A 60,948-nucleotide genomic window follows, 5' to 3' on the forward strand; every position below is an offset into this window, starting at 1 on the left:
GCAGGAGGGTGAGGGTTAGGTGAATCCTATGTAGTTTGTGATTAGGCCTCGGCGCTATTCTGGTAACACACCCGTACCTGATGGATTCAAAGGGATGTACATGTACATGTACCGCTTTGCACCACCATAAACACACTGATTTTGAGTATAGTTACAAAGAAGAGACTTCTCTTAAATATTTAAGGTTTTAAAGCTTGATTAATGAGATAGTAGGTGGCAGCATGATATCTATGGGGAGCAATTTAAGTAACAAAACTTACCTCTGAGACTGCGTCGAATATCTTCTCGGATGTGTTGATGACTGATCCTCAATAAAATAAGTTGGGTTGCAATGCAAAGAGAACTTGACGACTTGATTCCTATTTTAAAACTGACACATATACCAGTAAAAGTGTCACAAAACGTAATACATCTAAAGTAACATGCCTGGCACCTTAATGTTGTCTAGGTTCAGGCTTGGTCAAATACATGCTATATTGATAATTGTGAGTAAATTACAATGCCACAGAATCAAGAGATACATTGGGCTTTTTCTCAGAATTCCGTCTGGCTCAATGGAGGGCAGGCATTTTGGTGTCTGGCAGGCACATGCACTCCGCCACTGAAAATTCATGATACACGGAGTTATGCTGAACATTTTCCAGGAGGTTTCATCAGCGTAACTCACGAGCTGATCGAGCTCAATTTTGGGTGTGGGGGCATTCGGGGGTGTCTGGCGGACACATCTCACCACTAAAAACGTCTGGCAGTGACCATTCCGGGTACTTGGGACTATGTCAAACATTTTCCAGTAAGTTTTACCGGGTTAACTCACAAGCTGATCGAGCTCAATTTTTTGGGTGGGGGCATTCGGGGGCGTCTGGCGGGCACAACCCACCACTGAAAATGTCTGGCAGTGTTCATTTATGATATCTGGGACAATACCGAACGTTTTCCAGTAGGTTTCACTGGGTTAACTCACGAGCTGATCTAGCTCAATTTTGGGGTTCCGGTTATGTATTCTGGCAGGCACACCTCACCACTGAAAATGTCTGGCAGTGGTCATACATGATATTTGGGACTACGCCAAACATTTTCAACTAGGTTTCATCAGGTTAACTCACAGAACTGATCTCGCTCAATTGTTGGGTCTCTTTCTAATAGCCCTTCTGACCACACCCACCAGAATCTGCCCGGCAGACGTCCATTTCCTCATATCGACATGCACATGGACCATTGCTATATTCATGAAATTGGTTAACTTTCCAGATAGGCTGACCCCCCTAGGCTCACGGTCTAGTACGAGGTACGGGAGTGTGCGCGGTCGGTGCTTTGCCAACCGCCCAAGCACGGACGATGGTGCGATGTGTTAATGGTTTCAGAGGGGCCGGCATGTAAACCCTCTGTGACAGATAAATCACTGGAGCACGGACGGTGAAACAGAATGGATTTGGCTGTAAATTGTTTTTCACGGGGACCAGGTGTGCAACATGCACGGTACCCACGGCATGAGCAATGGGAGTGGTGAGCACAGCTTGGTTCCCTGTGGGAAACCCCCAATTCCCAGTGGCAAGAATTCAAACACAAATTGGCTTGCAACAGACATGTGACTGAGCACCTCCACAGATGCTGGGGCTCATGTGGGTAGGAGACGGTGACAGTAACCCCCATGTATGGAGCACAGTGATGAAACGGCCCCACACACTGGGGCAAAGGAGCACTATCCTAAGGGGATGGCATTGTTAGGCCCACATGGGGGTGCCAGCGATGGTAGCCTCTATGTGGGTACCGAAGCAGCAGCCATGAGGGAGGGCTAGGATAAACTTAGGGACCAAGAGCGACAATAGGGACTGTTTAGGTCCAGACATGAACGTGTAGTGGGGACGTAGCTTAGCGATAGAGTTAAATGGAACGTGCATTGGTATAAGGGATGACGAGGGTGCACGAGTTAGTGAGGGGGACATAGTTCAGTGATGCTGTGTCGGTGAGTGGAAATGTGTTTGTGTGTGATAAATGAATTATGAGTGTGAGGGCAGGGCAATGGCCGGTATGAGTGTGAGTAATAGAATGCATGGTGTGAAGGATTGAATGGGGGGAGTGGATCCCACGGGGGTTAGTTTAAAGTTAGGTCGAGGGATTAGGTAAATTTACACATGGATGTCGTTATGCGGTTGTTGCTGATTGTGGAAAGTTTAACAATAAAAAATAATTTTTGTGTGTAGGGTGCAGGAGATGATGGACCAGCTGGGGGTGTGGCTTGTGAGTGTAGTGTTCGGATGAAGCAGGCACGCCGGGCACTGGGGGCTTGTCGGCCAGGTGAGGCCATAGGTAGGTCCATGGGGCCATTAGTGTATTTGTGGACGCAGGTACCGGAGGAGAGGGGCCTGGCATGCCAGTGTAGTGTTCAATGGGACCGGGTGCCCAAGCAGCGGGACCCGGGGTGCCAAAATGCCAAGTGGGCATCGAGGGGGGAGTGCCAGTGAGGGCATCCCCCATGTTAGGGTGAGGAGCAGGCAAGCTCGGAGGCAGCTCCAGTGACCCAGGGGTGCTCATGTTGAGTATGCAGGTGGGTGGACCTGCTAGTGGAGCCACACTACCCAGCCACAAAATTGTGTGATGGCACAGAAAGAAAATTTGGTGGGCAAGGCCCAAAATTGTGAGAGCACCAACATGTAGGCGATGGGAATTTGGGTTTTTAGAACCCCATACGGCCATCATTTAACAAAGGCCTCTTGGCAGAGTATAACCCCGGGGAAAGTTTAAAAGTGTAACAATATTAGCATAGTTAGGAATGATGAAGAGCCCTTCGCACCATCCACTGTCGGAATGATCGCCAGCTGCTGGACTTGCCCTCCTGTCGGACTAGAGAACGAGACTTGTTATGATGTAAGTGTAAGATTGCATGGAGTTCGGCTCTTCCTTCCCATATAACCTTGGGGGTATTGGGTACGAATTTGGCAATGGGGATAGTGGGATATATGAGACGAGACGTAGCGATGAATTGGAAAATGAGGGGGACTAGGGTAGTGTATGTGGGAAAGATGGATGGGTGCGGACGAGTAGTGCCAACCTCGAGCTCTCTCCCCCGGCACCACTGCCACTACCCCAAAGATGTGCACACCAGGGACCGGCTGACCATGTTTGGCATTTGGCATTACCTGGATTACCTTTTTCTTTTTTCTTTTTCGTGCTGTTGCTGTTTGCCTTTCTGTTTCGCTTTGTCTCGCCACTGTCCCAGGACCATCAAGGCTGTTCTACATCAAGGCATCACTCGCCTTGCTGGAGCACCTGTCTATATCAAGACATTACTCACCTCACTTCACCCTTTGCTCCATGACCTGTGTTCCACCCACACCTATTCTGTGGACTGCGACTCGCTGCAGCCTCATACCAGGTGACACCATTCCAGTTATCATGGTGGTTTTGTTTGTTTTATTTTGTTGAACTGCATTTACTGTAGCAGCATGCCACCACACTTATGGACTGCCCCTTTGTTGCAGCCCATTCCAACCAGTTCGTACCAGCTCAGAACAGCTCTATACCTGCTCATTCCAGCCACATGCCAGGCTCATGCCAGTTTGCTTCACTTGTTTTGCCACGTATTACCATGGCCATGAACTGCACAAACGCAGCTCTGTGGAGGAAGTGGCTGTTCTTGTTGCTGCTTCTTCTTGACCATTTTTGTTTAGAAGGCCACAACGTTTATGGCCTGTATGCCGGTCACTGGCCTGCCGATTTATTTTGTTAGGTGTGCTGGTGAAGAGCATGAAGGTGGCAAGAATCGGCAGGTGTTCTCCCCCCTCTCCACAATTTTTCTTTTGCATTTCTCCAGGTCCTGGGTCAGAAATTGTATATAGTTGTATAGTTGTGTCAATTACTAAAGCCCACCGGTTATGTGGTGTAGTTTCAAAAATTCCGGCAATTTTGGTGCAGCATAAGGTTGTCTGTGCGAGTCAGTTGGGTAGTTCCCAACGCATCAGATGGGACATATGTCGTTTAAATTGTCGCACACACTGAAGGGTAGAGTTAAAACGTATTAGGTAGGGGGTAACTTCACCTGCATGTCACAAGGTAGTGCTAATTGCAATGTTGTGATTTTTTTAAAAAAAAATTTTAAACCGATGTCGCCAGCTGTTGGACGACTCAGAACGAGTCTCGGATAGGGAAAGGGGTAGTGTTACAGATTTTAGAATCCGGTCTGATGAATGCATCCACACATCCAGGTCCGCAGACAGTTGTTTCCTTAAATGCATGTTCAGATTAGCCCCATCCCCATGTCTAATGGGATCTTAAATGTGATGCATTGAGAAGGGTAAAGGATAGATCCCCTCTCGTATGGGAAGCTTTTTTCTTTATGACAGACACGTTCACACACATTTCTTTCACGAGCTCTGAAGCCCGCCCTCATTTTTCCTCAGCAACATTCTTTCACGAGCTCTGAAGCCCGCCCTCATTTTTCATCAGCAACATTCTTTCACGAGCTCCGACGCCCGCCTTTTTTGAGAGCGCATGGGTCGTCATGGTAACCGTGCCCCAGTGGGGCGGGATGAGCTTGGAGAGGACGGCACCCCGCGGAGACGGCCCGGGGATATAAAAACAAGCGAGAGAAAGTGTGAGGTACGTTCTATGAGGAGAGACATTCTGAGATAAAAAAGTGAGGAAAAAGCGAAAGAGGGACGTTCTGTGAGGAGAGAGACGTTCTGAGGAGAAAAATTTTGAAAAGAGAAAAAGTCTAGAGAGAAAAACTGAGGAGAGAAAGGAGGGGAAAAAAACGGTCTGAAGAGAAAAAGTGAGGAGAGGAAAAGCGAAAGGAGAGAGGAAATAGCAAAGGGCAAGAGAAGCAACCAAGAAGCAGGTGTCTGACCAGCGCCGAAGAGGCAATTCACCCTTCCAGTGCTTCAGCAAGCGAGCGTGTAGTGTGCGTGTGGGTGTGAGCAATTCCGCCAACAAGTGAGGCACGGGTCAATCACCAACAACACCAGGGTCTAAACCCGCGACGGACGACGATCTCAGTTCCCTCCAGACATCGACTGGCATTCAAGGCTGCCCTGCGAGAGGGTGCACTTCAAGGCTGGGTGCTGGCGACGGACGTGGCAAACGCATGCATTTTCAGGACGTTTTCACTTCACGGACGACTTTCTGGTGAGCGAGACGATTCTCCACCTCCCCTTCCCCTGAATGATCTGCTGGGTACCCTTGTCTGCGTTTAACTGTAAGTAAGTCAACCCCGGATAAGCATCTGCTCTTTGTCTCTTTCCTGGCATTTTGATTGATTTTGCTTTGAAATTCATTCTTCATTTACCTCAGAAAATAAAAGGTTCTTTTTATTTATTTATTTTATTATGAATAAATTATTTGTCGATTTCCTCCCTGTCCGTGTTTGTCCTTTCCTTTCAATGGTCTAGAATTGTTCGAACCGAGATAGACTGGGAGGTAATCACCACAGATTTGACCAAAAATCGTTGGCACTCACCAGCGGTTAAAACGCTCAGCCGCCCTAATTAAAATCTAATCGAGATAACATTGGTGCTTTGCCGAGGGCGCGCTCCTCGCTCAGGTAACCACGTGACCTCTAGTTAAACGGAATAATTAGATGGCGGACACTGGAACTCGTGGTTGACTGGGTGGTGTTCATGGTTTTAAAACAACCCACCGTACCATAACCTTAATTGTGAGCAGAGGCCCCAGGTCGAGCTCTACCGAGGACAACCGGGGATTAATCCCCCTGAGTGACAAGCTGGTGTCTCGGTATCCGTGACCGCAACAATACTTTAAAAGTACATAAATGATTGCAAATGGTAAAACACCAAATAAATCGGTCAAAAAAATGGATGACGGTTTTAGAAAACTTGTAAACTTTAGGATGGGTTGGACTTGTCCATCTTTACAAAAAACGAAGCATATCTGTTTAGAATAGCACTCAGTTGAGCGTAGACCTCTGCAAGGCTGAACAGTTTATGTTTTGTATGCCACTGATAGACCGGATCTGCATCCGGACCTGAAACAAAATCTAATCGGCTAGTTCATGTCACCTAACCAACTCATGCACCAAGTTTTGTCACAATCTGTCCACAATCTTTTTGAAATATCACGTTTTGTATTGTTTTTGCCACGATCTCTCAACTGTGAAGAATCACTCAAAACATTAAAAAAAAACTCGTATCCTGACCCGAATCCAGATCTTTATCAAAATCTAATCAAATTGTCCTTGTCAAACACCCAACCTGTCCACCAACTTTCATTTGAATCCGTCAATAACTTTTTGAGATATCCTGCTCACAGACAAATAGACAAACGGGTGACAACATAACCTCCACCCACCTCTCAACAAAGCTTAATTATGAGAATATGGAGAAGACTAATTAATATATTATAACTTTTTTATGCCTCTGCTGATGAAGTCACCGGAGACATTATGTTTTCGAGTTGTCTGTCTGTGTGTACGTCCGTCCATGCTAATTTTCTCTGTTTTCTCTGCAACTATTTATCCGATTGACACAAAATTTTCAACATAGATGCGAATGCACATGTAGAATGTTTCAATGATAATTATGATGTCATGCGTCACATGGTATAGTGGCCAAGTTTGATAAAAGGAGAAAATTTGGACCTCTGTATCTCTGAAACCGCAACAAGGGAAAAATTGTAACTTGGCAAATGTCAAGTACTCGCCATGGGAAACAAGCGTGATTTTTTTGATGATGTCATAGGTGGCTTCATTATGACGTCATAATTGTGTATATCAAACACTTTATCCAATCAGTATGAAAGTTTTTGAGGGTCATTGATGGCTAAATTGTATGGGCGGAAAAAAATTGATTATGTCATCGGTCACGTGGTTCAGCAGCCATTTGTTTTTAACAGAAAAACCTTCAAAAATCTTCTTCTCTTAAATGGCTGAACAGATCGAGGCAAAACTTTACAGGTCTGATCACCTATCCATGAGGAACAAAAAGTTATCCATATATGAGATCATAGTTATGCCTGGTGTTGGCTTAATGGTTAGCGTGGTGGGCTTGAGATCTAATTGAGATCTAAGGATCCTGAGTTCAAATCCCACTCGGCTGTTGAATTAATACCAGGTGGGGTGACTCTGCCTGTCACCCTTCCGAGGTCGGCGAATGAGTATCAGCTTGCTGGTATCCTGTGTTGGAGTGGCGACCCATCCAGGATTGTGTCCAATAGCCAAGGAGACTGCTTCAGCAGTACCAATGCTCTGCACAGAGTATGGTCCCAATGGATGGATCATAGTTCAGATGTTTTGGCAGTTATGATTTTTTGGGAGAATAAAATATTTAAAATCTTCTTCTCCAGAACAGCTTGACAGATCGAGGGGAAACTTCACCCACATGTTCACCAAGCCTTGGGGATACCAGGGTGGTCACAAATAATTAATACGTCACATGATCTGGTAGCCACATTGGATTGAACAAAAATCTTAAAAAGCTATTTTTCTTGAACTGTTTCATCAACCGACGTGAAATGTCACAGTTATGATCTAGTTGTCAAACATGTTTTAAATTTCAACTTGATTGGATGCAATTGTCTGGCAGTCAAAATTATTAAATATATTGAATCTGGGTTCAGAGATTTAAATCAAACTTGGTACAAGTGTGTATAATGATGTAGTAATGTGGGCGGAGGCATATCTGGTGACGTCGCGGTGTTGAAAAGTGCCCTTCTAGTTTTTCAAGCTGTTGTTTTCATCAAGTTCAGTTTGACTACGAAGCAGATGCAGATGGGATTTGCATTTTTGGATACTTTCTCGTTTACAATTAAGATTTTCAAAAAAACAAAAAATTATATGCACCCATGAAACCTAACGTGAGTGGCAAAGCGAAACAGTATCTAACTGTGATGATTTTCACCCTGCAGTCACGGCAGATATTGCGATATTTGCATAGTACCATGACTGGCTGTATCCTTTTTCAAACTCGATTGACAGTTAACTACAACCCAAGCCTGGTGTTGGCTTTGTGGTTAGGGTGGTGGCTTAGGGTCCTAGGGTCCTGAGTTCAAGCCCCGTTGACTGCTGAATTAAAAATACACCAGGAGGTTTACTCAGCCTGTCATCCTTCCGAGGTCGGAAAAATGAGCACCAGTGTACTGGTAAGGGGGACACTGCATCAGCGGCATAGCCGCGTCCCAACCAATGATGCAACCAGCAGCCACTGGCTGCACTCAATAGAGAGGGAGCTACAACACGTCATGAAAGTGAACAAGACTGATGTACCCATCTAAAGAAAAGCTAACATGGACTTTCGGAAGTTTTTTGTGAAAGCAACTGTTGACCCACCGGCGGATGATTTCCAACAGGATTTTACAACTGTCCCATGCCGGGCCTAGCCGCAACCGCTTACCCCGACTGTCGACGCCATATCATTGCAAGTACAAGACTATCTCAAATCTTTGGATACCATCAGTATGGGTTCTTTCAGCACACATACAACTGAAGATGATGTGAGAATCATCGATGTTCCTCAAGATCTCGGAGAGAAGAAGCATCGGGCCTAATCAACCACATCTGCTGATTTTACAAAGAGAATATTTGTGAGAAAGTCGCTATCTTTCATTTATGTGCGATAACAAATTCCCTTTGGTTGAATAATCTGTTCAAGACGATGCTGTGTTCTGCTTTCCCTGCAATCACTTCCACTCAGAAAAGAGTTACGTTGAGAATTCATTTATCAAAAAAGAGGGGTGCAGAATTGGAAGAAAATCTTGGAAAAATTGTCTAAACATGCCGTTTCCAGGTTCATTTGGAATGTATTGAAAAGTGGGAATGCTCCAAACATCACAAAGAAACGGTATCAGTCGCAGTGAAGCTTTGGGAAAGTGATGAAAGCATCGTTGAGAGAAACAGAGATTACCTTGCAAAGATTTGTGATATTGTCAAGTTATTTTCAAAGCCTGGGTTACTGTTTTGTGGGCACGATGAGGGGCCAGAAGCTAAAATGAAAGAGAATTTCCTTTAATTTTGTGATTTATTTTCAAAGTATAACAAAACTTTCAAGAAAACACTGGCTAAACTTAACCTTAACCCGAACCTTTAATTTCAAAATGAAGAGCTACAGATCTTTGCAGATTTAGTTTGTAAAGAAATTCTCTCGGCAATGAAGACAGAGAAGCTTTCAATTTGTATCAGATATGCAGAAAACCTCCAGATCAGGGTAAGTTTCTTGTGCTTTGTCAACTGCTCATCTTGCAAAAATGCAGAAGGCATTTATACAACTGTAAAGAAAGCTTCGAAGACAAATGGATTGCAGAATGTGCCAATAGTTTCCCAATTTTATGATGGCGCTGTGGTCAGGACAGTTTGTAGCTGAGCCAAGACTCAAACCCAGGCAAGACAGCTTATAGAAGTGAATGCGCATACACCTCGGTCAATCGGCTAGCTCACATTAATGAAGAACAGTATCTTAACGAGAAGGGCACTTGATAGAGCACATACCTCCACCACGCAATGCCTGATCCAGTCGAACATATCGGCCGAATACATTTTTGAAATACCATGCCCTTTATCGTTTTTGCTCCATCTCTCCACGGTGAAGAATCACTTTAAAAATTCAAAAATTTTTTATCGTATACGAATCTGGATTCAGACCTTCACCAAAATCGAATCAATTCTTCCTTGTCACACACCCGTGTCCACCAAGTTTTGTCCGAATCCGTCCACAACGTTTTGAGATATCGTGCTACATATCGTTTTTTGGCCCCATATCTCAATGGTGAAGAATCACTTAAATAATTATCAGATCCTGATCCAGATCCAGATCTTCACCAAAATCTAATCAGTATGTCCTTGTCATACACCCAACCTGCCCACCAAATTTCATCTGGATCCATGTGCAACTTTTGAGATATCCTGTATACAAACAAACAAACAGACAAACAGACAGGGGTGAAAACAACCTCCTCCCACCCTCGGTGGCAGACGTAATAATAATATGCGTGTGTGTGTGTATGTGTGTATGTGTGTGTGTGTGTGTGTGTGTGTGTGTGTGTGTGTGTGTGTGTGTGTGTGTGTGTGTGTGTGTGTGTGTGTGTTTGTGTGTGTGTGTGTGTCTGAGTTCTCCATTGGTTGGACAGTTCACCTGCCTGCACCCACAATTTAATATTTCATGAAAAATCTTACGGCCGCCATGTTAGTGCTTACTGCTATGCGAAGGAGTCTTGGAGATGTCGTATTCACACTCGCCATGCCCTCCCTCTGAGTTTTCCCTGAATTGTAAAACCACCAAAGCGACACCTACTGGCTCAAAATTGTGTCACGGGCCTTGGGAAAATTGGCCTCAGTGATCGAGGTAGCTGTCTGTGAACCTATACACCACCCGAATAACTATAGCATTCTCTTAAACACGGCTTAAACCCACGTCATTATAAAAAGGTGTTTGTCCGAGCTCATTGTTTACTTTTTACAATGTGTACAGATGCATCAAGAATATAATTTGTTTCGGGTCGCCTATTGTCACTTATCTTATCAGCATATCTCGCAGGATTTGTGAGTTGGACGGGCAACCATGACGGGCCATGACTTTTCACATATCTTTTCCATCGGATCTGCCAGTGAGATTTTACAGGATTCAAAAGAGATGTTGTATTTATCAGCCCAGCATCTAAACAATTCCAGATAATCAGAGGGTGACACAGCTGCAGTCTGCCTTGCAGTTGGATTGGGGGGAAGGGAAAGATGGTGGGGTGGGGTGGAGGGGTAGGGGCTGTACAACACAATGTGGAATTGTCTGCAAAAAGGAGGTTTTCCAGATCATCAGAGAGGTCTTATATAGTGTTGTGGAAATGGTTCCCAAGGGTTAATAATGTGTAGAATAGAGCAGATATTAGTGAGTCTTCCCTAATGAGCGTTTTAGAATATGCATGAAGTTATTAATTGTTTTGCCCCTGTTAGTGAAGGCAGGAATTTTTTTTTTTTTTTTTTTTGTATACCTTGGTCGAGGCTCGTATGAGAGCGAACACACAACTCACAGCAAGGAGGCATGAGACAAGAGGGGCGGGAGTGGAAGGGACAAAACATTGGGGAACAGACACAGGTGAACTGTGGAAGGGAGAGGGATGGGGATGGGACGGGGAACATGGCGAGGAGAAGATGGACATCACAGGGACTTTCAGGAAGGAAAGCAGGAGAATTGAAGGAAGTGGGCTTGGGTGGATTATCGGGGGTAGAAAAGATCGAGGATTTGGATGGGGGAAGATAAGAGGTGGTGGTGAACAGCTGTTTTGAAAGCCTGGAGGGAAGAATGGGAAAGAATAGAGTGAGGAAGTTTATTCCAAAGGCGGGAAAAAGAGGAATGAAAGAGTGAAGATGAGCAGTGATTCGTGATTTTGGTAGTTTTACCAGAAGGGGGTTGTTGGCGGACCTTGAGCGCCCTGTGGAAATGTGGTTGGGACAAATCGCAGAGAGAGCAGGGGGGCAAGGCTGGAGAGGAGTCGGTAGAAGACAGAAAGACCACCGACTAACCTGCGGTGATTGAGTGAGAGGCCCAAAGACTCAGCTTCATTGCGGGAGATGCCAATGATCTTAAATGCCCTGGTTTCGACAGCGTGAAGTCGAGAAAGGTGGGAGGCAGGAGCACCAGCCCAGAGGGGAGAGCAGTACTCCATCAGGCTACGGACAAAAGCTTTGTAAGTGGTCAGGAGCTCAAGAGGGCCGAGGAAGGACTTTGCACGACGGAGGATTCCCAGTCGGCGACTGGCTTTTGAGGCAAGGTTGGAAATGTGACTTTCCCAGGAAAGGTCATGGCAGATAGTGAGACCCAGAAGCTTGAAAGAAAAGACTTCTTCCAGAGGATTGTTGAGAAAGTGGATGGGGGGTTTTGTAAACGGTCCTTTCGAAGAGACATAGTGAGAGTGTGAGATTTGTCTGGATTGAAAGACATGTTCCACGTGTTGGACCAGTTTGTGATTTTATCCAGATCTGCAGTGAGCGAAGAAGCTGCTGCTTGCCGGTCTGAGGGATGACAGATGGTACGGCAGAGGGTGGAGTCATCGGCAAAGAGAAATAGAGGATTTTCCAGAGTCCGAGAGATCATTGATGAAAACCAGAAAAAGAACAGGGCCCAGAACGCTACCTTGAGGAACTCCAGCCTGCACAGGAAGAGGGGATGAAAGAACTCCATTTAGGGCCACACGTTGAATGCGACAGGAGAGGAAGTCTGCGAGCCATGAGTGGAGATGGCCTTGAATACCATGGGAAGAGAGTTTGGTGAGTAGGGCAGGGTGCCAGACTGTGTCAAAAGCACGTGATATGTCCAGGGATACGGCTCGGATTTTCTGTCTGGCATTGAGGACCTCCATCCATTGATGGGAGAGCAGTAGCAGCATATCCAGGGTAGAGTGACCTGGTCTGAAACCAAATTGATGATTGGAAATCAAGCCATTGGAGAAGAGGAAGGATTTGTCATTTGTTCATGGATCATGGTGCAAACGATAGCTCACCAACTCTTCACAAAGGACACCGTGGGATCATTAATGTCCACTAACTAATGACAGCAGATGGAACATCCAATTTAACATCCATCTGAGGGACAGCACACACACACCAGTGTGACCTCTCCTCATTTTCATAAATGCCAAGGTGAGGCAATGATAAAAGCCAAGAATTCACAAGGTTTCGGAAAAGCGATGATAATAGAAAACCTATACGCGAAGAAAACCTACAGAAAACCAAGATACAAAGGTGAACAACGAATAGCCAAGATCTTGTGAAAAAAGCCAAGGAGTGGTCACACTGACACACACTGATGAATCGCACTGCCTGTGAAACATCAGGATGACAGTTCATCACTGGGTCTGGATTCGAACCCAGGCTCAGGAGTCGGGATTCGAACTCAGCAACTCAGAGACGCGTGTGCTTACCTGTCGGTCATCCTGGCAGCTCTTTGTCCTTTTTGAGATTGCTTGATAATGCACTCCCCCTACTGGGCTGCTAGTTCAGTTTGTCACCCAAATCCAAAAGGGTGAAAATACAGAAAGGTGAACGCGTTATTCCCTCCGCTACTGAAGATGAAGTCGGTTAAGTTTTCCCCCTCTCTGTCTGTTTGTTAATTGCCGGAATCCTTCGGATTTCGGCAATTATGTTGGTCGGTTGTGTGTGTCATTGTGTGTCTGTCTGTCTGTTTGTTTGTGTGTTTGTTTACCCTGTAGCAGCCACACCGTTTCAGCGATCATGACCAAACTGGGTACAGACGTCGGCCATGGTCCAACTTCGACACTTGTCATTTTTGGTTAATCTCGGTTAAAGTTCAAAGTCAAGGTCACCGAAAAACCGAAATTCTTATTTTCGCAATAACGTCCGCTAAAATGGTCATATCGACTTCAAACCAAATCCAAAATGTGCATCTTCCAATTCTGCATCCAACCATATGTCTCCTTGTGGTGTCACACCAACACCCTTCTTAGCGATCTGGGGTCGAATGTCAGGGGGGTCGGGTCAAAACTTTCAAATTGTGATAAAAACGCCATTTTAAGTCCGATTGACTTCCCAGTTATGATCATGACCAAACTAAGTGCTATAACTCATTAAACAATAGCACTATCGACTTATAAGAACCAAATTGATTTCCAGGTTTTTGTTTTTTCAGAGATCATGGAGATATTGCTGTGGTGCCAGGGTTCAGGTGCGGGGAACGACCGCTAGATGGAGCAGTTGGACCGTCTCCACCTGAAAACCCGGAATTGAAGGTCGTCACTCCGGATAACTCCGAAGTCGACGGGTCGCTTAATGCACCGTGGACACCAATATTTCGACGGCGTAGTGAGGGTCTTTTTGTCTGATTCCAATTTACCTAATTAGCCGTGCGGTCTGGCTACCAGGGAAGCCACACCCTCGGCCGGCTTTGTCCGAACCGAGTCGCTGTTACCGACTCTGATCCGGCATAACCGAGCAGGAATTACCAAAGCCGCGCCGGCCCAAATAACAATTTATGGCACAATCGGCCTCCCTAATTCTCAAGCCCGAACCATACTGGGTCAATGAAAGAAAACGCAGACAACGACCTGGAAAATTTAACAGTTATTTATTTACAATAGGCAATAGGGAGGGAAACACAGAGCAGACTTAATCACGAATATAAATGTAGGCAAATGTACAATGGCAATCACTTAACAGATTTACTTACAGACTGGCGCCACACACAGACACACACACCCAAAAAGAAATGGAACCGGCTGGCCTTTATTGGACCCTCCAGCCGCCGAGGATAGGCAACATGGGGGTCAGAGTCTGGTCGGGTACCTGGCTGCCTCATGCGGTTTTACTGACTCGCACTTCTGGAGCTCGGAGTCCGTGGACGGGAACGGGGATCCCCAGCTCGAGCGCTCCAACACAACCCAACACAATGGGACTTGAACCCACAAACCAGAATCCAACGAGTGCAGCCAGAATCCTACAAATGACTCGGCCAGCCAGGAATGATGACCCGATGACCAGGAGAGCCCAGCAGACCAGAAGCAAGGAACAACTTCCAAGGAACCAAGGAACAACCCACACGGATACAGCTCGCGATCCTTCTTATCCCTCCCCCTGTGCGGGGTGGAGGGATCTGCTCTCAGGTAACTCGCCTCCAGATTGGATGGGGCGTTTTTGGGTGTCGTGGTGGCCAGCCGTGAATGGAGGAGGGGGGGGCATGTCGGCATCTCGGTGCGCCTCCCCTGAGAGAGGTTCTTTTGTTGTCTTCCCCAGTGTCGAGAGGGGAGACATTCTTCTATGATGGGGCGGAGTCAGAGCTGAGGCAATTTCACCCCTGATTGGATGGGAGGAACATTCCATCTTGCTGGGGCGGAGTCGATTCTGAGGCGGGGGGGGGGGCTCCGCCCACGTCCGTAGTCAGAAACACGTGCGTTATGGCGCCGTGGTGTGAAGTGAAAGCTGGGCGGGTGAAGCGCTTGTTCGCCCGCAGAGTGGAGGGAGGAGTGAAGCGATGGCTCCGCTGGCATCGGTAGATTTAAAGATGTAAAAAACCTGACTATAAAAGAAACCCACAGCGCACACATGAAATTAACCCATTAGACATAGGGAAGAGATTCTAACTTTCCACATATACTAAACGAAATAACTAAACTTTGGGTCAACTGTATGTGTGAATATGAATGGTTTCCAGATTCGTAACAATATGACAAAGTTATTCCGGCAATTCCTTGCTCAACGAGCAATTTCATTAATAGCCGGAATCCTTCGGATTTCGGCAATTATGTTGTTCGGTTGTTTGTGTGTTTGTTTACCCTGTAGCAGCCACACCGTTTCAGCGATCATGACCAAACTGGGTACAGACGTCGGCCATGGTCCAACTTAGAAACTTGTCGTTTTTGGTGAATATAGGTCAAAGGTTAAGGTCAAGGTCAAGGTCATCGAAAAACCGAAATTCTTATTTTCGCAATAACGTCCGCTAATAATGGTCGTATCGACTTCAAACCAAATCCAAAATGTGCATCTTCCAATTCTGCATCCAACCATATGTCTCATTGGGGGTGTCACACCAACACCCTTCTTTGCGGTCGGGGGTCGAATATCAGGGGGGTCGGGTCAAAACTTTCAAATTGTGATAAAAACGCCATTTCAAGTCCGATTGACTTCCAAGTTATGATCATGACCAAACTCAGTGATATAACTCATTAAACAGCAGCATTATCAACTTGAAAGAACCAAATTGATTTCCAGGTTTTTGTTTTTTCAGAGATCATGGAGATATGACGAAGTTATTCCGGCAATTCCTCGCTCAACGAGCAATTTCATTTGTTTGTTTGTGTGCAGGATATCTCATAAAGTTGTGAACGGATCTGGATGAAATTTTGTGGACATGTTCGGTGTGTGACAAGGACGAATGGGTTCGATTTTAGTGAAGATCCGGATCCGGATGTGGATTCGAGAATTATTTAATTTTTAAAGTGATTCTTCACCATTGAGAGATGGGTCCAAAAATGATCCAGTACTGTACAGCATGATATTTCAAACATGTATTGATTGGGACCGATATGTTCTCGTGGATCAGGCATTACCTGTCGGAGGTATGCGCTCTACCGAGTACCCCTTCTCGTATTGGCTGTTATTACCTGTTTCTTTTTACATGGGTTATCATCTTTCGGACTTTTGCTTGAATTATAACTACAATTTAGTCAGAGATAAAGGGCAAACACAAATGATTCTGCATGGGATTCGAATGAGCATTACTCGGGTTCAGACGGGAACATAAAACAGACAAACCCAAGTTTATATCAGAACGTCATCAGGTTGACCTCTGATAATGTGTGTCGTGGTGGTGGTGGTGGTGGTGGTGGTGGTGGTGGTGGTGGTGGTGGTGGTTGTGGTTGTGGTGGTGGTGGTTGTTGTTGGTGTTTAAAATAAAAGTTGCTGCGTTATTGGGAACGTTTGTCCAGAGATCAGAACTTGTTTTCCTTTAAACGTTAAAGAAATGAGAATATAAACGGTGGGAATTAAATCCGAACTCGATTTCGGGTTTTGAATCGGGATAATCCATTCTCTCTGCGTTTGTACCAAATGACGTAACATCCAGAGATCTTATGCGAATGCTCATCAGTTAGTCCATGACCGAGTCCGCAGAAAAAATGGCAAAAATTTCAAAATAAATCATCCCGTTTTATACTTTTATTACTATTTAATTTCCATTTGGCACAACATCGGACGCTATTTCGGATGTGACGTCATCGCGTTTTTGAAGTGCTGACAAATACGTCATCGCGTTTCTCATGAGGTATTTGGTCCTTGAGAGAGTTGGCTGTGGCGTTTGCCCGTTTGTGCCATTTGCTGAGTAACGTGTTGTCCCGACACTAGTGCTGAGCCATGACGGAAGTCGGTGATGGCAGGATCGTGAAGATGGAGGTGGACTGCAGTTCCATGGTGGATCAGAAGTTGCCCGAATGCCAGAACATGTCCAAGGTTGTTGAACTGTGTGGTTCCGTCAGTGGTACTACTAGGCCTGAAGGAAGGCCTCGGCTTTGCCTAGTTATTTCTGGTGCGCTTCGTGCAATTGCTCTTACCTGCGGATCTCAGAGATGTGTGCACACGTGTGATTGTGTGTATGGGAGTTAAAGTGATGGATGGGGCGTTCGAGAACCGGAGCCGGCGCGTTCTAGAGCGGAAACCGGCGCGTTCGACAGCGGGAGCCGGAGCGGCGGCGCGTTCGACAGCGGGAGCCGGAGCGGCGGCGGCGCGTTGGAGAGCGGGAGCCGGAGCGGCGACGCGTTGGAGAGCGGGAGCCGGAGCGGCGGCGCGTTGGAGAGCGGGAGCCGGAGCGGCGGCGCGTTGGAGAGCGGGAGCCGGAGCGGCGGCGGCGCGTTCGACAGCGGGAGCCGGAGCGGCGGCGGCGCGTTCGACAGCGGGAGCCGGAGCGGCGGCGGCGCGTTCGACAGCGGGAGCCGGAGCGGCGGCGGCGCGTTCGACAGCGGGAGCCGGAGCGGCGGCGGCGCGTTCGACAGCGGGAGCCGGAGCGGCGGCGCGTTGGACAGCGGGAGCCGGAGCGGCGGCGGCGCGTTGGACAGCGGGAGCCGGAGCGGCGGCGGCGCGTTGGACAGCGGGAGCCGGAGCGGCGGCGGCGCGTTGGACAGCGGGAGCCGGAGCGACGGCGGCGCGTTGGACAGCGGGAGCCGGAGCGGCGGCGGCGCGTTCGACAGCGGGAGCCGGAGCGGCGGCGGCGCGTTCGACAGCGGGAGCCGGAGCGGCGGCGGCGCGTTCGACAGCGGGAGCCGGAGCGGCGGCGGCGCGCTCGACAGCGGGAGCCGGAGCGGCGGCGGCGCGTTCGACAGCGGGAGCCGGAGCGGCGGCGGCGCTGCTCGACAGCGGGAGCCGGAGCGGCGGCGGCGCTGCTCGACAGCGGGAGCCGGAGCGGCGGGCGGCGCGTTCGACAGCGGGAGCCGGAGCGGCGGCGGCGCGCCCGACAGCGGGAGCCGGAGCGGCGGCGGCGCGTTCGACAGCGGGAGCCGGAGCGGCGGCGGCGCGTTCGACAGCGGGAGCCGGAGCGGCGGCGGCGCGTTCGACAGCGGGAGCCGGAGCGGCGGCGGCGCTGCTCGACAGCGGGAGCCGGAGCGGCGGCGGCGCTGCTCGACAGCGGGAGCCGGAGCGGCGGCGGCGCGTTCGACAGCGGGAGCCGGAGCGGCGGCGGCGCTGTTCGACAGCGGGAGCCGGAGCGGCGGCGGCGCGTTCGACAGCGGGAGCCGGAGCGGCGGCGGCGCGTTCGACAGCGGGAGCCGGAGCGGCGGCGGCGCTGTTCGACAGCGGGAGCCGGAGCGGCGGCGGCGTTGGACAGCGGGAGCCGGAGCGGCGGCGGCGCGTTCGACAGCGGGAGCCGGAGCGGCGGCGGCGCGTTCGACAGCGGGAGCCGGAGCGGCGGGGGCGCGTTCGACAGCGGGAGGCGGAGCGGCGGCGGCGCGTTCGACAGCGGGAGCCGGAGCGGCGGCGGCGCGTTCGACAGCGGGAGCCGGAGCGGCGGCGGCGCGTTCGACAGCGGGAGCCGGAGCGGCGGCGGCGCGTTCGACAGCGGGAGCCGGAGCGGCGGCGGCGCTCTCGACAGCGGGAGCCGGAGCGGCGGCGGCGCGTTCGACAGCGGGAGCCGGAGCGGCGGCGGCGCGTTCGACAGCGGGAGCCGGAGCGGCGGCGGCGCTGTTCGACAGCGGGAGCCGGAGCGGCGGCGGCGCGTTGCTCGACAGCGGGAGCCGGAGCGCGGCGGCGCGCTCGACAGCGGGAGCCGGAGCGGCGGCGGCGCGTTCGACAGCGGGAGCCGGAGCGGCGGCGGCGCGTTCGACAGCGGGAGCCGGAGCGGCGGCGGCGCGTTCGACAGCGGGAGCCGGAGCGGCGGCGGCGCGTTCGACAGCGGGAGCCGGAGCGGCGGCGGCGCGTTGGACAGCGGGAGCCGGAGCGGCGGCGGCGCGTTGGACAGCGGGAGCCGGAGCGGCGGCGGCGCGTTGGACAGCGGGAGCCGGAGCGGCGGCGGCGCGTTCGACAGCGGGAGCCGGAGCGGCGGCGGCGCGTTCGACAGCGGGAGCCGGAGCGGCGGCGGCGCGTTCGACAGCGGGAGCCGGAGCGGCGGCGGCGCGTTCGACAGCGGGAGCCGGAGCGGCGGCGGCGCGTTCGACAGCGGGAGCCGGAGCGGCGGCGGCGCGTTCGACAGCCGGAGCCGGAGCGGCGGCGGCGCGTTCGTGACTCCTTTCCCTCGACCCAGCGCTGATTGAGGTCTCAACATGTTAAAACTACTTGGAGAAAGAAAGTTTGTGTTTCTCTGTGCGCTGTCCTCTAAATGCTGAGTGTTCAGCAAGGAAACAGTGTGTACCATTTCTTTGTAAAGTCTTATTTGACTCTACTAGGGTCAAGATCCAACCGCCAATATCCCAGACTCAGAGAGGACTTTCAAGCCATAATGCCACTGAACCTGGTTTTAAAATGGAACTCTTCGTTATAACATGTATTACTCCGAGGCCGAGATCTAAATTATCAACTTATTGTCTAATATACATTTTTTATTATTATTATTTATATTCTTTTCTTTTCTTTTGTTGTATTTTTCTCCTTTTAGTTCTTGCTCAGATATTCTCATTTTGGAAAGGTTGAGGTTGAACCAATTTGGAATTTGTGTCCTCGAGTTGTAATAATGACCGATATTTGTGCATTGAAGCATGCAAGAGGAATGTGTGAAATATGAATGGAAGGGCAACACCCCTAATTGCAACAGGTTGGAAAATATCATTTGTTTGGAGGACAAACTTGGAGATGAGGAAGTTTATGATGGAGTCTGTTCGTAGATGGAAGTGGACGACGTTCTGGAGTGATGGTGAAAGACCTTATTAAAGTTACGTGTCCTCCGTAGAACACTGTAGAACATGAATCGGGACATGAACATGCAGCTTCGCAGTACTTTGGCTCTTAATTTCGTAAATTGTATGTCGTCCCATCCTGAGCGTGCATGCGCACAGTGCATTGAAGTTATTGCTTCAGTCTGCCTGTCTGGCAGTCAAACAAAATCGAAAATCATTCCAAGCAGGAAACTTGCTGTTTTTATGGACATCATAAAGGACACGAACAACATGCAAGAACTGGTTTAACGTGATGAAAAGGGTGGCGTAAAATTCAATGGGTTTTTTTTTAATATAGTAGTGTGGTGGGGGTGGGGGGAGGAAGGTGTTTCTCCAGCCTTTAAAACCTCTATTTTATTTCAATTTAATTATATATTTAAATCTGGAGAGCACAAATTGCCTTGTTTGCACTTCCAGAAATCTACAATTTATCAGTGTTTGGGCAAAATGCTACATTGTCTCAGCAAATCAAATTTGCCACTTGCGCTCTCAGTGTGGGGAAACTTAAGATATTCTGATTTTGTTTTTCTTTGCAGTGGTTTAACAATTTAATTTTCATCTCTTTTGCAGGATGGTAAGCTGCAGGAAGCGATAGAGCAACTCTTGACATTGGAAAAGCAAACACGGACAGTAAGAACTGCTCTTTGGACATGCTGTATTCTAAAGTTTTCTGTTCTTACTGGTTACAAAACTATTGCTGGGATACAGACTGGCTGTTATTTTGCTTTACTATGTCATGATATATATTCCTTCTCGTGCAGGCCTGTGATATGACCTCCACATCTCGGATTCTTGTGGCCATAGTTCAAATGTGTTTTGAGGCAAGAGATTGGGAAGCTCTCAATGAGAACATCATAACCCTAACAAAACGGCGAAGCCAGCTGAAGCAGGTATGTCCAGACACCTCTTTTTCTCACCACTTCAATGACCTGTTTGCGCTTTTTGGGTTCTCTCCACCAATTTTGTGTCGTGGATTAATCACCAGTGTCTTGTTTTAGACGAGCAAATACCACCGATCTCTTTGATGACAGGAATACTAATGGGGAGAGGGTGTGAGGGGTGGAGGAGAGAGAGGGAGGGTGCGAGGGGTGGAGGAGAGAGAGGGAGGGTGCGAGGGGTGGAGGAGAGAGAGGGAGGAGAGAGAGGGGTGGAGGAGAGAGAGGGAGGGTGCGAGGGGTGGAGGAGAGAGAGGGAGGGTGCGAGGGGTGGAGGAGAGAGAGGGAGGGTGCGAGGGGTGGAGGAGAGAGAGGGAGGGTGCGAGGGGTGGAGGAGAGAGAGGGAGGGTGCGAGGAGTGGAGGAGAGAGAGGGAGGGTGCGAGGAGTGGAGGAGAGAGAGAGGGAGGGTGCGAGGAGTGGAGGAGAGAGAGGGAGGGTGCGAGGAGTGGAGGAGAGAGAGAGGGAGGAGTGGAGGAGAGAGAGGGAGGAGTGGAGGAGAGAGAGGGAGGAGTGGAGGAGAGAGAGGGAGGAGTGGAGGAGAGAGAGGGAGGAGTGGAGGAGAGAGAGAGGGAGGAGTGGAGGAGAGAGAGAGGGAGGAGTGGAGGAGAGAGAGGGAGGAGTGGAGGAGAGAGGGAGGAGTGGAGGAGAGAGAGGGAGGAGTGGAGGAGAGAGAGGGAGGAGTGGAGGAGAGAGAGGGAGGAGTGGAGGAGAGAGAGGGAGGAGTGGAGGAGAGAGAGGGAGGAGTGGAGGAGAGAGAGAGAGGGAGGGTGGAGGAGAGAGAGAGAGAGGGAGGGTGGAGGAGAGAGAGGGAGGAGTGGAGGAGAGAGAGGGAGGAGTGGAGGAGAGAGAGGGAGGAGTGGAGGAGAGAGAGGGAGGAGTGGAGGAGAGAGAGGGAGGAGTGGAGGAGAGAGAGGGAGGAGTGGAGGAGAGAGAGGGAGGAGTGGAGGAGAGAGAGGGAGGAGTGGGGGAGAGAGAGGGAGGAGTGGAGGAGAGAGAGAGAGAGGGAGGAGTGGAGGGGAGAGAGAGATAGAGAGAGAGGGAGGAGAGGAGGAGAGAGAGAGAGAGAGGGAGGAGTGGAGGGAGAGAGAGAGAGATAGAGAGAGAGGGAGGAGTGGAGGAGAGAGAGAGATAGAGAGAGGGAGGAGTGGAGGAGAGAGAGAGATAGAGAGAGAGGGAGGAGTGGAGGAGAGAGAGAGAGAGGGAGTAGTGGAGGCGAGAGAGAGATAGAGAGAGAGGGAGGAGTGGAGGAGAGAGAGAGATAGAGAGAGAGGGAGGAGTGGAGGAGAGAGAGAGATAGAGAGAGAGGGAGGAGTGGAGGAGAGAGAGATAGAGAGAGAGGGAGGAGTGGAGGAGAGAGAGAGATAGAGAGAGAGGGAAGAGTGGAGGAGAGAGAGAGAGGGAGGAGTGGAGGAGTGGAGGAGAGAGAGAGAGGAGTAGAGGAGTAGAGGAGTAGAGGAGTAGAGGAGTAGAGGAGTAGAGCGATGTGTGTATATATATATATATATATATATATATATATATATATATATATATATGGCGTATTGGAGTTATCAGAGAGAATGTTATACTTTGACACACACACACACACACACACACACACACACACACACACACACACACACACACACACACACACACACACACACACACACACACACACACACACACACTTGGCCAATATCGGGAATTTTTTGGGAATGGGCTTTGTAAAGACGTTTCAGGACAAACATTATTCTTTATAAACAGCTGCATGTGATGGGTGGAAAAGAAATTGGCTCGGTAATTTGAAAAATACGTTCATACGACAAACGGCTCAGAAATCTGGCGTTATGAAATATATTTTGCTTGGAAACTCACAAAGAGAAACATAGAGCCTTTGTAAAGCAAATCTGATAAGCAATTACTTGAGAAACAGGCGCGATGACAAAGGATAACCTGAAAGCACCTCCATAAGATACGGGTTGAAACTTTGCCACAACGGCACCCACAGCAGGCATGGCATGTTCACACACCCGCGGAGAGTCCCTGCAGATCCAAATCTCCCCATATGTACCACGTCCGTGTGTGCTGTATACGTACCTCTATCTTCTCGTTACTGTTGACTGCACATCCCGATCGGGACACAAACTGTACTGTACTGCTCGGTAAGTGGCTTAAGCACTGCAGCGGAATGTCTGGTTTGGCAAGCGATTACCAATTGCCGTCGATACAACTCTGCACCCGGAAACGCCCGTGCAATGTCCGAATTGGACAAATCAACACTTTTTTGGAGTCAGAACTGCTAATATTTTCAAATCTGGACCTTACATTTTGTCATAATGCTTAGTTTAAGAGATTCTCTCGGTTATTCATATTCTCAAATTAAATAAAGCCATCCATTATATTCCATGCATCCATTGGGACCATACTCTGTGCCCAGAGCGTTGGTGCTGCCTAAGCAGTCTCCTTGGCAATTGGACACAATTCTGGACGGGTTGCCACTCCGACTTCGGGATACCAGCAAGCTGGCACTCATTTTTGCCGACCTCAGAAGGATGACAGGCAGAGTCAACTCCACCTGGTATTGATTCAACAGCCAAGCAGGATTAATTAATACATATATATATATATATATATATATATATATATATATATATATATATATATATATATATATATATATATATATATATATATATATATATATATATATATATTGGGTAGAACAAGTATTTGATACACTGCCGATTTTGCAGGTTTTCCCACTTACAAAGCACGTAGAGGTCTGTAATTTTTATCATAGGTAAACTTCAACTGTGAAAGACGGAATCTTCAACAAAAATCCTGAAAATCACATTGTATGATTTATTTGCATTTTATTGCATTAAATAAGTATTTGATCACCTACCAACCAATAAGAATTCCAGCTCTCACAGACCTGTTAGTTTGTCTTTAAGAAGCCCTTCCATTCTCCACTCATTACCTGTATTAACTGCACCTGTTTAAACTCGTTATCTGCATAAAAGACAGCTGTCCACACTCAATCAATCAGACTCCAACCTCTCCACAATGGGCAAGACCAGAGAGCTGTCTAAGGACATCAGGGACAAAATTGTAGACTTGCACAAGGCTGGGATGGGCTACAGGACAATAGTCAAGCAGCTTGGTGAGAAGGCAACAACTGTTGGTGCAATTATTAGAAAATGGAAGAAGTTCAACATAAGTCAATCTCCCTCGGTCTGGGGCTCCATGCAAGATCTCACCTCGTGGAGCCTCAATGATCATCAGAAAGGTGAGGGATCAGCCCAGAACGACACGGCAGGACCTGGTCAATGACCTGAAGAGAGCTGGGACCACAGTATCAAAGAAAACCATAAGTAACACTACGCCGTCATGGATTAAAATCCTGTAGCACACGCAAGGTCCCTCTGCTCAAGCCAGCGCATGTCCAGGCCCGTCTGAAATTTGCCAATGACCATCTGGATGATCCAGAGGAGGAATGGGAGAAGGTCATGTGGTCTGATGAGACTAAAATAGAGCTTTTTGGTTTCAACTCCACTCGCCGTGTTTGAAGGAAGAAGAAGGATGAGTACAACCCCAAGAACACCATCCCAACCTTGAAGCATGGAGGTGGAAACATCATTCTTTGGGGATGCTTTTCTGCAAAGGGGACAGGACAACTGCACCGTATTGAAGGGAGGATGGATGGGGCCATGTATCGCGAGATCTTGGCCAACAACCTCCTTCCCTCAACAAGAGCATTGAAGATGGGGCGTGGCTGGGTCTTCCAGCATGACAACGACCCGAAACACACAGCCAGGGCAACTAAGGAGTGGCTCCGTAAGAAGCATCTCAAGGTCCTGGAGTGGCCTAGCCAGTCTCCAGACCTGAACCCAATAGAAAATCTTTGGAGGGAGCTGAAAGTCTGTGTTGCCCAGCGACAGCCCCGAAACCTGAAGGATCTGGAGAAGATCTGTATGGAGGAGTGGGCCAAAATCCCTGCTGCAGTCTGTGCAAACCTGGTTAAGAATTACAGGAAACGTCTGATCTCTGTAATTGCAAACAGGTTTCTCTACCAAATATTAAGTTCTGTTTTTCTGATGTATCAAATACTTATTTCATGCAATAAAATGCAAATTAATTATTTAAAAATCATACAATGTGATTTTCAGGATTTTTGTTTTAGATTCCGTCTTTCACAGTTGAAGTGTACCTATGATAAAAATTACAGACCTCGACTTGCTTTGTAAGTGGGAAAACCTGCAAAATCGGCAGTGTATCAAATATTTGTTTTCCCCACTGTATGTTTGTGAGTTCTTGAATCTGTGATCGTTTTTACATTGAAAATGAAGTGATTACAAGTCTCCCATCACCATCTCGTGACCACTCGGTCTCCTTTTATACGACCAACCATCCTTTCTCCAAAGTGAATTTGCTGCGAGTTCTCATTGATAATTCACTTATGTTGCCCCTATGATAGGCTGTTGCAAAAATGGTACAGGAGTGCTGCGAGTATGTGGAACAGACGCCAGATCTTCCAACAAAGCTCGCACTTATTGACACTCTTCGCACTGTCACTGCTGGAAAGGTATTGCATTCACTTTCATGGGATGGGCTTGGGTCTGATGATTAAGCCTGTTTGATGTTCCAGTTGGTTTCTTCACTCGTTTCGTGTTGGTGTTTTTGCAAAATTCATAAGAGCTGGTGTTGAACACTTTCATAGTTTGACCTTGAATTTACATGATTGTGCATACATGTTTTATCCCATGAAGCAGTAAATGCAACTTCACACCTCCACTGATGTCACTGATTTCCACAACCAGACCACCCACTTTGTGTCTTATTGTCAGGTCAGGCCAGATCAGATCTATGACTTGCTGCAGGTATCATGTAAACCTGTACTAACCTGTTTCATGGTCGGATTGTCAGCGAATAAACCATCTCCCCCCACCAGGTTTCCTGGTGAGGAGGGCGTTTGATATGGACACCCAGCAGGATTAAAAATAAAACCTGTCAAAAGGCTGAGGAGCTCCTTGTGAGCCAACGGCCATCCATATCTCGTGCCCAACTGTGTCTGTGGACATCCTCCTGCAGTTGGGTTACTTTTTATTTGGAGGTTGGTGACAGGATTTGCACTCCGGCCACCATATAAAACCCTTCATTCTGCAAAATGTACTAAAGGCAAAAATAAATCTCAAAACCCAGTCCGTGGGAGTACCTCCTGTGCAGCTGCCCTCCGCAGGGCAGCCCACCGGATGACAGGATTGGGGAAAAGCCTTCGAGACCCCACTCTTAGATAGGAGGAAAACCACCCACGGGGTAACATTCCCTGGTTGGATTGTGGTCATGTGTGTCGGGGTGGTGCTGAAGTGTCATCCACCAGACGGTGGTCTCCTTGCATTAACCTGAGGCGGTCCCTTTGGGTGGTTGCCTGGAATGTCCTATCCCTAAGAGAGGATGATCACCTGTCTCTGTTCTCATGATTCTGAGGTCAAGCTTTTGGACATTGATGTTGCAGCACTCTGATGTTCTGAGACCAGATAGTGGCAAATTCATGGCGGGTGGTTACACCTACGATTGGTCTGGTCACTCTCATGATTACCATGTCCAAGGAGTTGCGATGGCTGTGTCCAATAAGCTGACTCCAATGATGATTGAGGTAACCCCGGCCAACGAGTGTATTATGAGACTAAAGATGTGTCACTCTTTGGGTGTCGTTTCCCTGGTCTCTGTATATGCTCCGACTGAGGTGAGTGATCCCACTGTGAAGGAAGCATTCTATGCTACGCTCGAGTCTGGTTGATGAGTGCCCCAGGCGAGATACTCTTCTCGTCTTGGGGGGATTTCAATGCATTAAATGGAACTGATAGGGATGGTTATGAGACATGTGTTGGTCCCCATGGGTCTGGAACTGTGAACCAGAATAGCACCAAGTTCCTTGATTTTACAAGGTCATGGACTGAGGGTGGCTGGTTCATGGTTTCAGCGCCCACAGCCTCATCGCTGGACTTGGTATTCCAACGCTGGTGGTGTGGCGAAGGAGATTGACCATGTGCTCACTGATGGGTGCTTGAGAGTGGTTCAGAATTTCAGGGTCTGCCGGAGTGCCAGGTTCCTCAATACTGACCACAGGCTTGTTGTGCCAACTCTGAAGTTGCAGCTGAAATCCAGGAGAATGGTACCATCCCAGCCTCAGATGGATGTTGGCAAGCTCAATGATGAGAGGGGAGCTGAGGAGTTTGCGAACAAGCTGAGTGGGGATTTGGGGGGTCTGGGTGCTTTGGGGAATCCTAAAGAGTTGTGGAGTGCCTTCAAGACCACTGTCCTTCATGTTGCAGGTGGATGTCTTGGAGTTCACCAGAGGGTGAAGAAGAATTTTGTGTCTCAAGGTACGCTGGATACCATTGACCAGAGGCGCAGAGCATAAAACTGTTCGTGCGCTGAGGGTGAACAATGAGGCCGATGTGTGAGGGGGTCGAGCATCACCTGCAGTCAAGTGATTCTCATCCTGCTTACAGGGGAATTCACGCAGAGTGTTCCTCCAAGCCCATCCCTGGTGTACTGCATTAATAGCGGAGGGTGGTGGGCTTTTGCCAGAGGAGTCTGAAGTGAAGGCCCGCTGGGCTGGTTACTTTGAGTGGCTTTACCAGGCTGACCCACCAGCTGTCGGTTTGCATGTCAGGGGTGTTACTATCCTCTTGCTGACCTTCCAATCAACTGTGATCCACCTTTGTGGAAACACAGACTGCAGTGAACCGGTGGAAATGGGGTAAAGCTCCTGGGATCTGTGGCATCCTTGCTGAACTTCTCAAGGCTGGTGGAAATGTTGAACTCATGTCGTTGCATACAGTTCTTTGCTCTGCCTTGAACACAAGCATCATTCCAACTGACTGGAAGATGGGCATTGTTGTCCCTCTGGAAAGGGAAGAGTGATCACCAGGACTGCAACAACTACCGAGGGGTAACGCTGCTCTCAGTGCTGGGCAATGTCTTTGATTGGATAATTTTTGATAGGGTTCGCCACCATCTGCTTGACCACCAGTGTCCAGAGCAGTCAGGCTTCACACCAAAGAGGTCAACGATTGGCTGTATCCTTGCTATTCGGGTCCTCACTGAACGCAGGCGAGAGTTTTGGCAGCGGCTGCTTGCAGCCTATGTTAATCTCTGTAAAGCGTTCGATTCAGTGATTCTTGATGCCCTCCAGAGGATTCTTGCTCTTTGTGGGGTGCCACCAAAACTGATCAATCTGATGTCTGAACTGTACTCTGGTACTGAGAGTGCTGAGAGATGTGGTGATACCATCTCTGACTTATTTCCATTTGTTGCTGGAGTTCGTCAGGGGTGTGTTCTGGCCCCCACACTTTTCAGCGCTTGTACGGACTGGATTCGAGGGAGGATGTTGGAGAGATCAAGCTCTGCAGTGCATCGTTTCGGAATGTCAAGATCTCTGACCTTGATTTTGCAGTTGATGCAGTGATCATTGTGGAGATTTTAGGTATCCTTTTGGGGGCCCTGGAGGTGCTGAATGAGGACAGGAGTCGCTGGGATTCCAGGTTTCCTGGGTCAAAACCAAGATCCAGGCTTTCAATAACATATTGGATGCTGCTTTGCAGTCTATTCCTGATTGTGGCAAGGATGTTGAGGTTTTGTGAGATTCGCTTACCTTGGCAGTGATATTCATGTCTTTGCTGGCTGTGAGCCAGAGGTCAATAGACATCTGGGTCGGGCCTTGCGAGTCATGGATTGCACTTTATCATGGGGGTTGGCACTGTCGGTACCTGTACGGGAGGACGAAAGTCTGAGTCTTCAGGTCCTTGGTGCTTCCAGTGTTGCTTTACGGATGTGAGAATTGGACTCTGACCAGGGATCTGAGACAGCGACTTGATTCCTTTGGTACCAGGTCTCTTCAGAAAATTCTTGGCTATTGCTGGTTGGACTTTTTGTCCAACTAGCGGTTGCTGAGAGATATTTAAATGAGATTTGTTACCTGCACAGTCAGTGAGCATCAGCTGCGGCTGTATGGACATGTGGCTCGTTTTCCTGACGCTGATCCTGCTCACCATATTCGCTCATTGAGGGAGCCTTTTGAGTGGAGGAGGCCAATGGGCTGACCATGTGCCTCATGGTTGCAGCAGGTTAATCAGCATCTCAAGTAGATGGGGATGGGCCAAGCATCTGCCTGGGGTTGGCCAGATGGAGGCCCCTGGAGTACCGGCAGAAAGTGGATGCAGTGACGCGCTTTTCCAGCGCATGTTCCCATATCTGAACTGACCTGATTTTGTGTGAACCGGCCACACTGTGATCGCCTCCATGATTGTACTGCATTTCTACGTTACATTTCAAAAGTTCTACATAATGCTGTATAAGGTGTGCAAATTTGCAGGGCTCACAACTAGCCATGACAGTTTCCATAGCTAAGCATTTATCTCCTGAATAGTTACGTAGTCCATCACTGTGTTCAGCCGAAGTATCCCGAAACGAGAGCAGAATATAGAATTAGGTCATGGTACCAATACACAGTGACTTACTCTATTTTGACAATTACTGTGCGATCTTTAATGTCCAGAAGCAAAGGCTAACAGACAGGACAGCCAGATAAGCAAGCCTTAAAAGGATGGCATACCCATTGATTCAATGCTCTGCCTGTGAAGCACCATGATGGCATATCACATCAGAAAATATCACCTTAAACCTCATATAACTCTATTTTTGTGCAGCAATTTGCTTCTGAATATCCTGCCTGTGTTGTTTTTAATACTGCTTGCTTGAAGCCTCCTTTGTGTCGCTCAGATATACGTGGAGATAGAACGTGCGAGGCTGACGCGCATCCTGGCTCACATCAAGGAAGAAAAAGGAGAGTTGAAGGAGGCATCGAGTATCCTGCAGGAACTGCAGGTAAGTCAGGGTTCTCACTGACATGTACATCATTGGTTTGTCAGTCACAATTAGACACCTACTGAAATGGATAAATCCAGAATGTAGCTCTTGTCATTACCTCCACCACTGAAAGTGGATGGAGATTATGTTTTCACCCTTTTTTGTATGTTAGTCTGTCTGTCTGTGAAAAGAATATCTCCAAAAATTATGGATTTATTTGGACGAAACTTGGTGGACAGGTTAGGTGTGTGACGAGGACGAATTTATTCGATTTTGGTGAAGATTCAGATTCGGATCTGGCCTATTGGTGGGATACAAAAAGTAAGCTGTTCAGCCGAGTCGAGGTATGCACTCTACCCAGTGCTGTTTGAGTTTAGAATGTTTCCAATTTATTAAACATGTTATTTAGAATTTTACCCACTCCCGAAAAAGGAAAATAAGGTTTCACGCATCTTGAGAAAATAGATAGCTGTCTTGTGTTAAGGAAACCATCTTACTATATTAAGAAAAGCAATTATCTCGACGTATTGTGTACCTCTGAAAATCGTAGGAAAAAAAACATGGCTGGGCTGATCTTCACCAAATTTTGCATATGTGTTGGTCGTATCCAAGGTCAGGTCATGGGCACAAAACCAAAAAAAATCCCCCATTTTCAGACTTTGCCCAAAAATAAGGTTAATCTTTTATTGCATATATCTTAAATTGTTTATGCTGGGAGGATTATTACAAATTAGCAGGGTATCCACGCCCCCCCCCCCACCCCTGGTGGGTTATGTTTGCGCATCAACTTGCTGAAAAAGTATGGTCTCTGTTTTTCAAGAACATGATAGATTTCGGCATGGTGTGTACCTAAAAGGTTCTATGTGGTCTAAAGGTCTAAAGGATTCGCTTCAATAGTAGTTGGTGTCTAGGACGGTGATCCTCACTATTTTTGTAAGGGGGCCAATTTCACCGATAAGACATCAGTGTGAGAGCCATCACACCTCCTGCAATACTCCAAAATGGCTGCAATTAGACTCTGCCTCCCTCCACATTCTTTTTTTTAATTTTTTTTTTTGTGGTTACTGGGCTACAAGCATAATTGTTTACATACTGCCATTTACTGATGGAGTGATGTTACTTTTACGCTTCACATTGGAACACTCCTTTGAAACCATTGGGTCAATTTGATAGCATTTATGGTGGATTATGATGGGGTGTTTTCACATTTGTGTATTATCGGCCGTGCCTCAGAGGCCGCACTTTAGGCCACCAGTAGCTTGCGGGCCAAGCAATGAATAACAGTGGTATAAGAGGTCAAATGCTCTCAAGCATGTAAAAAGGTCTAAGTGGTCTCAAGCTCTAAATGGTCATGGGTCCAAGCTGTCTAAGATGTCTGAAGGGTGTAAGGGACCCTTAGATAGCCGAGAGGTAAATCTGAATGGTGTTATGGTCTGGAGGGATTTTAGGGGTGGAAAGGTCTTGAGGTTATAGGAGTCTAAAGGGTATAAAAGGCCGAAAGAGTGAAGTGGTCTGAAGGTGTCGAAGGGTCTTAAAGGTAAAAGGGGTCTTAAGGTTCTTAAAGGTCTTGCGTGTCTTGGTGGTCTCAGGGGGCTTTTCTGATCTTAAGGTTCTTGGGTGGGGTGGGGGGGGTCTTAAAGGTCTTTTCTTCTCAGAAGGTCTTAAAATTATTTTGGGGGGGGGTCATAAAGGTCTTTTTCTTTTCTTCTTGGGGGGTCTTAATTGCTTTCTTCTCAGAAACTATACACACAATTGCGATGAAACTTGTCCACAACCTTCATCAACCGTGATGTACCAAAGTTTGTTCACACCATTAAAATCGGGGTCCAAGGGAGTCTATGAGGTGTTTGCTTTCTTCTCAGAAACTACACAAAATTCCAATGAAACTTGACCTCTGCCTTCATCACCCATGTTGTACCAGAGATCGGTCACGACATTAAAAAAAATATCTGGGTCTATCGTGGTTTACGGTGGAGGGGGGGGCAGGGTTGTCCCCCAAAATAGTTATTTGTTTTCTTCTCAGAAACTATACACACAATTCTGATAAAACTTGAGCACAACCTTCATCACCCGTGATGCACCAAAGTTTGTTCATGACATTGAAAAAAATCGGGTTCTAAGGGGGTACAGGGGGTGACCCTCTAAAATATGCATTTGCTTAATTCTCCGAAACTACACATGCAATTTCAATGAAACTTGATTACAACCTTCATCACCCATGATGTACCAAAGTTTGTTCGCATGATTTAAAATATCTGGGTTGAAGGGAATTTATGCAAGGGTTGCCTCCCAAAATAGGTATTTGCTTATACGCCTATAACATTGGTTCATTGGTACATTTTTGCTGATTTCGTCCCATGTTAACTTCCTCCTCAGCATCATTATTCTACCAGGTGACTTCCTCAGTATCATTATATGCCCAGGGGTATTGCCCCGATGTTTACCATTTGAGTTTTTCATCAAATTTTCAACAAACTTTTGTTTTTGAGAATATGAGGAATGCTAATTAATAATATTTGCATTTTCTTTTAGCTGTTATTTTTGTCAAGTTTCGTTTGATTGCAAAGAGGATGTTGACGTGTTTTGCATTTGGGATGCTTTCTTGTTTGTGGATTGTGTGCCATTCATTAAACTACTTTAATTACTCCTGCTTTTATGTTGTTAATCACTTTGTATGTGCCAATTCTCTCTCTCTCCTACATGTCTTCGCCTGCGCCACTGTCTTTTATCCTTCCGTCCATTCCCCAGGTTGAGACATTTGGCTCGATGGAGAAGAAGGAGAAAGTGGAATTCATTCTGGAGCAAATGCGACTGTGCCTGGCTGTTAAGGATTACATCCGTACGCAGATAATCAGCAAGAAGATCAACACAAAGTTCTTTCAGGATGAGAACACCGAGGTGAGAATTTGGGCGAACGATGCCCCTCTGCGGCACATCCACCACTTTAATGGTGAGTTACAAAAGTGTAATGTTCAAATTTGTCTGTAATCTCTGAGTATGATTTGTGCAAGCTGCGTTGTGGTACATCGATAATATCGCTCACACGTCGTGATTAAAATAGAGGGTTCCTTGTGAGAAGTTCTCACCTCTTTTGACAATGCCACAGTCAGGACTGAATTTATTGTCATGTCCTCAAAAAGCTGATTATATGTGTTGTCAGCACATCAGCGTTTTTTTTTTTTTTAACATCGTTAATCGTAAATACTAATTTTGATGTCTGAATGTATATCTCATGATGTACTTCATTTTCAATGTTGTTGTCAGACACCACTCGATCATACATCTTTCTTTGCATCACATTTCAATATAATGTGCAAAGGATAATGGTGAGAATTTTCACACTGATTGCGCATTCCTCACTCCTTCTCCCCCCCCCCCTTCCGTCTCCTCACTCCTTCCCCCCCTCTGTCTCCTCACTCATTCCCCCCCTCTGTCTCCTCACTCATTCCCCCTCTGTCTCCTCACTCATTCCCCCCTCTGTCTCCTCACTCATTCCCCCTCTGTCTCCTCACTCATTCCCCCTCTGTCTCCTCACTCATTCCCTCTCTGTCTCCTCACTCTTCCCCCCTGTCTCTTCACTCCTCCCCCCTCTGTCTCCTCACTCCTCCCCCTGTCTCCTCACTCCTTCCCCCTGTCTCCTCACTCCTTCCCCTCTGTCTCCTCACTCCTTCCCGCCTCTGTCTCCTCACTCCTTCCCGCCTCTGTCTCCCCACTCCTTCCCGCCTCTGGCTCCTCACTCCTTCCCGCCTCTGTCTCCTCACTCCTTCCCGCCTCTGTCTCCTCACTCCTTCCCGCCTCTGTCTCCACTCACTCCTTCCCCCTCTGTCTCCTCACTCCTTCCCCCCTCTGTCTCCTCACTCCTTCCCCTCTGTCTCCTCCTCCTTCCCCCCTCTGTCTCCTCCTCCTTCCCCCCTCTGTCTCCTCCTCCCTTCCCCCCTCTGTCTCCTCACTCCTTCCCCTCTGTCTCCTCCTCCTTCCCCCCTCTGTCTCCTCCATTCCCCCTCACTCATTCCCCCCTCTGTCTCTCACTCATTTCCCCGTCTCCTCACTCATTTCTCCTTCCTCATTTCCCTCTGTCTCCCTCACTCATTTCCCCCTCTGTCTCCTCACCTCCCCCTCTGTCTCCTCACTCATTTCCTCTGTCTCCTCACTCATTTCCCCCTCTGTCTCCTCACTCATTTCCCCCCTCTGTCTCCTCCTCATTTCCCCCTCTGTCTCTCACTCTCTGTCTCCTCACTCCTCTCTGTCTCCTCACTCATTTCCCCCTCTGTCTCCTCACTCATTTCCCCCCTCTGTCTCCTCACTCATTTCCCCCCCCTCTGTCTCCTCACTCATTTCCCCCTCTGTCTCCTCACTCATTCCCCCTCTGTCTCCTCACTCCCTTTCCCCCCTCCCCCTGTCTCCTCCCCTCACCCCCCTGTCTCCTCACTCCTTCCCCCCTGTCTCCTCCTCCCCCCTGTCTCCTCATTTCCCCCTGTCTCCTCACTCTTCCCCCTGTCTCCTCACTCTCCCCCTGTCTCCTCATTTCCCCCTGTCTCCTCTCACTCCTTTCCCCCCACAATCCTCCTCACTCCCCTGTCTCCTCACTCTCTCCTCCTCCCTCTGTCTCCTCCTCATTCTCCCCTCTGTCTCCTCCTCCTTCCCCCTGTCTCCTCACTCCTTCCCCCTGTCTCCTCACTCATTTCCCCCCTCTGTCTCCTCACTCATTTCCCCCCTCTGTCTCCTCACTCATTTCCCCCTCTCTCCTGTCTCCTCACTCATTTCCCCCTCTGTCTCCTCATCATTTCCCCCCTGTCTCCTCACTCATTCCCCCCTCTGTCTCCCTCACTCCTTCCCCTGTCTCCTCACTCCTTCCCCCCTGTCTCCTCCTCCTTCCCCCCTGTCTCCTCACTCCTTCCCCCCTGTCTTCCTCACTCCTTCCCCCTGTCTCCTCCTCCTCCCCCTGTCTCCTCCTCCCTTCCCCCCTGTCTCCTCACTCCTTCCCCCTGTCTCCTCACTCCTTCCCCCTGTCTCCTCACTCCTTCCCCCCCTGTCTCCTCACTCCTTCCCCCCTGTCTCCTCACTCCTCCCCCCTGTCTCCTCCTCCTTCCCCCTGTCTCCTCACTCCTCCCCCTGTCTCCTCACTCCTCCCCCCTGTCTCCTCACTCCTTCCCCCCCTGTCTCCTCCTCACTCCTTCCCCCCCTGTCTCCTCACTCCTTCCCCCTGTCTCCTCACTCCTTCCCCCCTGTCTCCTCACTCCTTCCCCCCTCTGTCTCCTCACTCCTTCCCCCCTGTCTCCCTCCCTCCCCCCTGTCCTCCTCACTCCTTCCCCCCCTGTCTCCTCACTCCTTCCCCCCCTGTCTCCTCACTCCTTCCCCCCTGTCTCCTCACTCCTTCCCCCCTGTCTCCTCACTCCTTCCCCCCTGTCTCCTCACTCCTTCCCCCCTGTCTCCCTCACTCCTTCCCCCTGTCTCCTCACTCCTTCCCCCCTGTCTCCTCACTTCTTCCCCCTGTCTTCTCACTCTTCCCCCTGTCTCCTCCTCCTCCCCCTGTCTCCCTCACTCCTTCCCCCTGTCTCCTCACTCCTTCCCCCTGTCTCCTCACTCCTTCCCCCCTGTCTCCTCCTCCTCCTTCCCCCTGTATCCTCCCTCACTTCCCCCCTGTCTCCTCACTCCTTCCCCCCTGTCTCCTCACTCCTTCCCCCTGTCTCCTCCTCCTTCCCCCTGTCTCCTCACTCCTTCCCCCCTGTCTCCTCACTCCTTCCCCCTGTCTCCTCACTCCTTCCCCCCTGTCTCCTCACTCCTTCCCCCCTGTCTCCTCACTCCTTCCCCCCTGTCTCCTCCTCCTTCCCCCCCCCCTGTCTCTCACTCCTTCCCCCCTGTCTCCTCACTCCTTCCCCCTGTCTCCTCACTCCTTCCCCCTGTCTCCCTCACTCCTCCCCCCTGTCTCCTCACTCCTTCCCCCCTGTCTCCTCACTCCTTCCCCCCTGTCTCCTCCTCCTTCCCCCTGTCTCCCTCCTCCCTTCCCCCCTGTCTCCTCCTCCTCCCCCCTGTCTCCTCACTCCTTCCCCCCTGTTTCTTCACTCCCTTCCCCCTGTCTCCTCACTCCTCCCCCTGTCTCCTCACTCCTCCCCACTGTCTCCTCCTCCTCCCCCTGTCTCCTCACTCCTCCCCCTGTCTCCTCCTCCATCCCCCCTGTCTCCTCACTCCTTCCCCCCTGTCTCCTCCTCCTTCCCCCTGTCTCCTCACTCCTTCCCCCCTGTCTCCCTCACTCCTTCCCCCTGTCTCCTCACTCCTTCCCCCTGTCTCCTCACTCCTTCCCCCCTGTCTCCTCCTCCTTCCCCCCTCGGTCTCCTCCTCCTTCCCCCCTCTGTCTCCTCCTCCTTCCCCCTGTCTCCCTCACTCCTTCCCCCCTGTCTCCTCCTCCTTCCCCCCTGTCTCCTCACTCCTTCCCCCCTGTCTCCTCCTCCTCCCCCCTGTCTCCTCCTCCTTCCCCCTGTCTCCTCACTCCTTCCCCCTGTCTCCTCACTCCTCCCCCTGTCTCCTCACTCCTTCCCCTGTCTCCCCCTGTCTCCTCACTCCTTCCCCCCTGTCTCCTCCTCCTTCCCCCTGTCTCCTCACCTCCTTCCCCCCTGTCTCCTCACTCCTTTCCCCCTGTCTCCTCACTCCTTCCCCCTGTCTCCTCACTCCCTTCCCCCCTGTCTCCTCACTCCTTCCCCCCTGTCTCCTCACTCCTTCCCCCTGTCTCCTCACTCCTTCCCCCCCTGTCTCCTCACTCCTCCCCCTGTCTCCCTCACTCCTTCCCCCCTGTCTCCTCACTCCTTCCCCCTGTCTCCTCACTCCTTCCCCCCTGTCTCCTCACTCCTTCCCCCCTGTCTCCTCCTCCTTCCCCCCTGTCTCCTCACTCCTTCCCCCCTGTCTCCTCACTCCTTCCCCCCTGTCTCCTCACTCCTTCCCCCCTGTCTCCTCACTCCTTCCCCCTGTCTCCCTCACTCCTTCCCCCCTGTCTCCTCACTCCTTCCCCCCGTCTCCTCACTCCTTCCCCCCTGTCTCCTCACTCCTTCCCCCCTGTCTCCTCACTCCTCCCCCTGTCTCCTCACTCCTTCCCCCCTGTCTCCTCACTCCTCCCCCCTGTCTCCTCACTCCTTCCCCCCGTCTCCTCACTCCTTCCCCGTCTCCTCACTCCTTCCCCCCGTCTCCTCACTCCTTCCCCCCGTCTCCCTCACTCCTTCCCCCGTCTCCTCACTCCTCCCCCCGTCTCCTCACTCCTCCCCCGTCTCCTCACTCCTTCCCCCCGTCTCCTCACTCCTTCCCCCCGTCTCCTCACTCCTTCCCCCCCGTCTCCTCACTCCTTCCCCCCGTCTCCTCACTCCTTCCCCGTCTCCCTCCTCCTTCCCCCGTCTCCTCACTCCTTCCCCCGTCTCCTCACTCCTTCCCCCCGTCTCCTCACTCCTTCCCCCCGTCTCCTCACTCCTTCCCCCCGTCTCCTCACTCCTTCCCCCGTCTCCTCACTCCTTCCCCCCCGTCTCCCTCCTCCTTCCCCCGTCTCCTCACTCCCTTCCCCCCGTCTCCTCACTCCTTCCCCCCGTCTCCTCACTCCTTCCCCCCGTCTCCTCACTCCTTCCCCCCGTCTCCTCACTCCCCTTCCCCCGTCTCCTCACTCCTTCCCCCCGTCTCCTCACTCCTTCCCCCCCGTCTCCTCACTCCTTCCCCCGTCTCCTCACTCCTTCCCCCCCTGTCTCCTCACTCCTTCCCCCCGTCTCCCTCACTCCCTTCCCCCGTCTCCTCACTCCTTCCCCCGTCTCCTCACTCCCTTCCCCCCCGTCTCCTCACTCCTTCCCCCGTCTCCTCACTCCTTCCCCCCGTCTCCTCACTCCTTCCCCCGTCTCCTCACTCCTTCCCCCGTCTCCTCACTCCTTCCCCCCGTCTCCTCACTCCTTCCCCCCGTCTCCTCACTCCTTCCCCCGTCTCCTCACTCCTTCCCCCCCGTCTCCTCACTCCTTCCCCCCGTCTCCTCACTCCCTTCCCCCGTCTCCCTCCTCCTTCCCCCCCGTCTCCTCACTCCTTCCCCCCGTCTCCTCACTCCTTCCCCCGTCTCCTCACTCCTTCCCCCCCTGTCTCCCTCCCTCCTTCCCCGTCTCCTCACTCCTTCCCCCGTCTCCTCCTCCCTTCCCCCTGTCTCCTCACTCCTTCCCCCCGTCTCCTCCTCCTTCCCCCCTGTCTCCCTCACTCCTTCCCCCCGTCTCCTCACTCCTTCCCCCCGTCTCCTCACTCCCTTCCCCCCGTCTCCTCACTCCTTCCCCCCGTCTCCTCACTCCTTCCCCCGTCTCCTCCTCCTTCCCCCCCGTCTCCCTCCTCCTTCCCCCTGTCTCCTCACTCCTTCCCCCCTGTCTCCTCCTCCTTCCCCCCCGTCTCCTCACTCCTTCCCCCCCGTCTCCTCCTCCTCCCCCCTCGGTCTCCTCACTCCTTCCCCGTCTCCTCACTCCTTCCCCCCGTCTCCTCCTCCCTTCCCCCTGTCTCCTCACTCCTCCCCCCCCCTGTCTCCTCACCTTCCCCCCCTGTCTCCTCACTCCTTCCCCCTGTCTCCTCCTCCTCCCCCCGTCTCCTCACTGCTTCCCCCGTCTCCTCACTCCTTCCCCCCTGTCTCCTCCTCCTTCCCCCCCGTCTCCTCCTCCCTTCCCCGTCTCCTCCTCCTTCCCCCTGTCTCCTCCTCCTTCCCCCCCTGTCTCCTCACTCCTTCCCCCCCGTCTCCCTCACTCCTCCCCCCCTGTCTCCTCCTCCTTCCCCCGTCTCCTCACTCCTTCCCCCCTGTCTCCTCACTCCTTCCCCCCTGTCTCCTCACTCCTTCCCCCCGTCTCTCCTCCTCCCTTCCCCCCGTCTCCTCACTCCTTCCCCCTGTCTCCTCACTCCTTCCCCCCGTCTCCTCCTCCTTCCCCCCTGTCTCCTCACTCCTTCCCCCTGTCTCCTCCTCCTCCCCCTGTCTTCTCACTCCTTCCCCCTGTCTCCTCACTCCTCCCCCTGTCTCCTCACTCCTCCCCCTGTCTCCTCACTCCCTTCCCCCTGTCTCCTCACTCCTTCCTCCCCTGTCTCCTCCTCCTCCCCCTGTCTCCTCACTCCTCCCCCCTGTCTCCTCACTCCTCCCCCTGTCTCCTCACTCCCTTCCCCCCGTCTCCTCACTCCTTCCCCCCTGTCTCCTCACTCCTTCCCCCCTGTCTCCCTCACTCCTTCCCCCCTGTCTCTCACTCCTTCCCCCCTGTCTCCCTCACTCCTTCCCCCCTGTCTCCTCACTCCTCCCCCTGTCTCCTCCTCCTTCCCCCCTGTCTCTCCTCCTCCTCCCCCTGTCTCCTCCTCCTTCCCCCTGTCTCCTCCTCCTCCCCCTGTCTCCTCACTCCTTCCCCCTGTCTCCTCACTCCTCCCCCCTGTCTCCTCCTCCTTCCCCCTGTCTCCTCACTCCTTCCCCCCTGTCTCCTCACTCCTCCCCCCTGTCTCCTCACTCCTTCCCCCTGTCTCCTCACTCCTTCCCCCCTGTCTCCTCACTCCTTCCCCCTGTCTCCTCACTCCTTCCCCCTGTCTCCTCACTCCTTCCCCCCCTGTCTCCTCACTCCTTCCCCTCCTGTCTCCCTCACTCCTTCCCCCCCTGTATCCTCCTCCTTCCCCCTGTCTCCTCACTCCTTCCCCCTGTCTCCTCACTCCTCCCCCTGTCTCCTCACTCCTTCCCCTGTCTCCTCACTCCTTCCCCCTGTCTCCTCCTCCTTCCCCCTGTCTCCTCCTCCTTCCCCCCTGTCTCCTCACTCCTCCCCCCTGTCTCCTCACTCCTTCCCCCTGTCTCCTCCTCCTTCCCCCCTGTCTCCTCACTCCTTCCCCTGTCTCCTCACTCCTTCCCCCTGTCTCCTCCTCCCCCTGTCTCCCTGTCTCCTCCTCCTGTCCCCCGTCTCCTCACTCCTTCCCCCCCTCTGTCTCCTCACTCCTTCCCCCCTCTGTCTCCCTCACTCCTTCCCCCCTCTGTCTCCTCACTCCTTCCCCCCTGTCTCCTCACTCCTTCCCCCCTGTCTCCCTCCTCCTTCCCCCTGTCTCCTCACTCCTTCCCCCTGTCTCCTCACTCCTTCCCCCTGTCTCCTCACTCCTTCCCCCCTGTCTCATCATCCTTCCCCCTGGCTCCGCACTCCTTCGCCCCCCTTCTCCTCACTCCTTCTCCCTCCCTCCGTCTACTCACTCCTCTGTCTCCTCACTCCTCCTCTCCCTCCGTCTCCTCACTCTCTCACCACCCCTCTCTCAGTGTTCCCGTCGGCGAAACGATGGGTGTTATTTGTTCAGAGCCAAGAAATGAATGAAACCCTTTACAATTACTTTCTATTATCAGGTCAGGCCAGATCAGATGTGAGTTGCTTCAGGTACCATGTAAACCTGTACTAACCTCCTTCATGGACTGGTTGTCGGCGACTAAATCGTCTCCCCCACCAGGTTTCCTGGTGATGAGGGTGCATGGATATGGAAACCCAGCAGGATTAAAAACAAAACCTGTCAAAGGACAGAGGAACTCCTTGTGAGCCAATGGCCATCCATATCTGGTGCCCAACTGTATCTGCGGACATCCTCCTGCAGTTGGGTTACTTTTTATGAGGAGGTTGGTGGCAGGATTGCCACTGTAAAACATTTCACTCCGCAAAATGTATAAAAACCTTCCTGGGTCGGATTGCGGTTGTGTGTCAGGGTGGTGCTGAGGTGTCGTCCACCAGACAGCGGTCTCCTCAGGTTAACCACATTGCAACCCAATTAGAATTACCCTTTAGAACCTTTTAGAATTTCCCTTTATAACCTTTTGGAATAATATAACCCTTCTAGTCTTGGGGGATTTCAATGCATCGACTGGAACTGATAGGGATGGTTATGAGGTGTGTGTTGGTCCCCATGGGTCAGGAACTATGAACCAGAATTGCACTAAGTTCCTTGACTTTGCAAGAAGTCATGGACTTAGGGTGGCTGGTTCATGGTTTCAGCACCCACAAGCTCATCGCTGAACTTGGTATTCCAACGCTGGCGGTGTGGCAAAGGAGATTGACCATGTCCTCATTGACGGTCGTTGGAGGATGATCCAGAACTGCAGGGTCTACCGGAGTGCTCAGTTCCTCAATACTGACCACAGGCTTGTTGTAGCAACTCTAAAGCTGCACCTTAAATCCTGGAGAATGGTACCATCCCAGCCAAGGCTGGATGTTGGCAAGCTCAGGGATGAGAGAGTAGCTGAGGAGTTTGCGAACAGGCTGAGTGGACACTTGGGGGGTCTGGGTGCTTTGGGGAGTCCTGAAGAGTTGTGGAGCTCCTTCAAGACCACCGTCCTTGATGTTGCCGGTGGATGTCTTGGAGCTCACCACAGGGCAAAGAAGAATTTTGTCTCTCAAGGGACACTGGATACCATTGACCAGAGTCGCAGGGCCAGGCTGAATGGCAGAGCTGAGCTGTTCAGGGAGCTGAGGCGTAAAACTGTACGTGCACTGAGGGTGGACAAGGAGGCCTATGTGCGAGGAATCTGTGTGGGGGTAGAGCATCACCTGTGGACAGGTGATTCTCGTCCTGCTTACAGGGGAATTCGCGCATTACGTTCATCCAAGCCCATCTCTCGGAGCACTGCAGTTCGAGCAGAGAGTGTTAGGCTCTTGACAGAGGAGTCTGAAGTGAAGGCCCGCTGGGCCGGTTACTTTGAGCGGTTGTACCAGTCTGATCCCCCAACTGTCGAGTTGGACGTCAAGGGTGTTGCTGGACAATCCCTGTTGCTGACCCTCGAATCAACTGTGGTCCACCTTCGCTTGTGGAAACACGGGCTGCGGTGAACCAGTTGAAACGGCGCAAAGCTCCAGGGATCTGTGGCATCCATGCTGAACCTCTCAAGGCTGGTGGAAATGCTGCACTCGTGTCGTTGCATGCAGTTTTGTGCTCTGCCTGGAACACAGGCATCATCCCAACTGACTGGAAGAGGGGCCTTGTTGTCCCTCTCTGGAAAGGGAAGGGTGATCGCCAAGACTGCAACAACTACCGAGGGGTGACGCTGCTCTCAGTGCCGGGCAAGGTCTTTGCTCGGATAATTCTTGATAGGGTTCGCCACCATCTGCTTGAGCACCAGCGTCCAGAGCAGTCAGGCTTTACACCAAAGAGGTCAACGATTGACCGTATCCTTGCCTTTCGTGTCCTCACCGAACGCAGACGAGAGTTTCGGCAGGGGCTGCTTGCAGCCTATGTTGATCTCTGTAAAGCGTTCGATTCAGTGAATCGGGATGTCCTCTGGAGGATTCTTGTTCTTCGTGGGGTGCCACCAAAACTGATTGGTCTGATGTCTGAACTCTACTCTGGAACTGAGAGTGCTGTGAAGTGTGGTGGTACCATCTCTGACTTATTTCCAGTTGTTATTGGAGTTCGTCAGGGGTGTGTACTGGCCCCCACACTTTTCAGCACTTCTATGGACTGGATTTTAGGGAGGATGTCGGAGAGATCAAGTTGCGGTGCATCGTTTGGGAATGTCAAGATCTCGGACCTTGATTTTGCAGATGATGCAGTCATCTTTGCGGAGACTTTAGACATCCTTTTGGGGGCCCTCGAGGTGCTGAATGAGGAGTCGGAGCCGCTGGGATTACGGGTTTCTTGGGTCAAAACTAAGATCCAGGCTTTCGTTGACATCTTAGATGCTGCTGTCCTGTCTGTGTCTGTTTGTGGTGAGGATGTTGAGGTCGTGGAGAGATTCACTTACCTTGGCAGTGATATTCATGTCTCTGCTGGCTGCGAGTCAGAGGTCAGTAGACGTCTGGGTCGGGCCTGGGGAGTCATGGATTCACTGGATCATGGGGTGTGGCGCTGCCGGTACCTGTGCGGGAGGACGAAAGTCCGAGTCTGCAGGTACTTGGTACTTCCAGTCTTGCTCTATGGATGCGAGACTTGGACTCTGACCAAGGATCTGAGATGGAGACTTAATTCTTTTGGTACCAGGTCTCTTCGGAGAATCCTTGGCTATCGCTGGTCGGATTTTGTGTCCAACGAGCGGTTGCTGAGAGAGACTCTGATGAGATTTGTTACCTGCATAGTCCGTGAGCGTCAGTTGCGGCTGTATGGACATGTGGCTCGTTTTCCTGACGCTGATCCTGCTCACCAGATTCTCTCAGCGAGGGAGTCTCATGAGTGGAGGAGGCCAGTGGGCCGACCACGTGCCTCGTGGTTGCAGCAGGTTGACCATCATCTCAAGGAGATGGGGATGGGCCTGGCATCTGCCTGGGGGATGGCCAGACGGAGGCCCCTGGAGTACCGGCGGAAAGTGGACGCAGCGACGCGCTGTTCTGGCACATGCTCCCATACCTGACCTACCTGGAATAAAACTCTGTGGGTTAAGGTGCTGTCACACCTTGACGTTTTAGCCAGCAATGTCAACGTATAAAAATGGATGTAAAACGTTGGCGTATGCTGAAGTTTTGAGGTTTTTAAAAAAGTTTTAGTCGTATTCATAACGTGTTGGTCGTATGCGTAACATATTAGTAACAGGCACAGAACGTTTCGTTGTCTTATAGATAACTTGTACCAACGAATGCTTAGCCTGTTGTCTGCGTTCACAACCTCTGCCCAACGATAGTTTAACTTTGGCATAGCGCGCTGCACGTATCGCCGACGAACTCGTGGCGTAGCCTGTTCAAAACCTGCTGCACGCCGATTGAAATCATAACCGCCTGAGAATTGGAAGTGTCAACATCGCAGTCACACCTTGACAATTTAGCCAGCATATGCCGACCTCTGAAAAATGTGTCTAAAACGCTGGCACACGTCGAATACGGTATGGGTAAGTTGTGTATACGTTAGGAGCACGCTGAAAAACAATGAAATACGCTGTCATATTCCGTGGTACGTTTAGTACGTCGTGAAATTTCAAGCATGCTGAAAATTTTACGACGTACTCGACGTATGGCTCACAAGTTCCGCATTCGCCAGCATAAGTTCTTGGCACGCTCCGCGATCGTTTTCACACGTCGGACGCACGTAACTTGTAAGTTTCTCACAAGTCGAAACGCGTCGAGGTAATGTTTAGCATACCCGAAACTTAATTTTTGACCTATGAGTAGCGTGCTTTGAACCTATGTGTAACGTATCTCAAACGCACATTGTCTTATGTAGACGAATTTGATTGACGTCTTCCGGACGACCACAGAACTTACTGAACGTGTTTCTAACTTACATCTACCGTACAATGGCGATTTGGCAGCGTTTAGGGGAATTGGTATATGCAAATGGGCTTCACAAGAGGAACCCATCAGTGTTCCAGACTCCATGTTGAGTAGATGTCAATGTCAGTAGTATCAGTAGTCGTAGTATTAGGTGAGCGTGTCAGTAGTAGTAGTAGTAGTAGTAGTAGTATTGGTAGTAGTAGTAGTAGTAGGTCCATGTTAATTGTAGGTGAGCGTGATGGGGAGGGTGTGGGTGATGATGGATCCTCGTTGTGTCCACGAATAGGAGACTACTTTGCACCATTGTTCGATGTTCTTTTTGGCTAATTTTTTTTCTCATTCCCACGATGAACTATTTTTTTGTTTCAGTTTTTAAAGTATTCAAAACGACTTGGACAAAATGCATAATGTACTAGTAATGAACACAGAACGCTTCGATAACTTATAGATAAGTTATACCAACGATTGATTAGCGTGTTTTAGGCTTCCACAACCTATGCCCAACGATAGTCTAACGTATGCATAGCGTGGCAGTGTATTGTCGACGATTACGTGAGGTTTTCTATTCATAGGCTGCAACTTCACTTTTAATAAATGCCTGTCACTCGCCTATTGTTTTTGGACGCTGGTGCTCGGCAATTAAAATCGTTTCCATTGAACGAGTTAAATCGCTTCCACAGCACTGCATTCACGGCACCAACAGCAGCAGGCTCAGTGCCAGCCTCATGCCAGGCTCAAGCGGATCCCTGTAGAAGGTGTACTGCTTGGTTATCCTTGGATCCACTCTGGCTAGCAGCTCGTCGAACATCGCTGGGGGCATTCACAGGAAGTTGATGAAGGATGCATGGTCCTCGTTCCAGAGTTCCACCATGAGCTGGTCATATATGCCGTAATGGCGTCGCCTCCCGATCCATGGTCTGACCCAGTTCCTTCTCCTCCGTTCACGTCTTCTTCTCCCGGCTCTATTGGCACGCAACTGGTGCAGTGTCAACTCGATGAGGTCATGTTGATGTTGGAGGACAGGTAGGTATTGTCGTCTCAGCCTTGCCGTATCCTCCATCTCTCGGAATGACATGGACATGTACTCACCACGAAGTCTAAAAAAAAAAAAAGACGGGTTCCTCCTGTGAAGCCCCTTTTTATATACCAAATCCCTTAATCGCTGCCAATACGCCGTTATACGGTATCTGTAAGTTAGAAACACGTTCAGAAAGTTCTGTGGTCGTCCTGAAGACGTCAAGTACGTCTACATACGTATTTGTGCGTGGGACATGCTTTACAAATAATTCCCAAGCACGTTACTCATAGGTTATAAATAAGTCACAGGTACCCTAAACATTACTTTGACGTGTTTCGACGTATGAGGAACTTTCAAATAACGTGTTGCTAAGTGTGAACAACGTTCGTGTCGCGTGCTTACAAAACGTTACTCATAGGTTAGAAATAAGTTTCGGGTACGCTAAACATTACCTCGACGTGTTTCGACTTATGAGTAACTTACAAGTAACGTGTGTCGACGTGTGTCAACGATCGCAGAATGTGCCTACAACTTATGGCCAGCGTAGCAGAACATGTGAGTCATACGCTGGCATACGTCGTAAAATTTCAAGCATGCAAAAATTTGAGGACAACCCAAAAGTACAACGTTTAAAGCCAGCGTACTACGACGTATGGCAGTGTTTTTCAGCGTGCTCTTAACGTATACAAAACGTACCCATAACGTATTCGACGTGTGCCAGCGTTTTAGACAATTTTTTTCATAAATCGGCATACGCTGGCTAAATCGTCAAGGTGTGACAGCGGCTTTAGAAAGGTTATTTTTCATCATTTTTGATGGGCGTACAGATGGAAGAAAGGACATACCCAAATATTGTAGAGGCTTCTCCGCTTTAAAATGTAAGGGTGCTGGGGTTGGGTAAGAATAATGAAAATAGGGAATAGATGATACAAGCGGCAGTCTTGGAGCATGTCACACAGCAGACGTATCTGGGGGGGGTGATAATATGGGGGATAAGCAGACAGCACAGTGCCAGGCAGCTCTAGGTAAAGGCTATCAGGATTTTAGGTTGTATTTGTGGGAGATAAATTCTAAAACAAAAGAGGTAATGTTAACACTGTACATGAGTTTGTTGAGGCCTCATCGAGAATATGTTCTTCAGTTCTGGTCACCATATCTGCCATAGAGAGGGCTACTAGATTGATATGGGGCTGGCGAGACTAAGCTTTGAGGAGCGGTTGAAGGAGACAGGGCTTTATATGTTAAAAAGGAGATGATTATGAGGGTATCTGATGAAGATGTTTAAGATAACGAAGGGAAGAGACAAAATAAGCACAGAAGGGTTTTCTTGGCAGAATAGACAATGGTAGTACCAGGGTTCATAGATTGAAAGTAAATAAGATGAAAGGAAAGTTTTCAGTCGAGGGTCTTTCAGTCGAAGAGTAGTTAATGCATGAAATAGTCTCCCGAGGAAGGTAGTGGTAGAAAAAAAGAGTAGATAGGTTTAAATTGGAATGTAATAGGTAACTAGATTACTTGGAGATGGAGGAGTAAAGGGGATACTGGCAGGACTTATCGGTAGCTTCTGTGTGGATGGGTGATGGTTTATCCTTCCATTGGGACCATACTCTGTGCAGAGCATTGGTGCTGCCAAAGCAGTCTCCTGGGCTATTGGGCACAATCATGGACGGGTCGCCACTCCGACACAGGATACTCGAATGGCTCAATCATCCCAGCAAGTTGGTACTCATTTTGCTGACCTTGGAAGGATGATGGGTTGAGTCAACCCCACCTGGTATTAATTTAACGACTGAGCAGGATTTTAACTTAGCCCGCCACCCTAACCATTAAGCCAACACCAAGCACGATGGTTTATGGGGTTGATGCAGTACAGGCATGATTAACGGAATGGCCTCAGCCTCCGCCAAAGTTACTTCTATCGATATCTTTGTAAACTTTAAACTTCCTTTATATCGCTTCTTTCATTTTCATCATGAACATTCGCTTTGGAACTGGGACAGTATGCAAGAAACCTCACTGACTTCTTCTTTGCAGATCTTCATCATCTTTTCATATCTTCCACTTCTTCTGTTCAGATCTTCCTCTTCGTGTGTTCGGGTCTTCCTCCTCTTCTTTTCAGACACCGTATTCCTCCTCTTAAATCGAAACCGAATACTCTTCAAATTTTAAACAAAATTTTGAATTCCACTGTACGATTCAAAGTATAAAATGTAATTGATCTTCAATTTATTTGTATTCCTGTTGCATTATAATTTTGCATTCAGACCATTAAGGCATTAGGAAGTGCCCATACCTTCTGGCAAGCAGAAGTCGTGTCACACATACAGATTGAAAAAATAAATCCACCAACGACATGATATCACCGTGGGCTATAAAATATGAGCAATGAAATAACAGAAGGAAAGTTGTTTGCATTACTGTCAGTCTGATTACCTAATGAAGTGACGCTGTACTGGGACTGTGAGGTAGTTGTGGTTACTTTGTTTTACAACAACCATCTCTTCTGTACAACAATAGATTTTTTTTTTATCATAACCACTTCACATTATTCAAACAATGGCCTTTGCTCTCCAGGAACAAAAGCTAAAGTACTACTACCTCATGATACAATTGGATCAACACGAGGGTTCATACCTGTCCATATGCAAGCACTACCGTGCCATCTTTGATACGCCCTGCATCCAAGCAGAGCAAGCGAAGTGGCAGCAGGTGGGTGGTTTATTTTTCTATGTACAGTGGGGAGAACAAGTATTTGATACACTGCCGATTTTGCAGGTTTTCCCACTTACAAAGCACGTAGAGGTCTGTAATTTTTATCATCGGTACACTTCAACTGTGAAAGACGGAATCTAAAACAAAAATCCTGAAAATCACATTGTATGATTTTTAAATAATTAATTTGCATTTTATTGCATGAAATAAGTATTTGATGCATCAGAAAAACAGAAATTAATATTTGGTACAGAAACCTTTGTTTGCAATTACAGAGATCAGACGTTTCCTGTAGTTCTTAACCAGGTTTGCACAGACTGCAGCAGGGATTTTGGCCCACTCCTCCATACAGATCTTCTCCAGATCCTTCAGGTTTCGGGGCTGTCGCTGGGCAACACAGACTTTCAGCTCCCTCCAAAGATTTTATAATGGGTTCAGGGCTGGAGACTGGCTAGGCCAATCCAGGACCTTGAGATGCTTCTTACGGAGCCACTCCTTAGTCGCCCTGGCTGTGTGTTTCGGGTCGTTGTCATGCTGGAGGACCCAGCCACGCTTCATCTTCATTGCTCTTGTTGAGGGAAGGAGGTTGTTGGCCAAGATCTCACGATACATGGCCCCATCCATCTTCCCCTCAATACGGTGCAGTCGTCCTGTCCCCTTTGCAGAAAAGCATCCCCAAAAATGATGTTTCCACCTCCATGTTTCACGATTGGGATGGTGTTCTTGGGGTTGTACTCATCCTTCTTCTTCCTCCAAACACGGCGAGTGGAGTTTAAACCAAAAAGCTCTATTTTGGTCTCATCAGACCACATGACCTTCTCCCATTCCTCCTCTGGATCATCCAGATGGTCATTGACAAACTTCAGACAGACCTGGACATGCGCTGGCTTGAGCAGAGGGACCTTGCGTGCGCTGCAAGATTTTAATCCATGATGGCGTAATGTGTTACTTATGGTTTTCTTTGATACTGTGGTCCCAGCTCTCTTCAGGTCATTGACCAGATCCTGCCGTGTAGTTCTGGGCTGATCCCTCACCTTTCTGATGATCATTGAGGCTCCACGAGGTGAGATCTTGCATGGAGCCCCAGACCGAGGGAGATTGACTGTTATCTTGAACTTCTTCCATTTTCTAATAATTGCGCCAACAGTTGTTGCCTTCTCACCAAGCTGCTTGCCTATTGTCTTGTAGCCCATCCCAGCCTTGTGCAAGTCTACAATTTTGTCCCTGATGTCCTTAGACAGCTCTCTGGTCTTGCCCATTGTGGAAAGGTTGGAGTCTGATTGATTGATTGAGTGTGGACAGCTGTCTTCTATGCAGATAACGAGTTCAAACAGGTGCAGTTAATACAGGTAATGAGTGGAGAATGGGAGGGCTTCTTAAAAACAAAACTAAGAGGTCTGTGAGAGCCGGAATTCTTACTGGTTGGTAGGTGATCAAATACTTATTTCATGCAATAAAATGCAAATTAATTATTTAAAAATCATACAATGTGATTTTCAGGATTTTTGTTTTAGATTCCGTCTTTCACAGTTGAAGTGTACCGATGATAAAAATTACAGACCTCTACGTGCTTTGTAAGTGGGAAAACCTGCAAAATCGGCAGTGTATCAAATACTTGTTCTCCCCACTGTATGTGGGTATGTATTTTGAGGAAGTTTTGATGGTTGAGAATAAATTTGAGAAACCCGATCGTGCTTCAACCTGTTTTATTGTTGAACAAAAACGCAGGGTTTCGGCACCAAACGCAAATCTGACTTGGACGTACCTCCAGGTAAAAATGTTCGGAACTTATAACAACACCCAACAATGCTTGACTGGTGGTGGGGTTGCTCATGATATCAACCGACAGTTCTCTGTTGGTATTGGTGGTATCTTGCTGCTTAATCTGTGGACCTTGATTATTACCAGAGCGACTACCTTCACAATTTTTTTAAACCATGTCCATGTCAGATTGTTTGTACACATTTTTAATGTTAAACACACTCTGAAAGGTAATGTTGCCTTGAAGGTCAAGTGTCACTTCCTTCTTCTGTTTGTGATGTCATTGCTGCATCAGTCCTGATTAAATCGTTTTATCGTTCTGTTTCCGATGGTGGGATAACTGTGATGTGCTCTGCTTACCCCACTTGCAATGTCACAGGCTTTGAAGAGCGTGGTGTTGTATGTGGTACTGGCACCGTACGACAACGAACAGTCCGATTTGGTGCATCGCATTGGGCAGGAGCGCAAGCTCGAAGAACTTTCTGTGTACAGGTATCAATTGCAAGGTGTTCCCGATGCAGCCAATGAGCTTTACGTACTTTCAAAAACATTTGTTATTTTAAAAATAATTATGAGTGACTGCTATTGTTCAGAAATTGTCAAAAGTTCCGAGGGCCTTAAAGTGGCTTGCTTTGTGTAGGCGGATAATGGTCAGGTCAGGTATGGGAGCATGTGCCGGAGCAGCGTGTCGCTGCGTCCACTTTCCGCCAGTACTCTGGGAGCCTCCAACTGGCCATCCCCTAGGCAGATGCTTGGCCCATCCTCATCTCCTTGAGATACCGGTCAACCTGCTGCAACTATGAGGCACGTGGTCAGCCCATTGGCCTCGTCCACTAGGCTCCCTCACTGAGAGAATCTGGTAAGCTGCATCAGCGTCAGGAAAACGGGCCACATGTCCATGCAGCTGATGCGCACAGACTATGCAGGTAACAAATCTCATTTGAGTCTCTCTCGGCAACCGCTCGTTGGACACAAACTCTGACCAGCGATAGCCAAGGATTCTCGGAAGAGACCTGGTACCAAAGGAATGAAGTCTCCATCTCAGATCCCTGGTCAGAGTCCAAGTCTCACATCCATAGAGCAAGACTTGAAATAGCCAAGGACGTGAAGACTCAGACTTTCGTTGTCCTGCACAGGTTCTGACAGTGCCACACCCCATGATCCAGTGAGCTCATGACTCCCCAGGCCCGAACCAGACGTCCATTGACCTCTGGCTCACAGCCAGCAAAGATGTGGATGTCACTGCCAATGAAAGTGAATCTCTCCGTGACCAAAACATCCTCACCACAAACGGGTGTAGACAAGATAGCAGCATCCAATATGTCATTTAAAGCCAACTTAGTTTTGACCCAGGAAACCAGTAATCCCAGCGGCTCCAACTCCTCAATCAGTACCTCTCGGGCCCCCAAAAGGATATCCACAGTTTCCGCGAAGATGACTGCATCATCTGTGAAATCAAGGTCAGAGATCTTTACATTCCCAAACGATGCACCGCAGCTTAATCTCTTCGACATCCTCCCCAAAATCCAGTCCATAGAAGTGCTGAAGTGTGTGTGGGGGCCACAACACACCCCTGATGAACTCGAGTAAGAACTGTAAAAAAAGTCAGAGATGGTACCACCACATCTCACAACACTCTCAGTACCAGAGTACAGTTCAGACATCAGAGTGATCAGTTTTGGTGGCACCCCACGAAGACCAAGAATCCTCCAGAGAGCATCCCGATTCACTGAATCTAACCCTAACAGCAGAGATCAACAAAGGCTGCAAGTAGCCCCTGCCTAAACTCTCATCTGCGTTTGGTAAAGACCTGAAGGGCAAGGATACAGCCAGTCGTTGACGTATTTGGTGTGAAGCCTGACAGCTCTGGGTGCTGGTGCGCAAGCAGATGGTGACGAACCCGATCAAGAATTATCCGAGCAAAGACCTTGCCCGGCACTGAGAGCAGCGTCATCCCTTGGTAGTTGTTGCAGTCCTGGCGATCACTCTTCCCTTTCCAGAGAGGGACAACAACGCTCCTCTTCCAGTCAGTTGGCATGATGCCTGTGTTCCAGGCAGAGCACAGAACTGCATGCAATGATGTGAGTACAGCATTTCCACCAGCCTTGAGAAGTTCAGCATGGATGCCACAAATCCCAGGAACTTTATCCCCTCTCAAATGGTACATCGCATCCTGTGTCTCCACCGACAAAGGTGGATCACAGTTGATTGGAGGGCCAGCAATTGGGATAGTAACATCCCTGACATCCAACTCAACAGCTGGTGGATCAGCCTCGTACAGCCACTTAAAGTAACTGGCCCAGTGGGCCTTCACTTCGGACTCCTCTGTCAAAAGCCCTCCACTCTCCGATCAAACTGCAGTACACCGAGGGATGGGCTTGGAGGAACGCAATTCGTGAATTCCCCTGTAAGCATGACGTGAATCACTTGACCACAAGTGATGCTCTACCCCCTCAGATTCCTCGCACTTAGGCCTCCTTGCCCACCATCAGCGCATGTAAAATTTTATGCATCAACCCTCTGAATAGCTCAGCTCTGCCATTAAGCTTGGCCCTGTGACTTTGTTCAGTGGTATCCAGTGTCCCTTGAGAGACAATATTCTTCTTCACCCTTCGGTGAGTTCCAAGACAGCGACTGGCTACATCAAGGATGGTGGTCTTGAAGGTACTCCACAACTCTTCAGGATTCCCCAAAGCACCCAGATCCCCCAAATCCCCACTCAGCCTGTTTGCAAAGTCCTCAGTTACCCTCTAATTCTTGATCTTGCCAATACCCAGCCAAGGCTGGGATGGTACCATTCTCCTGGATTTAAGCTGCAACTTCAGAGTTGCTACAACAATCATTTGGTCGGTATTGAGGAACTGAGCGCTCTGGAGACGCTGCATTTCTGGATCATCTTGCAATGACCATCAACGAGCACGTGGTCAATCTCCTTTGCCACACCACCAGTGTTGGAATACCAAGTCCAGCGATGAGGCTGTGGGTGCTGAAACCGTGAACCAGCCACCCTAGTTGCAGGACTTCTTGCAAAGTCAAGGAACTTCATGCTATTCTGGTTCATAGTTCCAGACCCATGGGGACCAAGACATGTCTCATAACCATCCTATCAGTTCCAGTTGATGCATTGAAATTCCCCAAGACTAGAAGAGTAACTCGCCTGGGACACTGATCAACCACAGACTCGAGCATGGCATCGAATGCATCCTTCACGGTGAAATCACTCGCCTCAATCGGAGCATAGACAGAGACCAGGGAAATGACACCCAAGGAGTGACGAATCCTTAGTCTCATAATACGCTCGTTGTCCGGTGTTACTTCAATTATCATTGGAGTCAGCTTATTGGACACAGCTACAGCAACTCCTTGGGCATGGTAACCATGAGAGTGACCAAACCGATAGTTTGTGTAACCACCCGCCATGATCTCGCAACTATCCTGTCTCCAAACCTCAGAGAGTGCTGCAATACCGATGTTCAAACGCTTGAGCTCAGATAATAACAGACAGGTGATCATCCTCTCTTCGGAATAGGGCATTCCAGGCACCCACCCGAAGGGATCGCCTTTGGTTAACTCAAGGAGACCGCAGTCTGGTGGACGACATCTCAGCACCACCTCGACACACACTACCGCAATCTGACCCGGAAAGGTTAACCCATAGTTTTCCTCCAGTCATCAAAGATTGAAGGTCCCGAAGGCTTTGTCCCAATCCCGTCATCTGGTGAGCTGCCCTGTGGAGGGCAGCTGCACAGTAGGTATTCCTACAGGTTGAGTTTTCAGATTTATTTGCGTTTTTGTGTTTTGCGGAGTGAAGTGTTTTACGGTGGCCGGAGTTCAAATCCTGCCACCAACCTCATAAAAAGTAGCCCAACTGCAGGAAGACATCCGCAGACACAATTGGGTACTAGATATGGATGGCCGTTGACTCGCAAGGAGCTCCTCCGCCCTTTTGACAGGTTTTATTTTTAATCCTGCTGCGTGTCCATATCCATACACCCTCCTCACCAGGAAACTTGGGGGGGGGGGGGGGGGGGAGACGGTTTTTGTGCCGACAATTCGACCATGAAACATGTTAGTACAGGTTTACCTGGTATCTGCAGCACGTCACAGATCTAATCTGACCTGACCTTTCTTGATAATGGCTGTTCACTGTAATCATATATTATGAGTATTGTTTGAACATTTTGATTTTTAATTTGTTAACTTCATTTTTCCAGGGAATTCCTGAAGCTTTTCACCACCTCAGAGCTTATGTATTGGACCTCCCTGCTCGACCTGTATGCGAAAGAACTGCGGGACGGCACATCTGAACACCCAGCACCGGATGTGTTTGACCACACGCCCGCAGGAGACGCTCGCTGGAAGATTCTCAAGAACCGTCTAGTGGAGCACGTACGTCACATGTTGGAGGAATGTTTCAAGGAATGCCTGGAGATTGTGGTTTTGTAGCACTCGGAGTCGAGAGAGGGACTCTTCATGATTGCTGACAGGCAGATATGCATTTCTATTTCATTTGGTGTTCATTCATTTTTCTTGTGCTTGTATTCGCACTTTATTACCACCGAGTGAGCAAGTTGTTCAGGTTCGGTAAGAAATGAAAACCAAACTGGTGCATTTCAAGAAAATGATTATCCTGTTGGATGTAATCCACACTTGCGGGTTTCAGAAGGTGGAACGGAGTCCACTCAGGACTCAAAGTATCCACCTCCGTTTTGGTAAGGGTTTACGATTCATGAACCAAGCTGTGAAGTTTTCTTGTTCTCAAAGTTTTGCTCCGAGGGCACTCTTCTTTTTTTATTTTTTTATTATTAGGATCGGCCCAGACAACCTCCAGTTGTAGTTTGTTTGAAGTAATATTCCCCCATGATCGTTTTTGCAAATCGAGCATACTTTTTTTTTCAATTGCCACATCAGTCCCTTAACTTCAAAAGAATTATATATTTTAATAATCTTTTAAATCCTCGACCTTCTCCATGTCTGGCACTGTGAATCACTTGGCAAGGGTCCTTGCCATTATGTAAAGACATTGCCCTTCGGCTGGCATCCGTCCTGACCTGCCTTTTAAAGGCATCGTTAAGCTTTTCCACAAAGCCATCATTCATTTGCCTGTGTATTGACATAACTGCCTGTGCTTTGTTTCTTCGAACATGGATGGTAGATAAGGCCTGTGGGGTTTACAATCTCGATTTAACATGCAGTTTTTATTTTTGATTTCTCAGAATATCCGAGTGATGGCGAAGTACTACACACGAATTAGTATGAACAGGATTTCTGAGCTGCTCGACCTGTCTGTGGATGTAAGCACTGGGAGGGAGGGAAACTCAAGATTGTGGTACAATGCCAGCCAAGATGCCTTCACTTTGTGCAATCTCAACCGACGGTTTATTGTCGTCTTCCTGAGCAGACGTCACTCTCGGCATAAACTTTGTAATAGTTGGATCTTTTCTCTGCTCGAATGTGATTTTTAACCTTACAAGTTTGAACAACGCTCTGCCTGTCTGGAAACAAGATAATGGCTGGTTGCAGATCATCATGATAGGTCTTACAGATTTCATGTCTGTAGTAATATGCACCTGCACTTGTTGTGGTGTCTGCCTTGCTGTCTGTGACCAACCTTTTTGATAGTTACCTCGACCACCAAAGGTGTGACAGAGGTTGTTTTCACCCATTTGTCTGTTTGGCTGTGAGTGGGATATCTTAAAGTTAATGACTGATTCGGACTAAATTTGGTGGACAGGTTCGGTGTGTGACAAGGATGAAGTGATTCGATTTTGGTGAAGATCTGGATCCGGATCCGGATACAGATACGAGAATATTTTAAAACGTTGTGGACAGGTGATGACAAAATTTGGTGGATTGGTTGGATAGGTGACAAGAACACGCCGATTAGATTTTGGTTAAAGTCCGGATTCATATCTGGCCTATGAGTGGGATACAAAACATAAACTGTTCAACCTGGTGGAGGTATGCCCTCCACCAAGTGCCGTTCCAGTTTAATTATGATTCTCACCCAGTTATTTTAATTTTGAATTTGTCTCAAAAGGATGTTGACCATTACAACCAACCCCACTGTTCTCATCACAGGAATCGGAGGATTTCTTGTCCGTCCTCATGGTGAACAAGACTATATTTGCTAAGATTGATCGACTCGCTGGAGTCATCAATTTCCAGAGGCCGAAAGATCCCAATGACGTCCTCAACGAGTGGTCACAGAATCTAAACGCGCTCATGTCGCTCGTGAATAAAACTACGCATCTCATTGCCAAGGAAGAAATGATCCACAACCTGCAGTAACTGATCTTTGGAAGACACCTTACCACTACGACATACATTTGTGTAATATATTGTATCTTGGTTTTCAGGTCATTTCCTGTTTAATGATGTGATGCTAATTTGTGAACTCCCTTCCGGTCAGTGTCCTTGTACCTGCCGACCTGAGTCAGATTTGCGTCGTGCCACTTCTCTGGCGTGCCTCTTCTTCGCACCTTGTTTGTGGTAAAGTCTAAAAACTGCAGTGCAAGAGATATGGGATATGTGGTGTGGTTCCAATAAAGCCTGTCTTTGTATAAAACTTGCACAAATCATTTTTTTATCCACTATATTTGCCAAACATCTATGCACTCAATCCATACCCTAAGTGACGGCACACCTGTGCTGTTGTAACCATGCACACTTCAACTTGTGCCTCCGTATCCTCAACAATGTTTCTCACCATAAAAAAAACATACATTTAAAGCTGGACAATGATGAGTTACAAAGCACCGCATATTTCTGTTTGAAAGCTCATTCTTGTGTGCCTTGTAAAGCTTTAGTCAGAGGTAGCAAGTGTTCCCAGCTCTTTGTGTTTATTTTTTTTTATATTGCAGTTTATTGTTTACAGATCCTTCCCAATTCCATATCCAGGCGATGCATAACGCCATCGCCAGGCGCTGAAGGAAGACAGTACTCGGTTTACACCCCGTTTTTCTTTCTTGTTGTTAATTGCCGGAATCCTTCGGATTTTGGCAACGATGTTGGTCGGTTGTGTGTCTGTCTGTTTGTGTGTTTGTATAACCTGTAGCAGCCACACTGTTTCAGAGATCATGACCAAACTGGGTACAGACATCGGCCATGGTCCAATTTAGACATTTGTCGTTCTTGGTGAATCTAGGTCAAAGGTCAAGGTCACCGAAAAACCGGAATTCTTATTATCGCAATAACATCCGCTAAAATTGTCATATCGACTTCAAACCAAATCCAAAATGTGCATCTTCCAATTCTGCATCCAACCATATGTCTCATTGGGGTGTCACACCAACACCCTTCTTTGCAGTCGGGGGTCGGGTCAAAAATTTCAAATTGCGATAAAAACGCCATTTCAAGTCCGATTGACTTCCAAGTTATGATCATGACCAAACTAATTGCCATAACTCATTAAACAGCAGCACTATCGACTTTTAAGAACCAAATTGATTTCAAGGTTTTTGTTTTTTCAGAGATCATGGAGATATGATCCCAAGCTATTCTGCAAGAGCTCGCTATTCTGCAATCCCCCACACTCTTAACAACCCTCCTTACCTTCCCTCTTCATCCCTTGTCCTACCCTCCCCCTCCCCCTCCCCCCATTCCCTGCACCCAAAGCCTCCTCCCCTACCTCATTAAAAGTGTGGACCTCAAATATCCGGGGCCTTCGCTCAAACCTTTCAGATCTTTCCATACAGGTTGCCACTGACAAACCAGACATAATCTGCCGAACAGAAACTTTGCTCCCCCAAGATGTGTCTGACTCCCATGTATCTCTCTCTGGTTACTCCCTCCTCATGTATGACAGGCCTGAGCCTCATCCTGGTGAAGGAGTTGCTCTCTTCATCAAAGACTCTATTCCTCACTCTCCATGCACTGCTCTCACTCCCCCACACCCCCAGGAATACCTCTGGCTACGGCTTCCCCTCCACTCCCACCTCATGTTTATATGTGTACTGTACCGTCCACCTCACAGTGATGACTCCATCTACACTTCACTATCCGAAAACATGGACCATCTTCTATCTTCTCATCCAAACTCTCTCTTCTTCTTATGTGGCGACTTCAATTGTCATCATGCCAGTTGGCTCGGTGTGGGTACCTCTCTCACCTATCATGGCACCTCAGCAAAAGCTTTCTGCGACTCATTGGGACTGACTCGATCGGTTAACTTCCCGACCCGGATCTCAACCAATGGTAATCCATCTCTTCTGGATCTGATTTTGACAAATTTCCCTGACAATATCTGCTGCTCTAATTCCGCTCCAATTGGTTCTTCTGACCACGCCCTTGTCAAAGTGGACATCTCTCTGGCTATTATCAGAGAACCACCTCACCGCCGTCGAGTCTGGCATTTCACTCAAGCCGACTGGCAGGGTCTCCGAGCAGCCATCAAACTTACAGACTGATCTCCTATCGCTACTTTCTCCAACATCAACTCATCCTGGGAATTCTTTCAAAGAAACTTGCTCTCCATCATGCACAGATTTATCCCCTCTCGTCTTCAGTTGTCCTACCCTTCCTCCTGCACTTGGTTTAATGAAGCTTGTGGCGAGGCAGTTGTCCTGAAACAACTTGCGTTTGGCTCATTGAAAGGAAACCCAACTGAGGGCAATCTCAGTTCCTTCCATAAAGCTCAGAACAAGTGTGTGTCTACCCTCAGGAGAGCCAGAAAACAACATCTTTCTCATCTCAAGTCTGAACTCTCAAACCTCTCTCCCTCCTCAAAATCCTGATGGCGTCTAATCAAATCTGTTTCTGGGGTATGTTCCCCCTCCATCCCCTCCCTTACCTCAAATGGCAGCACTGCTAATACCGCACGTGAAAAAGCTGAATGCCGAAACTCGGTGTTTGCAGCTAAATCTTGTGTCAAAAACCCATCACTATCTCTACCCACCTTTTTTTTTTTTTTTTTTTGTATACCTTGGTCGAGGCTCGTATGAGAGCTAACACACAACTCACAGCAAGGAGGCATGAGACAAGAGGGGTGGGAGTGGAAGGGACAAAACATTGGGGAACAGACACAGGTGAACTGTGGAAGGGAGAGGGATGGGGATGGGACGGGGAACATGGCGAGGAGAAGATGGACATTACAGGGACTTTCAGGAAGGAAAGCAGGAGAATTGAAGGAAGTGGGCTTGGGTGGATTATCGGGGGTAGAAAAGATCGAGGATTTGGATGGGGGAAGATAAGAGGTGGTGGTGAACAGCTGTTTTGAAAGCCTGGAGGGAAGAATGGGAAAGAATAGAGTGAGGAAGTTTATTCCAAAGGCGGGAAAAAAGAGGAATGAAAGAGTGAAGATGAGCAGTGATTCGTGATTTTGGTAGTTTTACCAGAAGGGGGTTGTTGGCGGACCTTGAGCGCCCTGTGGAAATGTGGTTGGGACAAATCGCAGAGAGAGCAGGGGGGCAAGGCTGGAGAGGAGTCGGTAGAAGACAGAAAGACCACCGACCAACCTGCGGTGATTGAGTGAGAGGCCCAAAGACTCAGCTTCATTGCGGGAGATGCCAATGATCTTAAAAGCCCTGGTTTCGACAGCGTGAAGTCGAGAAAGGTGGGAGGCAGGAGCACCAGCCCAGAGGGGAGAGCAGTACTCCATCAGGCTACGGACAAAAGCTTTGTAAGTAGTCAGGAGCTCAAGAGGGCCGAGGAAGGACTTTGCACGACGGAGGATTCCCAGTCGGCGACTGGCTTTTGAGGCAAGGTTGGAAATGTGACTTTCCCAGGAAAGGTCATGGCAGATAGTGAGACCCAGAAGCTTGAAAGAAAAGACTTCTTCCAGAGGATTGTTGAGAAAGTGGATGGGGGGGTTTTGTAAACGGTCCTTTCGAAGAGACATAGTGAGAGTGTGAGATTTGTGTGGATTGAAAGACATGTTCCACGTGTTGGACCAGTTTGTGATTTTATCCAGATCTGCAGTGAGCGAAGAAGCTTCTGCTTGCCGGTCTGAGGGATGACAGATGGTACGGCAGAGGGTGGAGTCGTCGGCAAAGAGAAATAGAGGATTTTCCAGAGAGTCCGAGAGATCATTGATGAAAACCAGAAAAAGAACAGGGCCCAGAACGCTACCTTGAGGAACTCCAGCCTGCACAGGAAGAGGGGATGAAAGAACTCCATTTAGGGCCACACGTTGACTGCGACAGGAGAGGAAGTCTGCGAGCCATGAGTGGAGATGGCCTTGAATACCATGGGAAGAGAGTTTGGTGAGTAGGGCAGGGTGCCAGACTGTGTCAAAAGCACATGATATGTCCAGGGATACGGCTCGGATTTCCTGTCTGGCATTGAGGACCTCCATCCATTGATGGGAGAGCAGTAGCAGCATATCCAGGGTAGAGTGACCTGGTCTGAAACCAAATTGATGATTGGAAATCAAGCCATTGGAGAAGAGGAAGGATTTCATGTCTGAAGCAATGATGGATTCCATAACCTTGCTGATGATTGGGAGAAGGCTGATTGGTCTGTAGTTACAGGGATCTGTTTTTGCACCTTTTTTATGCAGGGCAGTGATGTTAACAGATTTCCAAGCAGATGGCAGATGACCTTGGGAAAATGAGAGGGTGAATAGAACAGAGAGAGGGTGAGCAAGAGCAGAAGAGCAGGCTTTGAGGACACGTGGGCTGATGCCGTCTGGACCGGTTGCAGAATCTGACTCGAGGTTTGAAAGCAAGCTCTCCACCTTGTCAGGAGAAAAGGATACAGAGTCCAGGGACAGTTGGGTGCGACTGGGTAAAGTGGGTAGAGATAGTGATGGGTTTAGGACACAAGATTTAGCTGCAAACACCGAGTTTAGACATTCAGCTTTATCACGTGTGGAATCAGCAGTGCGGCCATTTGAGGTAAGGGAGGGGATGGAGGGGGAACATACACCAGAAACAGATTTGATTAAACGCCACCAGGATTTTGAGGAGGGAGAGAGGTTTGAGAGTTCAGACTTGAGATGAGAAAGATGTTGTTTTCTGGCTCTCCTGAGGGTAGATACACACTTGTTCCGAGCTTTGTGGAAAGAACTGAGATTGCCCTCAGTTGGGTTTGCTTTCCATGAGGCAAAGGCAAGTTGTTTCAGGACAACTGCCTCGCCACAAGCTTCAGTAAACCAAGGGCGGGAGGAAGGGTCAGGCAACTGAACATGAGAGGGGATAAATCTGTGCATGAGGGAGAGCAAGTTTCTTTGAAAGAATTCCCAGGATGAGTTGATGTTTGAGAAAGTAGTGATAGGAGACCAGTCTGTAAGTTTGATGGCTGCTCGGAGACCCTGCCAGTCGGCTTGAGTGAAATGCCAGACTCGACGGCGGTGAGGTGGTTCTCTGATGACAGCCAGAGAGATGTCCACTTTAACAAGGACGTGGTCAGAAGAACCAATTGGAGCGAAGGAAGAGCAGCAGACCTTACCCAGTCGCACCCAACTGTCCCTGGACTCTTTGTCCTTTTCTCCTGACAAGGTGGAGAGCTTGCTGTCAAACCTCGACTCAGATTCTGCAACCGGTCCAGACGGCATCAGCCCACATGTCCTCAAAGCCTGCTCTTCTGCTCTTGCTCACCCTCTCTCTGTTCTATTCACCCTCTCATTTACTCAAGGTCATCTGCCATCTGCTTGAAAATCTGCAAACATCACTGCCCTGCATAAAAACGGTGCAAAAACAGATCCCTGCAACTACAGACCAATCAGCCTTCTCCCAATTATCAGCAAGGTTATGGAAT

At 49.2% G+C, this 60,948-nt stretch overlaps 1 protein-coding gene and 1 long non-coding RNA gene across 4 annotated transcripts in view; both read left to right on the plus strand.

Annotated features, from left to right (window-relative positions):
* The window catches only part of LOC147022294 (uncharacterized), a 20,622-nt gene extending 15,281 nt beyond the window's left edge, over positions 1–5,341 (plus strand). For both annotated transcript variants that reach the window (XR_015061177.1, XR_015061176.1), the window contains exon 3: positions 2,202–5,341. This is a non-coding gene — a long non-coding RNA (uncharacterized LOC147022294). The remainder of the gene's footprint in view (positions 1–2,201) is intronic.
* Positions 5,342–16,691: 11,350 nt separating this feature from the next.
* On the plus strand, positions 16,692–55,819 carry PSMD12 (proteasome 26S subunit, non-ATPase 12). 2 transcript variants are annotated; one of them, XM_085893021.1, is made up of 11 exons: positions 16,692–16,888; positions 20,365–20,424; positions 20,556–20,684; positions 25,190–25,297; positions 29,500–29,604; positions 32,335–32,484; positions 47,353–47,487; positions 49,631–49,743; positions 53,466–53,640; positions 54,468–54,545; positions 55,333–55,819. In XM_085893021.1, the coding sequence occupies exons 1-11, from the start codon at positions 16,793–16,795 to the stop codon at positions 55,540–55,542; spliced, it is 1,359 nt and encodes a 452-aa protein (XP_085749147.1). In that variant the 5' UTR covers positions 16,692–16,792; the 3' UTR covers positions 55,543–55,819. The 2 variants fall into 2 exon arrangements, with proteins under 2 accessions (XP_085749147.1, XP_085749148.1); XM_085893022.1 differs by lacking the exon at positions 47,353–47,487.
* The last annotated feature ends 5,129 nt before the right edge of the window (positions 55,820–60,948 follow it).

This window comes from Eptatretus burgeri, chromosome 8, assembly GCF_056783735.1.
Source record: "Eptatretus burgeri isolate ZD-2024b chromosome 8, Ebu_testis_v1, whole genome shotgun sequence".
NCBI lineage: Eukaryota > Metazoa > Chordata > Myxini > Myxiniformes > Myxinidae > Eptatretus > Eptatretus burgeri.

Coding starts and splice junctions, on each gene's coding strand:
- PSMD12 (XM_085893021.1), top strand. CDS start 16,793: ATGACGGAAGTCGGTGATGGCAGGATCGTGAAGATGGAGGTGGACTGC. Junction 29,605..32,334: donor GTATCCTGCAGGAACTGCAG/GTAAGTCAGGGT, acceptor TCCATTCCCCAG/GTTGAGACATTTGGCTCGAT. Junction 47,488..49,630: donor AGCAAGCGAAGTGGCAGCAG/GTGGGTGGTTTA, acceptor GCAATGTCACAG/GCTTTGAAGAGCGTGGTGTT.